At 39.1% G+C, this 72,089-nt stretch overlaps 1 protein-coding gene across 5 annotated transcripts; it reads left to right on the top strand.

Annotated features, from left to right (window-relative positions):
- Window positions 1-5,846: 5,846 nt before the first annotated feature.
- Window positions 5,847-54,204, top strand: zmp:0000000521 (spindlin-1). 5 transcript variants are annotated; one of them, XM_028816360.2, is made up of 5 exons: window positions 5,847-5,968; window positions 24,590-24,631; window positions 29,375-29,622; window positions 45,564-45,797; window positions 51,380-54,204. In XM_028816360.2, exons 2-5 carry the CDS (start codon window positions 24,612-24,614, stop codon window positions 51,583-51,585), a joined length of 708 nt encoding a protein of 235 aa, XP_028672193.1. In that variant the 5' UTR covers window positions 5,847-5,968; window positions 24,590-24,611; the 3' UTR covers window positions 51,586-54,204. The 5 variants fall into 5 exon arrangements, with proteins under 5 accessions (XP_028672193.1, XP_028672196.1, XP_028672194.1 ...); XM_028816361.2 differs by lacking the exon at window positions 5,847-5,968 and adding an exon at window positions 6,207-6,356; XM_028816362.2 differs by lacking the exon at window positions 5,847-5,968 and adding an exon at window positions 6,216-6,379.
- The last annotated feature ends 17,885 nt before the right edge of the window (window positions 54,205-72,089 follow it).

Consider the following 72,089-nt stretch of genomic DNA (forward strand, 5'->3'; position numbering starts at 1 on the left):
AAATTTTCCTGCTGTGTCCCCGTGTTCTTGATGAACTCATTTTAAAGTCACAGTCTCGATCCACTGGACTAATTCCCTTCATAATTTTAAACACTTCACTCAGGTCTCCTTTTAATCTTCTTTTGCTTAATCTGTAAAGGCTCATCTCTTTTAATCTTTCCTCATAATTCACCTCCTGTAGCCCTGAAATCAGCCTAGTCACTCTTCTCTGTGCCTTTTCTAGTGCTGCTATGTCCTTATTGTAGCCTGGAGACCAAAACTGCACACAGGACTCCAGATGAGGCCTCACCAGTGTGTTATAAAGTCTGAGTAGAACCTCCTTGGATTTGTGCTCTACACTTTCTTGGACTTGTACTCCTCACATCAGGGTGCAATATAACATGACATTCTCTTAACCTTCTTAATGGCTTCTGAACACCGTCTGGCAGTTGATAGCGTAGAGTCAACTATGACTTCTAAATCCTTCTCATCATGCATACTCTTGATTTTCAGAATGCCCACTGTGTATTCATACCTAACATTTTTACATGTAATATTTTACATTTACTGACATTAAATTTCTCCTGCCACAAATCCACCCAAACCTGTATGCTATCCAATTCTACAAGAATGTACACTTGCTTTTCACCTGATACTTTGTTCACAGTACTGTGTTCCTGCACTCAGTGAAGTCCGCTATACAAAAATAAGTCATCTTGTATAGCATTGCATGACACACAAAATAAATTACTGTATTTCTTCATAAATGCTAATGGGTCAACCAATGTGAAATCAACAGAGGCTTCCCCACTAACAATCTCTGATTTACTTCCTATTTTATGGGAATAATGTTGCTGTATGCAGACTCTAGTGTGCCAAATTTTAGGTTTGTATCTTTATCAATTTTTTAGACGTGGAGGCTTTAAAAAGGCTGTGTGGCCGTAATTTAATTGTAAAAACAAGCAGTACTGACAAAATTACAATGTACCATAAGTCATAATTTTTAAACTGTTAATACATTAAATTTTTATGGGATTGTTTCTTAGTATTAGATGTCTTAAACTCCTAACATAGTTGGTCAATATATTTGCCAATTTATGGCTTGCTGAAGGTTGTACAGCATAAAAAAATTAGGAGTGGTCTCCCCTCGACTTTCTCGTACACTCAGATACGGGGATGGATATTTGAGGATGAAACCGCAAGACAATGATTATACTTTTATATTATGTACATTAAGGAACCATCAGCAACAAATCAAATCAATTTAATAATATATTTAACAATTATTATAAAAGTAAAGTTAAATAAATTGGACTCTGCAGCCCCATGAATAAAAGGTAAAGTACCACTTCCGATTAACAGAAATAACCCAAAAGTTAATGAAAATCTACGTTTTTTACCTAATACTTGCATGCAAAATCTGGTTGACCTAAGTGAAAGCGTACTTACATACTGTGAAAGATGTCCAGACACAGACAGACACTGAGACAGCCAGAATTCCAAGAACACACACGTTTAACTTCTGCTCCTGCACACAGCACCAAACAATGCACAAATCACCAGTAAAGCTCACAGTCCTTTTCTTTATCCTTTCCTTTTCTTCTCTTCTGCCGCCTTCACTCCTTTCTCGCAAGCTCTGTCCACTACCACCCGACTCTGGCTCCTCGAATGGAGTGAGGCGGTCCCTTTTATGTTACACCCAGATGTGCTCCAGGTGTGCCCCGATGAACCTCCCTCAACACTTCCTGGTGTGGTGGAAGTGCTGCATGGGCACCCAGAAACACTCCAGGTGCATTCGGTTTCTCTTCCGGCAGCACTTCCTGGTGTGGCTGAAGTGCTGCCATCCAGGGCTCCAGGATCATCCAGGTACCGAACCCAACAGGGCTGAGCTTCAAAGCTCTCCATCCGTGACCCTGATATAATCTGGGAGGCTACCCTCTTGTGCCTTGGGGAAGATATTGCCCCTCTCCTGGTCCTTCCCTTCTCCAGGTGTTCCAGTGAGGCAAAGTCCCTGGTCATCTGCCACATTACACACACAGACAGACACACAGATATAATTCCAAAAATGGTATTTTCGGTCTAAAATGTTGAGATTTATCAAAATCTCGAAATCAAATTTTTGGACGATTACAATACTTTCCCAATACTTTATATACAAGAAAGTAAACATTATTTTGTTCTGTCATGCAACTTTGGCCCTCTATAGCTTAACACTAAAACCACATCAGATCTTTCAACTTTTGATAGGTATTACTCATTTTAAAGTTCTTTATTAGCAACTGGGTGTCCCACTGAAAGAAATCAAACTTTTTGAGTTATGAGGCATTAAAAATGAAAAATTTCATTTAATATTTATATTTCAAATGCATATTGGCCCTCTATTGCATAAAAATAGAGCTTAATTAGTAAATTCACAAAATATGAAGTTGGTACCTTAAAACAACATATATTTACGAAGGTATCAGAGATGCCATGTTTTACTACTAAGAGAAATGCAAAGTACAGAGGCATCCTACCTATGATATAATGACAGTCCTGTGTAATGCAGTTATAGAAATGTATCGGTGACTTCACATTTGCATTTTATATGTACATGTCAAGTCAAGTCAAGTTGGACAGCATGTACTGGTTCAGTGCGTTGCAACACCCACTACACAGCGAAACAACTCGGGATCCCGGTTTGCAACCCCCCAAGCAGACACGCAGTCCAGTCCCACCCTCCAGAAATGACCCTCTATCTGCCACAGCCACGTGTTACGTGGGCGACCCCTTGGTCTGGTCCAGCCACTCTGGTCCCCAACAATGAGGATCTTATAAGCTGAATCACCCTCGGGGAAACGTGCCACATGGCCGTAGAGCCGTAACTGACTCTCCTTCACAATGCAGGTAATGTGCCTCATTCAGGGCTCCATGAGCAACCGCTCATTTGACACAAAGTCAAACCAACAGTACCCAAGGATTTTCCGGAGAGACACAGTGCCAAAGGAGTCCAGTCTTCATCTCAGGTTACTGGATAGCGTCCATGTCTTGCAACCATATAGCAAGACAGGAAGCACCAGGACTCTAAAGACTTGGACCTTCGTCCTTTTGCATAGATATTGGGAGTGCCACACAACCTTTTCCTGTGACCTCATGATCCCCAATGCTCTCCCAATCCATCTACTGACTTCACAGGAAGAGTCACCCGAGACATGAGTGTCACTGCCAAGGTAAGTAAACCTCTCGACAAGGTCAACACTCTCTCTACATACAGACACACTGCTGATGGCTGTGCCCAACAGGTCATTAAACGCCTGGATCTTGGTTTTTATCTGGACACTCGCAAGCCCAGACAATCAGATTCCTCGCTCAGTCTCTCCAGAGCCCCGATCACAGCCTTCATTGACTATGCGAACATCACAGCATCGTCAGCAAAGTCAAGATCCGTGAACCTTTCTTCACCAACAGATGCCCCACAGCCGCTGGACCCCACGACTTTGCCCAACATCCAGTCCATACAAGTATTGAACAGAGTAGGAGCAAAAACACACCCCTGACAAACCCCAGAATCAACTGGGAAAAACACAGAGGTCCTGCCTCCACTCTGCACAGCATCTCACAGTACCAGTGTACAGGGTGGCCAGGAAATCCAGCAACCTCAAGGGGATCCCGCAAATCCTCAGGATGTCCCACAGGGCAGCTCGATCAATCGAGTCGAATGCTTTGTGAAAATCGACAAAAGCTGCAAAGAAACTCTGGTGATATTCGCGTTTGATTTATGTATATACAGTATACATATATACAGTATTTACATATTTATATGTATATAGTGTTTTTATTCTGCCAAATTCTCTAAAGCCAATTCTAAAACTTAAAACAGAGAAATGGCGTCTACTTCACAAGTTTAACCAGTGCACAGATGTCCTTTTCCACATCTGCTGCCTGCCCGTTGATGTAAGTGGTGCATTATTGATCTCCAGGTATGCACAAGAGGGACCAAACAGCTATCCTCCCTCTTGGGTCAACTGTAAGCCTTAGAGGGACCATGAGGATGTACAGCACATCTTGTTCCTCCCTTGATATTGCATTAATGTTGTCTGACTATTTATTTATTTGTAGATGAACTGCACCACACTTTATTCAGTTTTGAACACTGTTTTGGTTTGTTTGGATAATAAAAGCACTTACAATTTTGCACCATCTCTTGTTGTTTTGTGTCCTCATTGCCCAGTCCTTCCTCAGTCTATGACTTATTGATGCCACAGGTTCAAGAGAAGTATGCCAGCTGTGGGCAACCCGGGTATCACAGTCATAGACACACATACTCTACATAACCAGGTATCACAGTCAAAGACACAGACACTACTACTACTAATATTTATATGCCTTTAAAGAACATTTCTGTGTATAAGTAATATAACATTGCTTATTGGACACTTTAGTAAATATAGTATGGTTGTTTGAGCGAATGACAGGATCAAAAAAGGAAAAATTTTAGGGCGCCCACCCAGCTATCCCCATTTACTTGGCTGTGTGAACAAAAAAACAACACTCAATGGTGTAAAAATTGAACAAAAAATGTGGCCACCATAATAACGTAGCTAGAGTAACAATGGCTATTTCATCTACTGACGGATGATTGAAGAGCTCCTTTGCTCTGGTCGCTCAGGAAAGAAGTGTTGCCTCCTTCCAGGCGATTGTATTTTTATGGCTTTTTTATTGCCCTCATTGGGAAGTTTCTCTGCACTGGGGAGGAAAAAAAAGACAAGACAGTTAGCAGTAGTGCCCCCTATTGGTCCAGGGTGGTACCACAGACTTAGGAAGAACTTGAAGTTCATGCATGACAATAGTTTGGTTCAAAGTACCAGCTTTATATTCTGCACCTTGCCATACCATTTCTTACACCCACTTAATCCTGAGCAGGGATATCGGGGGGACGGGACTGGATCCTTTCCCAGCAAATTTTGCGCATTTAGATTAAACCCTGCTATTTCCAATGTATAATTATTTTTTTACGGTAGACTTTGTCATACATGCACAATATGCATTTGAAATACAGTGTAGGCATGACATTAATTTTCCATTTTTAATGTCTCACAAATCAGTTTGATTCTTTCAGACGGGCAACCATTTGCTAAAGAAGAACTAAGGCATAAGTAATACCTATCTAAATTTGAAAGATCTGATGTGGTTTAGTGTGGAGATATAGAGGGCCAAAGTAGCTAAGGCACTAATGTAACTTTTTAACAATTTTGGCAATCCATTAATTGGCAACTATGCAATCGTGGACAAACTATTTTAAGTTATATATCTAATACTAAATACCAATCTGTGAAAATATTATGCATCTAGCATTAACAGTTCACAAAGTATAATTTACGGAATACTGTAATTTTTAGTAGCGCTCGTTTTTAAAGTGAAATTAGGACCACACCCCATTTTTAAAGCCTCCACATCTCAGAAACTAATGAAGAAACAAACCTAACATTTTGCAAACTGGTTACAATGGCATTATTCTGAGCAAGTATGAAACAAATCTGAGGAGTTGAGTCGAGAAACATTTCTAAAATCTGGTGATCTGACACGGATTAAATCTGATGCAAATTACAATTCGTATTAGAGATTTAGTATCCAAACCTAAAATATTAAATAAAAAACATTGTTTTCATTTTTAATGAAGCATGTACAATAAGCAGAATCAAAGCGTAATTAATGAATTGATGAATGACGGATACAGTCGCTTCTCTTGTTGATACAGAATACTTCACGAGGTGTCAACATGGGCAGTTAATCTACTTCAATACACTTGGCCCTGAAATTGAGCGGTATGTGTATTCCCGCGATAGTCGGAATTACCACCAATGAGGCCGAAGGTTTTCACAGTGGGTTGTGGGAATTGTAGTGTTATATGTAAAAAATAGACGGTTTCGTCTCATAAGCTTTCGTTGTGGCGATCAAAGAAAACGATAGCGTTGACCCGCTGAAACAAAAGGATGGATATCAAACGAAGGTACAAACGTTACTTGTATCAGTATTTTAAACTGTGTGCATACTCTCGGTGACTATTATTTGTATAACGTCGCGATTTCACGGACGTCTTCTGCCGCATCCAATCGGCTTTAAACGGCTTTGTTTGGCCTAGTTCGTGTGCAAGTAGCACGCGATGGACTTCAATTCCCAAGAGACCCAGCGGTCTACGTTCTTTCCCTTTTTCCCCATATGTGTGCTGCGCAAGGTATTTTGGAAGTTGTAGTCTTTCGTTTTTGGGGAAGGGCTCCTGCAGCGAAATTTCGAGCGTTTCTAACGAAGCCCTGCATGTGGGGTTGGAAAAGGGGTGGGCGAGGAATTGCATTTCTGCAGGGAGATTTGCACCTGGCAAGTATGAAAATAAATCGCAGGTAAATTCAGAGCTACAGGCGAGGTTTGTTTACTTTCTATTTTGCCTTTAACAGTGGGCTAAATTATGTCACACCTTAATTAAACAACCCTCACGTTAACGAGTCGAATTTGCCTGTTGCGCATGTACGACATTAACGGAATGTTGCGTAGTTGTCGCTGAAGCGCTCCCGTGATTTTTCCCCCCTTGTTTCCTCTCCGCGATTTTACATGCAGTCAAACCGGGACTGTAAACGGCGTGTTGCGGGAGTCGCACAGACTGCTAGTCTGCAGTTTGTGCCTGGCGGCCGCAAGACAGCCGTATACGGAAGGATCGCCAGTTCTTGACGTCTTGCTCGAGCTGGCGGAAGGCTTGAAGGCTGCCCGACTACTCCTTCGCATTAGTCGTACGCTTCACCACTGCAGTAAGCCGCGTGCTGCGCCAGCTCTCCTACGACTCGCGTGCAGTGCGTAGTCCGCATTTGGCACTTCGGTCTACCTGGCTAGGTGTGCGCTTGGCATGAGGACTCGAACTGTGAAGGAGGTCTGTTTATGATGGTGCAACCAGACTCTCACCATCCCCATATTAAAGGTCGTCGGCTTCGGTAGCCATGTGAAGTACTGGCTGTCAAAGATCGCCTGCCTGCAAATCAGTCATGCAGTCTCTGTTGAAGCAAAGCCACCCAAGAAAGTCGAGAGGGGTGTAGCTACAGATGTTGCTGCTAATGCACTCAGGCAGTTCAGTGCTACAGAAAATGCCCCCAGCCCCATCCCCTGCCTTAAACATCCATTTACACCCGTAAAGCGTGAATACTATTCAAGCCAGGGGGTGTATGTCTCACATCTCTCAAGCGTACGCTTTTTAAAGATTTTTTTTTATCTGTTTATCTAAATTCCATCTCTGATGCTTTCACCTTCGCATTGCTAACTTGTTAATCTTCTTATCAAATTAACCTTTCCTCATCTCTCATTTTGCCACACTAGTCATCATTTTACTGTACATATGACTATTTGTTATCAGTGATTTCAAAATCAACATCTTGCATTTGAAAATGTTTGATCAATAATGGGCAGAAATGTTTTACTGATTACTTTGGCAAGGTTTAGAGTGTTTCCACCAAACACTTAAAAATTTTTGATTACTATTTTCAATCGGAATGTTAGGATGGCTAACAGGACTCTTTCATTGCTTTGGGTTCAAATCCCAACCCAGGGACATGGGTGGAACTTGCACATTTTCCATAAGTCAGAGTGGTGTTCTTTCCCAGGAATCGTGGACATTAAACATAAGAAAAAGATGATGCTAACCATTGTGTGAGCACTTGCATTACAAGAGATGCTCTTGGTGTTAAGGATAGAGAAGACTAGTTGGGGTTTTCAAATGGTCATTCTCCTTTCCTGAGGTTGTGTAAGATCAGTACATCTCTAGAGGGTTCAGCGACAGTTTCTGGCGTTCCAGAATCCACCCCATCCCCCTTTGTGTCTACCTAATTTTCAGCATTATTACTTTAGAGGCCAAATGAAGTTATTCCTTTTCAAGCAAGTCACTGGCCGCTCGTTTTTGCCATATCTGAGGCAGATGTAATGGTTTGTTTTACAGCTTGGTCCTGGATCCCCAGGGTTTCTAGAGAGTCTCTCAAAGGTTGATTATAGTGCTGATTCTCAAGTTTAGCCCTAGGAGGGCACTATGGTAGCAGGATTTCATTGGAAATCATTTTGTTAATTTAAACAAGTTATTTCCCAGTTTCTGTGTTTTGGTGTCACTCTAAAAACTGGATTTCCTAAATTTTTCAGTAAATGTTCACGTATGTGTGTTTTGATGTTGGTTTTTAAGATTTTTCTCATTATGGTTTTTGTCCCACTTTTCTGGATTCTGGTTATTTAGATCTTCATTTCTTAATGAGCATGTTAGTAGATTGACACCTAAGTAACTGCAGTCATTTATGATTCAGTGTTTTGATGTCTGCTGTTTTCATCATTGATTGGTATAATTAGGATTCAATTAAGTGAGCAAACACCACAGAAAAGATGCATTAAAAGGAAAATGTCAACAAAGAATTAACTAAGTAAAACTAAGGAATAACACCAAAACGTCTACATTTCTTATAAGTGTAAATTTAAAGTATTGTGATCTTCTAAATTCAGAATAGAAGGAAAAAAGTCCAGCTAATTAAACAATGATATCAATTAGGAGTTGAACGAGTCACTAATTGTAAAACATATTAGAAGAAAAACCAGGGACCCCTGAGGAGTGAACTTGAAAACAAGTGGATTAAAGTGTCTAAATTGACCTGGAACAAGTGTGTGTGTGTGTGTGTTTGTACACGTGCATTCACTCACCCCCTACAATAAACCGACCTTCCCTCCAGGGTAGTCCCCTTCCTTGCTTTAAGTGTTATTAAATTGGCTACTTAGAACTCCAGACTGGATTAGACGAGTTCTGATTGGCTTTTTAATGATTACTTGTATTTATTTTGACTTGCATTGATTAACGTTTTTTGCTGATTGTCTGCATGTTCAGTATACATCAGAATGTTTTCAGCTGTAAGTTTGTATGTATATGTTTATATCAGTCATTACGTTTTGTCTTCAGTAAACTGTAATGCACTTCATATTAAAAATTCTATCCCATGTATTTCACTTTATATATAAAAGCCAAATACCACTGACTCACTCATCATGAAATCTCCCAAACCATGAGGACTTGGGACTTGAAATTTGGAATGTAGGTTACCCTTGGCCCATAGGCGCTCTCTAAGAAACGGTTTTAAAAATTTCTTGGTCCAAGCATGAAATTTCTTATAGTTTTTTTTGACACGTTCACAAGAGAACTACTTACTATCGGGATTTTTTCTATAATTTGCTTGAACATTCCATTGATTTTGCGACTTTCTCATCACGCTAAGTATCATAGTTTGCTTGTGGTACCAATTTATTAGTTCAAATCCGAGAGAGACTCATCGGGCTGCGGGGCCCTACTCACTCACGCGTCTGCCTCGGGGTGTAACCTTAACTCTGCTTAGTTAGCGAACGAGAGAACTTACTTTTTTTTTTTTTTTCTATAATTTGCTTGAACATTCTGTTTGATTTTGCAACTTCTCTCATTGCGCTAAGAATCATAGTTCGCTTGAAGGAGCGATATATTCGCGGTAATCCGAAACAGAGGCTGCAGGCCGAGGGTAGGGGGAAGCGTGACATCAGAAGTAGAGAGCTGGGTGGGTCCCTCCTCACTGTCCTGTTTCACTAATACGCTGGCAAAGCCACGGGGGATGGCTAGTTACACTATATATGAGTGAAAAGCAAATTTAAAATGTTTTTAAAGACTTTTGTGAGCGATATCTGATCCCTTTATTAATAATAATAAACAACATTGTGTTTACGTCAAAAATATGACATAACTATCAACTTATGAAGTTATGTTCAGAGAATCACTATTGTGATGCTTGTAAAATGCAAATCACAGTCTCAGTCCATTTTGTTTCAGATGAGGCAGATATCAGAACTGCATTGCATAAAAATGTTTGGCACCAATGTATCCTAAATGTTTCAGAAAAATACCTTTTTCACTTTGGAGTTGTAAATACTGTATTTTCCACCTGCCTCAAAAAGGTTCATTCAGAGCAGGGATGTCCGACTTGGATCTTGAAGGGCTGCAGGTTTTCATTTCTGCAACTTCATTAATTAGCAACCAATTACTGCTGCTAATTTATCATAATTCTTTAAGTATGGCTGCTGGTTAAAGCAAAATGCAAAGCAAACCAACAGATGACTGGCTAACGCTAGGGTCTCAAGCAGTCATGGAGGGGCCATCATTTTCACTTCAGCCAATCTCCTATTTAAGTGTTAATGATACCCATTTATTTCATTCTTTAGCTTGTTAGTGTTGTCATTCTGCCACACCAGTCATTTCCAAAATTTTTTTTTCCCCGAAATTATCATCCACATGTTTTGTGGATCAGAAGACGCCTTCATGTTTTTCTTTTCAGATATTTTATTGAGGCAGATATTGTATGAAAGACACAGGTGGAAATGGGATCTAAGTTAGTGTGGTCATCTGTTGGCATGCTTTATGTCTCATCGTTTGGCTGATTGTTAAAGGAAAATATTAAACAATTTAAATGCAAGTCAGTTCAAATCAAGGTAGTATGATGTGTTCCATTAGCATTAGCAACTGGTAAATAATGGAAAAAGTGGCAGGAACAAAATCTTACAGCTACTGTGGCCCTCCAAGAACTGTGACTGACATCCCTGGCTTTAAAGTTAAAAAAAAAAAAAAAAAAAAACACTTGTTTTTGGTCTCCCTTAATTTGTTTTTTGTTGTCTTACCTTATCACAAAATTCTCCAGTTTTCATCCATTTTAAAGGTATATGCCATCACTAAATTTTTTCTGTGCATCAGTAAGTGATGTTTTGTTTATCTCCAAATGTTCTCTTTATATATCATTTAGGAGGTTTTATGTTTTGCTTTTGTGTACATGTGGTCATCACTGCAGAATTTCTATATACAATACAATAGGTGTATTTTCTTTTTTTGTATTTAAATTGGTCTTGGAATCCTGATGTGTTTCTTAAAAAAATCCTTATTTCTTTTATTGTGTTAGTTTGTCAGTCAGTCATTTTCTAACCTGCTTAGTCTTAAACATCATCGTGGGAGTCTGCTGGAGCCATTCCCACCTAGCATATTGCACAGGGCAGGAACAAACCCTGACAGGACACCAGTCCATCGCAGAACAAACCCACACACACACATATCAATGCCAACTACACACTAAGGCCAATTTACGATCGCCATCTCCTCATTGTGAGGTAGCAGCACTACCACTGTGCTACCGTGCCATCCTGTGTTAGTTTCTTTCTTCTCATATTGAATTTAATGTCTAATTGTTCAGTGATTCAGCTTGGTTTCTACCTGTGGTTGATTTTAACTTCAGTTTAGTTCTGTATTGTAAAAAAGCACATTAGTAACCTTTCAGCATGCATACTTGTTAGTAATTTTTGTTTTCTTTTGCTGCAGATATTCTGAAATGCATCACAAGTTGGTTAACATTTTAGGCCATTATATTGCAGTGTTATCAATTGAGTTGTTTACGTGTACAGAGTACAGTGTGTACTTGCATGTCTTTTAGATTGGTATCACCAATTTCTTTTATTTCTATTTGAGTTCCTGTGTCAAATTTGGAATTAAGCTTAATGTAACGTTCAGTAAGCTTCTTACTTTATTGTTGCATTACCGTCGTCGGTCCAGTACCTGTACCGAAATGGTTAACTGAGGATCATAAGAATAATTAAGACGTAATATCAGTCAGTTCTGATTTAATTGGAAACCATGCCATCCCCTTGCTGATTATTCACATTTCACTTTTTTGTGTCTGTATGGTGTTCAGCTTCCCATAATGGAAATTGTGGCTCAAAAAATATGTGAAAAATGAAGTACACTTACTTAAATGCTTATACTTAATGTAATAATAGGTATTTCAGCGGTTTTATTTTCTCATTTTACCTTTATTTTATTGTTAACTGTGCAACTATAAAAAAGAAATCATAAGACTATTTTGAAAGGAAGCAATCATATATCATAAAAATGTGGGACAATGCGAACAACAAAAAAAGATTTGCATAAAGATGCAAAATGTTTTTATCATGTTGTCCAAGTCTGAAAGAGCAGGACAGTTTAAAGGAGAAGGTGGACTGAGTAGGTCATGACACCTGCAGTTTAATAATAGAAAGTGGTGTTTTTCTGTGTTAGAGTATCATGTCTGCCTGCTCTTCCGCTCTGCATTTCCTTCCTGCAGGAGGCTACCAGGTTTTTTGTTTTTATTTTTTGCTTCGTAGTAAATTCATGCTTTAATGTTTTTATAACAATTTAAACCCTTTGGACCTTTTTTTTTACTAACTTAAATAAGATGACTTTATTGCATACAGTTACTCAGCTGATTTTGAGATTTCTGAAAATATTTAGGTGCATCAGAGCCTAGTTATACCTGCCAAGGCAAAGGATGTGGGCTATTTTGGAATATCAGTTGTTTCATGTAGCATGTGTACCTAATTCAGAAAGATAGATTGTAGAGTTAATCTTTGTTGAAATCCATATAAAATATAGAGAGGCAGCATGAAGAGGTCTTCTACCATTATAGGTTTGTAGGCTCATTATTGCCATGTGTACAGAGCACAGTGAAATTCTTACTTGTAAGTGCCAATTATCATACAACACATTGCCACTGTCACATCATGGAGACCATCATACATTGACACTTTTATTTTTTTCCATTTCAACCGTTCCCGAATTGTGGGGTACTTCATTCACAGATCTGAAGGTTGCTCTTCACCGGTTTCTTTTTTTCACCTAATACATATCATAAAATGACTAATTTTTAAAAATCATTCTGTCACAGTGTGTTTATGTATAAGAAACCAAAATGATTTTTTATAAGATATCTAGTTTAATGGACAGCCTAAATCCTTCATAGACTGTCTGAGCACAGTCCTGAAGTCAGACTGGCACAGCTTATTCATTGCTAATGTAATTCTGCTCTCTGCAAAATACAACTCCTTATCGGACTGATTTGCGTTTCCCATGTCTGTCATGTCAATTACTATAACATTTTATTCTCTACAGCCTTCCAATAAGGGTTTGTAACTGATTATATCATGTGACCTCTGACTCCTTGCTTATAACCCTCAGCTGGCTTGACTGCTTTCAGTACCCCACACAGCATGTAGAAAGCTGTCTCATTCTTCTCTTGAACAGCCAGATGTAAGTCCATCCATCAGTCCTTCCAAAATGTGTAGACCTGAGCAACTGCTGATGTCCCACAAAGATGACCTGTTCATTGTTGCAGAGCCTAGCTAACTTGTATATATTAATGTAATTATTTGGGTTTATTATTTAATTCTGTCTCATTTCTTCCTCTGTGAACTAAAGATGCACCTCTTTGTTTCCAACTTTATAATTTGTGATGTTCCATTTCAATTTGACGTTTTCCTCACTAGAGTTTAGATTTGTCCACCCCTTATCAATAACACTATTAGCTTTAATGTACTGGCTACATCATTTTTTTCTATATCTAGGAAAAAAGTATAATCCTTCACAGGTAGAAAAGCATTATATAAAACACACTGTGTTAGTGAACATGTTTTTGTCCCCTAGAGTATCTGTGGCAAGATTATAGGCTTTGTATTATGTATATTGCCACTACTTTTTATTTTTGAAGCCAAGGCTTTCTAGTGCACTCTCACGTGGTTTCAAAATCTTGTGCTAGTTTGTTTTCAGATCCCGCGGTAACCAGAATCTGCTTTTGTTTCCATTTCCTTGATAGACTGATACTGTTTTTGTACGTATCTGAGTGTATTGTTATTCCTCCCCTTGTCCATGCAGCCTGTATATGCCATGTAGAGAGAGTATTGTGACAACATGGCTAATGTTTAGGGCAGGCAAAACACCCACTCTTTTTTTTTTTTTTTTTTTTTTTTATATTTAAGGAGCAGAGAGACCGTGAGTTCCAAATTTACAGCAAAGCAGGTTAAAGGCATTGTGCTGTCTTTTAATTAGCTTTATGTCTTAAAAGTGTGGGAAAGTACCAGGGGGCCAAGCAAGCCTATAAAGCTTGCGTATACTCAGTGTCCAAGAGTATATTTTGGGTTCCATTTGAGCTCCATTTAGTGAGCAGTGTTACATCTCTGACTTTGAAAGTCAAATCTAAAAAGGCTCAATGTGGCTTTGAAACTTCTACATTAGATGATTAGTGTAGAGTTCAGAACTGGAGAGAAAAACCAGCAAGGCTGAGTTTGACTTTTTGTAGTCTAGAGGGATTACTTTGCAGAGCCTTCATTATCTTTTTTTACCTTAGACAAGGAAGTGGGCCCCAAATAATGTAGCTTCTGCTTTGCTTGTTCATTACAAGGCCACAGTTACTTGGGACTTTGTAGACAGGAAAGGTTTAGTGGTTATATTTGTAGATTGACACTCAAAAGAAAAGTGGGGCTGTGAATTAAAATAACTAAAGCAAAATACACACACAGTGGGTTTGAAATGTGCTCACAGTAGGAAAAATTTCACTTCAGTATTATTCAGACGGTTACCATCCACGTGCTGATACTTGTTGACTTGAACATTTCTTAAAATGAGGGTTAATCTTTAATTGTAGCAGCCCTTTACCCATGTATTCTTTGTTAGATTACATTACATGACAGGCTTTTCTGGAAAAATGTAGGTGTGCCAGTTCCAACATTTCATAATCTTTATGATTTCAATTTGTAAGATATTTTTTACATTTTGTAACATTGATATCTTTGCATTCATTAGAATTCTTGTGGGGTTTAAATTGTATTGAGCAGGTTCAAAAATAAATGAATAGGCATTTCAAATGCTGTCAATATAGAATATTTCAGATAGCTGGGGTTCCCAAGATCAGTGCTAGAGAGCCGCAGTGGCTGCAGGTGTTTGAGTCTAATTGCTTAATTAGAAGCCAATCCTTGCCAATAACAGAACATGTTGTCTAATTTAATGCCTTGTGAATGTTTTCATTCTTGCATTTTAGGTCATTTTTATATTATAGAATATTTCCTTTCCAAGGATACCATACAAATATTACTTGTAGCCCAGGGTAGATTAGTAAGAATCAGTCCTTTTCTTTTTCCTCTTCATTTCTTTCTAGATTTTCTTTTATTAAAAACAGAAATGTTATGATTGTTTTGTTGTGGAAGGTCCCTAGGGTGGCCCTGTTCCTCTTTATACTCTTTTATGTAGACCATAACCAAATACCTTCAATCCTATACACTTATTGCAGTTAGTGTGTTTACATGCATACACAAAACACAGGTAAGGTGAGTAACCCGGTTAAGGCAGAAACATCCTTTCTAAAAAAACCTCAGCTTTACATTGACAAGTTTGCTTCTGCAGTTCTTCTTTCATGAAACACTCGGATGTCATTAAACTGCGCGAAAAAGAGTTAAATGTCCTCTTCAGTAGCTGCGAATTTGAAGGCAAGCATGAGGCCTTTGATGATTTTCTTGTGTTTTATAAACACGTGTAGTCCATGTGCTCTGAAGTAAATAACATTCATCCCTTTTTTACATCCTTGACCTGTTCCACTGGTGGTTTGTGGTATGAACACTGTCTGCTGCATCATCGTATCAATCTGTTTAAACGTATGTATAGAAAAAAAGCTGGGTTTAAACAAAACCAAAACTTTATTTAGAAGTTTCTCTTACTGCAGTGATCTCAAAACTCCTGTCCTGGAGGGTCGCAGTGGATGCAAGTTTTCATTCTAACCCTTTTCTTAATTAGTGACCTATTTTTGTTGCTAATTAACTTCTTTTGAATTCATTTTAGCTGACTTGCTCTTGAAGACTCAGACCCCTTGTTTCTTTTTCCTTAATTAGCAGCCAAACAATAATGAGATACAAAATGAGCCAAAACAGGACCAGCTATCTGTGTCCATTATACAATATAGGAAAATAAGGAAAAGTGAAGGTCTCAGGAATGCAGATCTGCTCAGGTCTCCAGAACATTTTAACAGTGCACTTAAAAAAGAGAAATTCAACAATTTTGGAAATGTATGCCATTGAGCAATGAGCCGTGGAATTAAAAGAACGTGTTTAAATAACAACAAGACTCGGTGCCTAATTAAGCAACTGGTTGGAGTGAAACTGATTGGAGTTTGAGGCTCTGGCTTAATTGATCTTCTGCTGGCTCACTAACTTCACATTTCATTTCTGTTTGGGTGCCATTTAAGGAAAGAAATGAAGCAATTCAGGGGAACAAATCTTAAAAAACAATTCTATTAAAATGAAAGGAAAAGGAGTTAATTAGCTGCAAAAACTGGTTACCAATTAAGAAAAGGGTTAGAATGAAAACCAGTAGCCACTGCGGCCCTTCAGGACTGGAGTTTGAGACCACTGTCTTACTGGATTGAACACAGCACACTTTTCTGCTTGGCTGTTTGATTAAGCCCTACAAAGGTTACTCGTTACTTTAAAAAGTAATCAGACTATGTAATTAACGCACATTACTTTTAACGTGTTACACTCAACCCTACTCCTGAGATTGTGTTGCTGAGCTTAGCACTGTACATTCAACTCATGAACATAAATTTAGCAATTTCTGAAAATTCTGAGGCAGATTATTTTAGTCAGGAGAAGGAATAATACGATCACCAGAGCATTTGCCTTAGGAAATTTATGATGTGGATGCTTCTGCCTTTGGGCGCTGAAATCATGTGCAAAGCAAAGACATGTTCAGAGTGACAGAGTGCAATGGACATGCGCTGACTACAAAATCCTTAACCTGGTTAAGGGATTATATGGCCAAATAGCTGGGTTACTTACTCATGGATAAATCTATATGCATTGACCTAATTTCTCTAACAGGAATAAGGATTTACAATGCATTTTAGAATCCAGGTTTCTGTGAAATAACTGGGTTATTAAAGCACATGTAAACAAACTAACTGTTGGGTACTGTAGTTCACTTTCCTCTTCAAATTACATTTGCAACTTCACACAATTAGATGGACTACCCGAAGTCTTACACTTCATTAAGCATTATTCAAATAGATAGTGCCATAAAGAAAAGCAAAATAATGTGTGAACTCCATACAACTTGGTACTACTAGAATGTTTGTCCTTTCTAAGCGGCCTATTTCTTGCATTCCTTCATGCGCGAGCCATAATTCTGAGCCTTATTGTTTTGACTTTTCCCCGACTCTTGTCTTCTTGTTGATCTTATAATGCTAATCTAAGTAAAATATGGTCATCCTGTCTCCAAGACAACTTTTACAGTTGAACCTTTTTTACAGTTCAGTTTCTTGTCTCTAAAAAGTGAGTTCAGAGCTCTTTCACTTCTGGCTTCTGGAGTCAGGAGTCAATATTTTGCATGGGTAACTTGGAGACTCTCTTGTGCCATCATCAAAAGTTCATAAAACTACAATAATGTTTCAAAAGTCAGCTGCTTTGTGTCAGACGTCTGACATCATAAATTTGAGCCAACAGCACAGCATGCTTGTAAAACTTGAGGACATTTTTGTGTAAACATATGTGCGGCATTATAGCAGTTATCAATAATATGGAAGAGCTAATCGCACTTTCTTGATCAAACATCAAAGAATCAGTGGACAGAATATGTTTTCAGTAGAAAGGATAAAAATAAAATAAAGCATTTTTTTAGAGTTTCACCTTTTTAACGATTAAAAACCATTAGCACATGTAAGTTAGAATATAATTGTATTCTGTTTATGTGACAGTAATGACCCTATAAATCTAAATCCATCATCCTATAAATGAAAGGTAGTCCAAACAAGAATTAAAAATGGAATGCTGCTGTTTAAGAATAAAATAAGCAAATAAGGGTTGAAAATTTTGCCCCAAAATTTGCCTGAACAGTAAGTGCTTCATCAGCATTAGTTATCTTCTAATTACCAAACTGAACTGGAATACGAATTGGCAGGTGCTGCAACCCTTAATGACTGAATGTGGGAATCCCCAATACATAGTATAACATCAGTTGATGAATGTCAGTCAGTGAGTCATTATCTAACCCTCTATATTCTAACACAGGGTCACGGGGTCTGCTGGAACCAATCCCAGCCAGAAAGGACGCAAGGCAGGAACAAATCCCCGGGCAGGGCGCCAGCCCACCACAGGGCCCGCACACACAAGGGACAATTTAGGATCGTCAGTGCACCTAACCAGCATGTCTTTGGACTGTGGGAGGAAACCCACGCAGACACGGGGAGAACATGCAAACTCCATGCAGGGAGGACCCGGGAAGCGAACCCAGGTCTCCTTACTGCGAGGCAGCAGCGCCACCCTGTTGATGAATGTGTTTTTTGACTTGTAAAGCATTTATGGTAAAATTGTAGGATTATACAATAGTGTTTTTTTAAATAGATGTCTGTTACACAGCCTGACAGTGTGTATTTGAAGCAGCACACTATATTTAATATTTAAACTCTGCTATGAATAAAAAATGGGCCTGAGTCTGTGCAGATTGTTATTGTGAATTACCTATAGGGCAGACTATATTTTCATTCATCCATTTTCAAACATCCTTAATTTAATTACAGAAGACTCAAGTGTGTTCCGGCAACATCATTCACAAGGCAAAACGTAGGCTGCTACTCCATCCTATGCACATTCCTGCATACACTTGTGCTTGCTCTTATGAGATCTATTTAAAAAGAAAAGTGCCTTGAAAGAGAAGCCTTTGTTTATATGTGTTATAAAGGAATCTAATATAATATTGTTGTCAGTTTATTTTTGGTGTCTACATGGATTAAATCAATATATCCAATGTTATTTTTCCTGTATAAAATATATTGGGGCAATGAGAGGGATAATGCGTTAGAATTTTGTGAAAAGGATCATCATACCTAGAAAAGGAAATCAATTTGCAGGCAGCATTAGACTAAGAGCACACCATGTATGCCAATATGTCTAGACATTTTACAGCATGAAAAAATATGACAGGCACATACAGTAGCTAGCTCCTTTGGAAAGACTAACGCTTGGTGACAAGCACTAAAGAAACACTTTTCAAAAGACACAGCAACAGGTGAACTGCAAGCAGAATTAACTGGCTTTACCTGCATGTTGCTGATACTGGCATTGGTAATTCACCAGTTTAAATTTCCTTTGAGAGAAGGCAAAATGTAGTGGCAACATAGTGTTTGCAAACCCTAGGTTTTTTTTCCCCACAGACATGTGAAAAGTGAATTCTGTTGCACAGATGACACACTCGAGGTCTAGCTGTGAGCCTGACAGTTGCAAAATAGCTTGCAATTCTCACCCATTCCCTTAAGCTAGGGTAGAGTTGTTATCTGAAACAATATTTTGACTTAAATGCTTCAGTGTATGTGTATTTGTTAAAATGTGAAGCAAATGCTTCGTTGTCTACATGCATTAACATTTTTGGTGTCTTCACAGTACAGTACTTGTTTACAATTAATACTTGTTAAACAGTGACATATTCATATGGGTGATACGGTGGCTTGCACTGGCGCCTTATGGATCCTCTGTCCAAGGTTCAAATCCTATGTCTGTATGTAGTCCATTTATTCTCCATTTGTCTGCATGGGTTTTCCTTCCTCAAGATATACAAGGTAGATTTAGTATTAGTTTAGTTTTCAAGTGAATTAAATACCCAAATAATCAAAAGCCTGTGATGCATTTCACCCATGTCCAATTCTATTTTAACTTTTTTTTTTATGTTGTTTCATTGTAGTTTAGTACTTGCTTTCCCAATGTACTACATGGCCGAGAACGCAAAAATGCATACCCTGTTATGTTGGCCAGCTCCTCCAAATTTACTGAATAAGTTGGGAAAAGCAGTAATCATTTGAAAAGTAAAAACGTCTTCTCATTTACTGAGTACGATAGAATCTAAAAATATAAATAAGCCATTCAGGAGCATTCTGGTATCTAAATCTTACAACTTTGCATAATGATAACTTGGAACAGCATAAAGTTGATTGAGATGATTTGGGACTTTTAAATTCAATTTTGAGTAATCAAAGTGTAAAACACTGTATCTTTGAATATATTCAGTAGATAGCTGCCATCCTGTGCAGTTGGGTTCCTAGCCTTGCACCTGTTACTCCCAGAAAAGAATGTTGTCCCTACTACATGAATTGGATTAAGCAGATTTGAAAGAATAATAATATTTCTCAGTATGAACCTATCAGGGCCACCTCTGGCTCTGGCTGACTCTTGCATATGATTATTGTCACATATCACTATTTGAATGGTTTAAAGCTTAAAGTACAAATATTAATGTAGTAATTTCCATGTTTTTTTGACACATGGATAGTATTACAGTGGGCTTACCCTTATATACCTTGCCATGCCCATCTTTGATGGAAAATATCTCCCTTTCTGAATGGGTAAATATCCATCTTTCTGTATGAAACAAAATGCTCATGTCATGATTCATCACTGATGCATCTTTTTGCATGTGTAATCTGAGCCATTCACATGGGTGCAGTGTCTTTTGTATAACATTTGCATGTTCACTCTGCAGGTTTCTTCCTGGAATTCCAGTTTTCTCTCGGCATCTAAGAACACAGCATTAAGTTAATGTGCTGTTCTTTACTGACCTGGTTTTCATTTCAGAACAACATTTTTTATGCAGGGTTGCTTCACTCCTTGATACTTTGGTTGCCAGGTGAGGAGCTGCCTATTTAGATAACAAGCAGGAAATTAATTTTATTATTAAGACCAAAAAGGTCTCAAAAACATTATCAAAATAAATACTAAAATGGTTGGTTGGCAGACGTCACATTTCACTGACCTTTATCAAAAATATGTTAAAAAGGAGACCAACTTGATTCTGTCAAACTAAAGCCGTCCTCTATTTCCAAAGTTTCATTTGTTGCCATAAAGCTACAGGTTTAGATTTCTAAGATTCAAAAGCAGTATACCCCATTTATTGCTATGCTATATGCATTTCAAATACTAGTGGCTAGAGTAACTCTAGTATACAGTTAAAATTCAGTATTCTTTTATGTAAGAAATGGTGTGTGTTTTTGACTATAAAAATGAAATTTTCTGTCTATTGCCTTATTTCTTGTTTGTATTAAGACTTTTTCTGTTTGCACTTTTCTGCTGCAAATAAGTTTCTGTTTGGAATAATAGATAATAATATTATTTGGGATAATAATTGTCTTCCTCAAGTCTAGCACAGAAAATATATAAACGGATGGATGGATGATATCCAGATATATGTGGCACCCTAAGTATATGAGGTTGTTGTAATAATAGCATAATTTATGGTAGGTGATGTTAAGGATGGTTGTACCAACTAGACATTTCTAATTCTTGAGATGTACTTATTAATATGGATTATCTTTTTAATAAGTACTTGTTTTTTTTACCAACATCTATACAAATATTAAACACAGTACACATCCTTACAGAAAGCCACAAATGTATCAAATTTACTTAAGATGTTCATCAAGAAATTCAGGGTCGGATTAAGACCTTTAGAGCCCATAAGCACTTAAAAGATTTTGGTGACCCCATATATGTGAGCTGCACTCACTCTCTGTGGACGACTGAACGGCACAGCCAACTTGACCAAGACGAGAACAATCACGTGAGCCTCGGTGGACAGTTACTTGGAGTGTTGCAGTTACCAGATTAATATATATCATTAACCTCTATTATTACTGTTTTATTAGTACTTTTATTATTGCATATGTGTGTGTATGTATATATGTATGTGTATATATATATATATATATATAATATTAAATATATAAAATACAGTTAGGTCCATAAATATTTGGACAGAGACAACTTTTTTCTAATTTTGGTTCTGTACATTACCACAATTAATTTTAAATGAAACAACCCAGATGCAGTTGAAGTGCAGACTTTCAGCTTTAATTCAGTGGGGTGAACAAAACGATTGCATAAAAATGTGAGGCAACTAAAACATTTTTTTAAGACAATCCCTTCATTTCAGGGGCTCAAAAGTAATTGGACAATTGACTCAAAGGCTATTTCATGGGCAGGTGTGGGCAAGTCCGTCGTTATGTCATTATCAATTAAGCAGATAAAAGGCCTGGAGTTGATTTGAGGTGTGGTTCTTGCATGTGGAAGATTTTGCTGTCAACGGACAACATGCAGTCAAAGGAGCTCTCTATGCAGGTGAAAGAAGCCATCCTTAAGCTGCGAAAACAGAAAAAACCCATCTGAGAAATTGCTACAATATTACGAGTGCCAAAATCTACAGTTTGGTACATCCTGAGAAAGAAAGCAAGCACTGGTGAACTCAGCAACGCAAAAAGACCTGGACATCCACGGAAGACAACAGTGGTGGGTGATCGCAGAATCATTTCCATGGTGAAGAGAAACCCCTTCACAACAGCCAACCAAGTGAACAACACTCTCCAGGGGCTAGGCGTATCGATATCCAAGTCTACCATAAAGAGAAGACTGCATGAAAGTAAATACAGAGGGTGCACTGCAAGGTGCAAGCCACTCATAAGCCTCAAGAATAGAAAAGCTAGATTGGACTTTGCTAAAGAACATCTGAAAAAGCCAGCACAGTTCTGGAAAAACATTCTTTGGACAGATGAAACCAAGATCAATCTCTAACAGAATGATGGCAAGAAAAAAGTATGGAGAAGGCGTGGAACAGCTCATTATCCAAAGCATACCACATCATCTGTAAAACACGGTGGAGGCAGTGTGATGGCTTGGGCGTGCATGGCTGCCAGTGGCACTGGGACACTAATATTTATTGATGATGTGACACAGGACAGAAGCAGCCAAATGAATTCTGAGGTGTTCAGGGACATACTGTCTGCTCAAATCCAGCTAAATGCAGTCAAATTGATTGGGCGGCGTTTCATGATACAAATGGACAATGACCCAAAACATACAGTCAAAGCAACCCAGGAGTTTATTAAAGCAAAGAAGTGGAAAATTCTTGAATGGCTAAGTCAGTCACCTGATCTTAACCCAATTGAGCATGCATTTCACTTGTTGAAGACTAAACTTCAGACAGAAAGGCCTACAAGCAAACAGCAACTGAAAGCCGCTGCAGTAAAGGCCTGGCTGAGCATTAAAAAGGAGGAAACCCAGCATCTGGTGATGTCCATGAGTTCAAGACTTCAGGCTGTCATTGCCAGCAAAGGGTTTTCAACCAAGTATTAGAAATGAACATTTTATTTCCAGTTATTTAATTTGTCCAATTACTTTTGAGCCCCTGAAATGAAGGGATTGTGTTAAAAAAATGTTTTAGTTGCCTCACATTTTTATGCAATCGGTTTGTTCACCCCACTGAATTAAAGCTGAAAGTCTGCACTTCAACTGCATCTGAGTTGTTTCATTTAAAATTCATTGTGGTAATGTACAGAACCAAAATTAGAAAAAAGTTGTCCCTGTCCAAATATTTATGGACATAACTGTATATATATAATATAAAATTAATGTAATTTTTTAATTTAATGCTGGAGCCACTTTTTGTGGAACCTGGTTCAGTTGCATCATTTTCAGTTTTGAACCATATGGTCCACGGTAATTCTGGCAATAGAAAATTTCTGTGGTGCCCACCAAACCCCCTCGTGATGCCCTGAGCATGTATTTATTTTGATACAAGATACAAGGCTAGTATGCTTAACAAGTTTACAAGTAAAAAGACAAATTTCATTTTTAAACTACCAAGCCTATTGTTTACTAAGCAGCAATGTAAAATTCTTTATTTTTTCCTTTTCCGATTTAAAATGTAAGCTTCTGCACTAAACTCAAGCTCACTCACTGTCCAAACTCAGACAAACATCACTATTTGAAACCAAACAGAGTTAGCAGAGTTTTGTAAGAAATAACAATTCCTCCATCATGCTGTTAGAGACTTACTATTGGCTGTAGGATGTAGCTGTGTGAAATTACTGCTGCTACAGGAGGTGCATATATTTTCAGTGATTTGTTAAATATCACCGTCTAATATAATCTATAAATTCAAATATGTTTTCTTGTGTGGAAAATCACTTATTTAGAATATTAATTCTGTATATTCATTTAGATACAGAGATATTATATGACTCTGGTCTCTTAAACAATCACCATCTAGAAGGGCTTACAAACTTCCAAGCATGATTTTTATGTTTTAAGGAACTGTTTGCTTCATTTGAGTATATTGGTGTGTGAATACTCAGGTTTGGTCCAATGCTGTCAGGATAGGCTTTAAACATGACTTGTATTAACTGGGTTTGGGAATGTTACAGTATAAACTGTATATTGTGCAATTTTATTTTTGGACTTGATGAAATTTAGGATTTGGATATTTGTCATGGACACATGGCAACCAAGTACTCTTAGGCAGAAGTCCTGACATGCACAAATCTGTAAAACTGAAACACTCTGTATTGTGTGAGAGAGATGGGTGAGCAGGAGTATGGACATAGGTTTAGGCAACATATTCTCAGAGGTCACAAGGGGATTTGCTTGCATTTATTCAACAAGCAGATTGCGTTCCTAACAGGGCAAACTCAAATACATGTATTCAACCACATAACTTGGTAAATAGTCTTGTCATAAGTGAACGTAATCTGCCTGTTAAAAAGAGCAGATGTGGAAGGCTAAGCCATTTAGCTTTGTCCTGAAATATTTACTTTGGCAACAGAACCTCCTCTCAGAAGCTCCAAATACATGTTGGTGTTAGCAATGACTGTACACAATGCAGGCACTTGTGCTTCAACTGATGTTAATGCTAACATATCTGTCCTAATATAATTTCATCTATTTCTGTTCACAGTGCTGCGTGAATATATGGAAACATGTCCAAGAAAAAGGGCAGGTATGACCTTATTGGCAAAAAAATCAATATTCTGTGTTTCTGTTTGTATGAATAGAAGTGCAATGATATTTTAAAGCTCATGGGGTCATTCGCACAAGTTCATTGCCTGAATTTCACTTAACCGTAGGTGAAAAGTACAATTCTTCACACGGGTTCTCATTAATTGATGAATCCATAGACACCCAAATAAATTAATAAACATATCAGTTTTTATTTTATATGGGGCTATTAATAGATTGCGCCATCAAAAAGCACTATAAAGAAGATCCAGAATTGTGATGCAGGACTCAATATAGTTAGCAATTAGTACAATTAAGTGAAACAATGTAATAAAGATGGGTACGAAGAGGAGTTAAAAAGCATATCTAAATTTGTCTAGGTAAATACCAGAATTAAACAAGGAGGGGTTATAATCTGCACTGGTTAAAGCAATAAAGCGAAAAAAGAGCAAAGTAAAAAAACCATTCAGTAAAGAAGAAAACGAATAGTTCACAATTAAACAAAATATGCCTTTTTGGTATGAAGGCTTCCTCTATGCCTCTTTACTGTAGTCATGGTGGTCCCATGGAGATCTGTTACCAAGGAATACTGAACCTGCACAGATTTCTACCAGTGCTGACGGGTGCACAACACTTTTGCAAGGTTTTCAATGAGATCCCCTGTCTGGTAGCATTCAGGGCTGGCCTGTTGTAGATTGTTTGCTAGGTCCTATCGGTTCATATACCTGTCTTCCCCTCTTTTATCCTGAAAGGTTTTAAACTGTAGCCAGGCTTTAACAGAGGTGTCTGATTTAATGTTTCAAACGCTTCTTTAAGAGGATATAACCATAGCCTGCTTTGAAAATCAAGTCCTTTTACTAAAAAGCTTGGAGTTAATAGTATTTTGAAAGGCATGGACCTTTTTGGTCCTAAAGGCAGTCGGTGAAATAAACAACAAGTCATGTTAGTAAAACTGCCTCCCCACCTTAGCATGATGTTATAACCTTGTTACTAGACTCCAGGAAGTTTGTCCAGCCTGCGCTAATGTCACACAACTACACTGTATCTGATCCACCACAGTAAGATGATAATAATCAATTGCGTTTATATAGCGTTTTTCTAACCTTCTGTAAGCACTATACATAGACAGAGGGGAACCACTTCACCCATCTCCAATGTGCAGTATCCACATGGATGATGTGACAGCAATCATTTATGCGCCAATACTCTTGCCACACATTAGCTAGTAGGGGGTGAAAAAGATAGTTCACCAGTTAAAGACAGGGGATGATTAGAGGAACAGAATGACCAGCCCGTGTGTGGACAATTTAACCAGGACATCGGTCAACACCCTACTTCTTTTCTAAAAGAAATGGGATCTTTTGTGACCACAAAATGTCAGAGTCTCAATTTTACATCCCATTTGAAGGATGGCACCAAGTTTAAAATCACGCTGTCCCAATCACTGCACTGAGGCATTGGGATCCACAAACAAACCACAGGGTATGCTTCCCTAATGGCCTCACCTTCACCACTCACAGCAACAACCCAATTACTGGCCAGGCCCAAAAGTGCTTAAATTCTGAAGGATAATATGTTCTTGAGTGCATTCTGAAGATGTTAGATATGCTCCACGTTTCACACAGTATTAACACATTTCTGCTCTGCACTGGTCTGCTGTCCATCTCTAGGGGTCATTAGTGACTGTGGTACAGAGCTCCTATTTTCCAGATACATTTTTCCAGTGGTAGAAGTTTAGCGCAATATTAATATTTAGCTGTCGGGGTATTGCACTGTCAATATTTTGGGAGCAAGTTCTGTACAACAGGGATTCTTTAACTTGCAAAATCACCACAGTCCCTGTTCTTAAATCCTTAATGTACTGTATTCATGCACATACATTCCACCTCTTTAGCCACTCTCCAGTGTGAGAATAGTGCTGGTAAGGGGAGTTGTCAAGGGAAGACCTATAGCTTCACAGAAGTTACATTTTGTGAAATTATTCTATGGATGAAACGGTTTGATCGATATATTGTCATAAGATATTACTCAGCATTTCACTGAATTTTAATACAATACAGTATCCATCCATTCATCCATTATCCAACCCACTATATCCTAACACAGGTTCACAGGGGTCTGCTGGAGCCAATCCCAGCCAGCACAGGGCTCAAGGCAGGAACAAATCCCCGGGCAGGGTGCCAGCCCACCGCAGTACAATACACTAGGAAACTTCATTATGCAGTTTCACATATAAAGCAAATGTGTGTGGTTTTACAGACCTTTGTATTTTGATGTCTAAGTGTTAGTGAATCTAAATCTTTTTCTTATTTTGCATTCAGAAAGTACAATACAGTGGAACCTCTAGATACGAGTTTAATTCGTTCCAGCACTGAGCTTGTATAGCGAATTTCTCGTATCTAGAACAAAACTTCCCCATTGAAAAAAATGGAAATCCAGTTAATCCGTTCCGCACCCCAAATATATTAACATAAAAATCAATTTTCCTAACAAATAACACTGATAAATTATATATACTGTAGTCTACCTTTAATAAATAACACTGGTAAATAATATAACTGATTATTAACAGAATCAAAACAGGTGTCCAAAGTGCAGTAGAGCATTCAATAAATCTTTAAATAAATAATCCTTAAAACAGTTGTGAAGTGGAGGTTTAAAATACACAAGAATAACAATCCTTTAACACGAGGTTAAAACGTCAAAAGGATGCAGTCTTTAAAAAACAGATGACAATCCCCGGTGCTTCTTCTCTGTTAGCGTCTCACCTGTGGGCTCTGCAACAGGCGAGACACTCTTAATGCAGCTGACCTTCTCTACACCGTCCTGCTTCAGCTGTTTGGCTCGCCTGTTCAGCTCACTGTTCAGCTACACGCGAGCCTGCACTCGCTCGCTCGCTCTCCCGCACCGCCTGCCTGCCTGCGCTCTCTCTCCTCTCTTTTCTTTTACTTCTTCTCCCCCTTAACCGGCTCGCGCTTCTCTATATATGCTGGGAGGACATGGCAGCTGCAGCCCATCAGCCACAGGAACAATCATGGATGTGGGTAGTTTCCCACCTGTGCACTTAAGTGAGAAACGCAGACACCGCAGATCGCGGCTCGCAACTGCTACCACGCCCCCTCGCTAAGCCGCGAGCTATACCCACAGCCTGGCTCGTGGCTCGTTACGCGAGCCAATGCTCGCATTTAGATCTGAATTTTTCGCTCATACTTTCCTCATATTTTGAATTTCTCGTATACAGAGGTGATCGTATCTCGAGGTTCCACTGTACTTGCATTTACTATACAAAAAAATAATTTTTTGCCAAAACTTTAAATGCTTATTTTTTAAAATACACTTTATATTCTTACTCGTGTCAGAATACTTACACTATTAACAATGACAGGAATGGACACTGAATGCTGAAATGCAATACTTCAGTTTATCCACTTCTGTACTTATTAGCAAATAATTGTTAAGTAACTTGAATATTACAAAAAATAAATGGCAAGATAAACAGAAAGACTTCATTCTTGTTTAATACACATAGATGCTTGCTTCCACCAAAAATAATTTAGAGTAGCAAGTTTGTAATTTCTGGATTGACGCAAGAAAACATAGAAACGGGAAAATAAAAGCATGCTTAAGTAATGGAGGAGTCCAAATAAAAGAAGAAATTGTTTGGGATGAAAACTTGCAGCCATTGAGAAGTTGGACTGGACAGAACTTGGAAATCCCTGCCCTTACAGTGAAACAGTCTGGTGCAGAAATGTGTAATGTACTGACAATACACTTTGTGGTAGAATGACACAGTAGACACATATTACAAAGCAATAATTAAAAAAAAAACTAACAAAAAAAACTATACATTTCAAATATTAACCATGTCAAATTAAATTTATTTAGATTGTTCTAGTCATAAATGATTCAGGATGGCCACCATGCATAAATAAATAATAAATAATAAACCCCACTATGGGCTCAATTATGTTTTTACTTTTACTTTTTTTTTTTTCTTCTCTTAGCAGTTCTTGAATGTTAGTCTCAAACATTAACTGTTCGATGTAAATATTCATTTACCTGTTACTGCACAAGTATTTTATTTTCCCCTCAGCTCACATGGTCCAGTTTTTTGCTGCAGTTTTTCCTAATACCAAACCTACCTTTTCCTGGCTGTTTCCCCCTCCTCAGGGTCCCTTTCATAAGCAACTTAAGCATGTAGTATGTGATAGTGATATAAATGCAACATGATTGCTGAAGCTTTAGTATATTGTGATAGGTTATGGTATCCTCCATAGACCTAGTCTTAAATTGCCAGCATCACAGTGTGTCTCATGGCCTGCCACGTGGCTCAAGCCTTTTCTTTTAATGCAGTGAGTGTTTAGAAATTCTTCAGTTGCCAGATTAAGCTGCACCTTGACCAGACGGCTTGGAGCTGATAACAGGAACAGTGTAGTGACCTTGTTAAGCAGATGTTGTTTATTGAATATGTAAAAGAGACTGCATGTAAAGTTAGCCTTGGATAAATTTGTTTTAACAGAGTATATGACTTTCATCAGTTTTGGGCTGCATCTGTCCTTTTGATTTCTTTCTTCATTTCTCTTTTATTGTGTGGCTGAGTAGTTTTTATTTTGTTAATTTCTTTTAATCTCATCAAACAGTCTTGAAGCCTACATGTCCCTGTTACTTAACATTTCATCATTTTTTTTTCTGCCACTTTCTGATCTTCTCATGCCTCCTATTCTCAATGTTTCTCTTTAAACAGAAAGCGAAGCAGTGGAGAGTTAAGTGAACCTGTCACCCCTGACCCTAACAGCATCCTAGGATCACGCATTCAACACAGCTGGAGAGAAAAGGGTACCCTGACCAAGTGGAAGGGGACTGTCCTGGACCGACTTACTGTAAACCCCTCACTGTACATGGTCAAATATGACGGATTTGACTGTGTGTATGGAATTGAGCTCTTCAAAGATGACAGGGTCTCCCGGCTACAGGTCCTAGAAGAGAAAGTGGGTGAGTACTGCTAATTAATTGGTTTGCATAAAAAAGCATTACAAGTACACACTTAAAAAATTAACTCTATTTTCAATCTACTTGTTCAGTGTAGTGGGAAGCTGATAGCCGTTCCAGCATCATCAGGTGAAAGGCACGAATGAGCCATGGATGGGGAATCCAGTCCATTGCAAGGCATAACCACAAACACTTGTACTTAATGTTCATAGAGCTGATTTAGAGTTGTAGTTGAGATGTGCAAGGAAAACTAGACTACTCATGGAAATGTATGAAAGCAACAATAGAACATGTGAACTGCACACAGGCAGTACCTAAGGATTTGAACCTGGGACACTACAGCTGTACTAAAGAACAGTAATTACTATATCAGTATGAGTTTCTTAACTTTTAATGTGTAATAATGGCCGAGGAGTCTGTTTTTCTCTCTGTGTTCTCTAACTAAATTTAGAGTTATAAAAATATCAGACTTGATTCTTTTCAATCAGTGTGCATTATGTTTCTCAGCATTAACAATAGCAAGCAAAAGAGTAACACAAAGCATGTCAATTTACATTTGAATGCAGCTTTTCATATAAAACTGACATCAGTCACCTTGACATTCTCTTGGACCTTTTTACCATCACTGATTGGTTCCGTTCTTTTGGTTAAATTTCTAATCAAGAACCAATCTGTTGGTTATGATTTGGTATGAGTCCATGTGCTGTTAATTTTCCTTTTAGTTGTGATGCTTTGAACTGTTGTTAATCACATTTATGTGCCAGTTGACCAGGACTGTGTAATGATTCCAATGCTCAAGGCAGTGAAGCAAGGTAATTCAGTTCAGTTCAGTTCATTGACCATGTGAAATTATTGTAAATTTAATGAGGAAAGCGGTTAAATTGCAGGGTATAATATCCACACTGCTGTTCTAGTCCATGACTTTTAATATGACCTTCATTCCTTCTAGGTTAATCTCCAGTTCCTTCTACTCCATGCTCAAAAAAGACATTTTTAAGAATGGCAGAATGGATCAGTGAGTTTCTTTCTCGGCACAGAAGAGAAAAGCATTAAGCAGGAATCAATGGTGCCAGAGTTAGTACAGTGCGCATAAAAAGTATTCACCCCTTGGACGTTCTCGGCTATTACTGCTGTACAACATTGAACCACAATTCATTAAATTTGACATCGACAAAAAGGATTCTTTAATGTGAAAATTAAAACAGATCTGTGCAGAATACTCTAAATTAATTACAAATATAAAACCGAAACTAATCGATCACATAAGCATTCATGCCCTACAAGTCAGTACTGTACTTATTAAATGCTCCTTTGGAAGCCATGACAGCCTTGAGTCTATGCGCACAATTCTCTGCACTTCTGGATACTGCAGTTTCTTTTTTTTTTTTCTTTTTTTTTATTATTAATTTTATTGTAATCATTCCATACATATAGATCAATTTTTTTTTACAAAAAATAGGATTGAAAGCAAATCAAACCCCACCCCTGAGAAGGAGAGCATGGTCAAAGGAGTAATACTTAAGGCTTGTAAACATGCCTAAATTATTGAGTTTAATAGGGCAAAAAAAAGATAAATGGAGAAGGAAAAGAAAATTCTTCTTATTCTAAAATATTATTGATTAAATACTGCCAGGTTTTGAAAAAATTCTGTACAGATCCCCTAACTGAGAATTTGATTTTTTCCAATTTCAAATAAAATAAAACATCTGTTTCCCACTGACTTATTAGAGGAGAGTTAGGATTCTTGCAATTTAACAAAATCAAGTCTGCGTGCCAAAAGTATAGTGAATGCAATCACAGTTTGCTTGTCCTTATCCATTTCAAATCCATGTGGAAGAACACCAGACACAGCTATTAGTGGGTTAGGAGGGATTGTGACACCAAGGCTGTCTGAAAGGCACTTAAAAATTTTGGTCCAAAATAAAGTTAATTTGGTGCAGGCCCAAAACATGTGACCCAGTGAGGCAGGAGCTTGGTTGCAGCGTTCGCAGGTTGGATCTTGCCCAGGAAACATATTGGACAGTTTTAAGTGAGACAGATGAGCTTGATATATAATTTTGAGTTGAATAATTCTATACTTTGTGCATATGGAGCTCAAGTGAATTCTCAGCATTGCTACCTTCCACTCCATTTCTGATATATTAAGAGATCTTTTTCCCATTGTCTTCTTGGATCTTTAAAAGAAAGGGACTCTAATAAAATTTTACTAGCAAAATACCCGCGCTTCGCAGCGGAGAAGTAGTGTGTTAAAGAGGTTATGTAAACATATACATACATATACATATCTACATATACATATATATACATATATATACACATCCACATATACATATATATACATATACAAATTTACATATCTACATATATATATACATATGTACATATATATACACATAAATATATACATATGTACATATATATACACATATATATATACATATGCACATATATATATATTTATAAATATAGACATACATATATACATACATACATACATATTCACATATATATATATACTAGCAAAATACCCGCGCTTCGCAGCGGAGAAGTAGTGTGTTAAAGAGGTTATGAAAAAAAAAGGAAACATTTTAAAAATAACGTAACATGATTGTCAATGTAATTGTGTTGTCATTGTTATGAGTGTTGCTGAGTTTTATATATATAAAATACACACACACACATATAAACATATATATACATATACACATATATATACATATCTACATATATATATACATATACACATCCACATATCAACATATATATATATACACATATATACACACACACACGCTTTATGGGTGATGATTGTTTTACTCTTTTTATCTTTATTTTATTTTATTGTACAATCAACTCCTATCTGCGCACAGCAGGGCAGCCGTGGGCGGATGCGTATGGTGTATTCACTCCATGTTATCGTGCATTGCGCTGTCAGTGGTATTTTGAGAAAAGAATTTGAACAACATATAAGAAGCGTATAAATTATTAAACAGTAAAACATTAACATTTAAGAAGTAAAGTTACATTAAGTACTACTGCAGTGCCTTCGGGTATACCTCATTTTTTGTTTGCCCATTACATGCTTAAATGTATACATTTTTTGGTGCACCTACCCGAGAACACGCGACATATAACCGAGCGTGGGAGAAGCATGGATTTTAAACACGCGTTGAGTTCATCTGCTGGTCTCCCTCGTGGAATAACTGGTAATGTTTGACTAAAATCTACAGCGAGTAAAACGAAATTACCTCCTATTTTTTTTTTTACGATCTCTGAGATCTTGCTTTTTTCGGTTCAAGGCTTCATAAGCTCTTTTATGTTGTATGGTGTACTTATCCCAAACCATCATCTTTGAATGTTGCAAGACTTTCGCCTTGTATGTAGATCGGGGTAATTACATTCATTGCATTCCTAGTCTGAATCACAATCTGATTGTATGGGTGGTTACCTGGCACTGTAGGGTTGCCCCCCGTCCTTTAAAATACGGAATTGTGCCGCGTTTGAGAATGAAATTGCGCGTCCCGTTTTGAATCAATACTGGACGGGATTTATCCCGTATTTTTTTTATCATTTTTTTTTTAAAGCAGCGTCTCATGCAAATCATCCCACACGCATTTTATGAAGATGCCTCCTTTCCTACTTTTGATTGGGTAATACTTGATGTCATCGTTAGTTTGATTGGTGTTTTTAACTGTCCAGTGAGGAGGGCGTGTCTTTTAAGTACAGTCTGCAAAGTGTTGGCACTGAGATGTGGCGTCAGCGCCATAGTTGAAGCCCCTAACGTTGCGGTCAGCAAGTCGGCTAACATCCGCCATGTGCCGTCTTTCAGTTGCGAGAAGCAGATCATAGAATGGTTGAAACTGTTGCCCCTAACATTGCGCCACGGCGTGTGGTTCGTTTATTTGACAGCATGTAGATCAGGGTAATTACATTCACGGCATTCGTAGTCTGAATCACAATCTGATTATATGGTGGTTACCTACCAGGTAACGCTTGTGGTTGGCCAGCAAGTCGGCTAACATCCACCACGGTGCCCTCAGTTGTGAGAAGCAGATCATAGAATGGTTGAAAATACAGTAATCCCTCCTCCATCGCGGGGGTTGCGTTCCAGACCCCCCCCACGAAAGGTGAAAATCCGCAAAGTAGAAACCATATGTTTATATGGTTATTTTTATATTGTCATGCTTGGGTCACAGATTTGCACGGAAACACAGGAGGTTGTAGTGAGACTGCATATAGCCAAATTCCCGCGCTTTGCAGCGGTGAAGTATTGCTTTTAAATTTTAATTAAGAAGAAAAGAAAACCTTTTTAAATTGAGGGAAAATATACCAATAACAATTTGTTAAGGATCTGTATTTTTGTGAAGCTGCCTTTACACAGCCTGTCCGCTGTTTTATAAACGAACGCCATATAAGGCCGTCCTTTCTCCTTGCTTAGCGGTTCTGTATTGTTTTATTGTTCGTTTATTACGATTGTTTATAGTTATTGTGTAGGTATTTGAGACTCACTTTTCTGTTCAGGTACCCATTTCCTTTATGTAATCCACGGATTCTCCGCTATTTTTTGTTCGTTTATTACGATTATAGTTATTTATTGATTCCCTTCTTTAGCTGACTGCCTGCTCATATAAGGCGCTGTGCTGTTTTTTTGTGAAGCAGTCTTTACACGGCTTCTCCGCTGTTTTATAAATGAACGCCATATAAGGCCATCCTTTTTCCTTGCTTCACCAAGGAAGCAGCCTTTTTATTTAGTCCACGGGTTCTGTGCTGTTTTATTGTTCGTTTATTACGATTGTTATAGTTCTCTTTGTATACCACGTTGTCAGTTCAGCATTCCGGTTGTAATATGACCAAGTCGTGCAAGCTTACTGTTGAGAATGCAACGTATAGTTGTACAGAAGAAAAGCAATCTTGCCAAACTTAATTTAAACTTACGGTTTACACCGTGCTTTATTTCCGCCGTAGCTGCACTTATGAATATGCTTGTATGCGTCACTCGCTCGCTTCTTATTGTTTCGCTGCCTTCTCAATTGTGTAATGAATGTTTTCTTCAGCGCTCTTTGGGGCTGTTCCTTGTTTTCTACGTACTGCGTTCACAGTAAGTTCACGTGATTACGTGGGAGGGGTGATGACGCGATACGCAACTCCGCCTCCTACGGCCAGCGAGCTGCAGTCCATTACAGTATATGGACAAAAAAGAGGTTCCAGTTATGACCGTTACACTTTGAATTTCGAAATGAAACCTGCCTAACTTTTGTAAGTAAGCTGTAAGGAATGAGCCTGCCAAATTTCAGCCTTCCACCTACACGGGAAGTTGGAGAATTAGTGATGAGTCAGTCAGTCAGTGAGTCAGTGAGGGCTTTGCCTTTTATTAGTATAGATATATTGCAGAAATGGTGTCTTAAGTCCTCGAAGTTGAGCAGTATTTTTTCTAGCATGGTGGAGGGTACGAGATGAGGAAAATTGGGCAGGTTCTGTTTGACAAAGTTTCTAATTTGAAGATAGTGAAAGAAATGTGTAGCTGGAAGGTTAAATTTGGAATGTAATTGTTCAAAGGATGCAAAGATGTTGTCTATATAAAGATCTCTGAGCAATTTAATCCCAAATCTTTTCCAGATATTAAAAACTGGATATGTTTGTGAGGGTTGAAAGAGGTGGTTCTCTTGCAGGGGTGCCACAGATATCAGATTTTCCATCTTAAATTGCTTTCTAATTTGGTTCCATGTTCTGAGTGAGTGAAGCACAATTGGGTTATTAGTATATTGGCGATAACTTGCAGTTATTGCAGCGCATAGCAGGGAATATAAAGAAGTGCTACAGGATTTTACTTCTATTGCGGACCAGGCCTGTGTATGTTCATTTATTTGTGTCCAGGTTTTTATGGCTTGTATGTTTGCTGCCCAGTAATAAAACTGAAAATTAGGTAGAGCCATGCCACCTTCTGCCTCAGGCCTTTGTAGGGTCGCTCTTCGGATATGTGAATGTTTCGAGTTCCAAATAAATGAGGTTATGGTTGAATCTAATTGCTTAAAAAAATTATTTATTGATATATATTGGGATGTTTTGAAATAAAAAAGCAGCTTAGGAAGGATATACATCTTAACAAAGTTAATTCTTCCGGCTAGAGTGAGATGAAGGGTTGACCATCTATGCAAGTCTTGCTTAATTTTTTCCATACAGATGGCAAAATTTTCTTGGTAAACAGCTTTATGTTTACTTATGATATTTACCCCTAGGTATTTAAACTGATCTGCTATGGTAAAAGGTAGGGTGTCCAATCTGATATTATATGCTTGTGAATTCACTGGAAAGAGTATACTTTTGTTCAAATTAATTCTAAGACCAGAAATCTTTTGAAAATCTGAAAGTGCTGTTAAAACTGCAGGCACAGTGTTTTCTGGGTCTGATACATATAAAACCATATCATCTGCATATAGAGAAATTTTCTGTTCCAGTCCTTCTCGGATAATCCCCTTTATCTGATAAGAATTTTGACAGTGGACCGCCAGTGGTTCAATGGCGATTGCAAACAGCAGTGGTGACAAAGGGCATCCTTGTCTGGTGCCACGTTCTAGTTTAAAGTAGTCTGAACAAATATTGTTAATACAAACTGAGGCTTCTGGACTGGTATACAGTAGTTTGATCCATGCAAAAATATTCGGGCCAAACCCAAATTTCTCCAATGCAGTGAAAAGGTAGTTCCATTCAATCATATCTAATGCTTTTTCTGCATCCAATAATAATGATATCTCTGGGGTGTTTGACTTTGCTGGTGAATATATTACATTAAACAGGCGTCGAAGATTGGAAGATAAGTGTCGGCCTTTAATAAATCCAGTTTGATCCTGTGATATTACCGAAGGCAGCACCTTCTCTATCCTTCTAGCTATGATTTTTGAGAGTATCTTAACATCATTATTCAGGAGTGAAATTGGTCTGTATGATGCACATTGTAACAAGTCCTTATTTTGTTTAGGAAAGACTTTGATTAATGCTTGACGAAAAGTTTGAGGTAGAATTTGATTGTCTCTAGGTTCTGTAAATGTTGCCAATAATAGGGGAGCTAGCTGAGTGGAGAATTTCTTATAAAATTCTATTGGGTAGCCATCAGGGCCTGCTGATTTCCCGCCTTGAAGTGACTTTATAACATCTAGTAATTCTGATAAGGTCAGAGGTTTATCCAGTTCCTCAGCACTAAAAGTATCTATTTGTGGTACCTGTAATGTATCCAGAAATGCATTAGATTGTGTGTTCTTTAAACTCAGTACAATATAAGGTTTTATAGTAGTCTCTAAATGTGTGCATTATATTTTTATGGTAAATGATTTCATCTCCATTAGTGTTGGTGATTACTGGGATTGCATTGCGAACTTCTTGCTTGAGGATTTGTTGAGCTAAAAGCTTATTAGCTTTCTTTCAGTGTTCGTAGTAATGATGTCTTGATTTATAAATAAGTTGTTCAGTTTCTTTAGTTGTCAAGATGTTGAGTTCTGTATGCAGAGCCTGCCTTTTCCTATGAAGAGCCTCACTTGGACGCCTGGCTTATTCTTCATCTATTCTAGTAATTTCGCTTCTTAGCTCTGACACTTTCTTGGTTTCTAATTTATTTCTGTGGGAAATATATAAAATAATCTGTCCTCTTAAGAAGGCCTTTAGAATTTCCCAGAGTGTTCCTGTAGAGACCTCTGAGAGTGTGTTTGTCACTAGGAAGAAGCTAATTTGTTTGGATATAAATTCTGTACAGTTCCTGTCTGTTAACAGAAGTGGGTTAAGGTGCCATCTGCGAGGTGAGTATGGGGGGCATAATGATTTTAGCTCCAAAACTAGAGGTGCATTATCGGAGATAACAATTGTGTCGTATTTACAAAATTTAATCGTAGGCAAGAAATTATTATCTATAAAGAAATAATCGATTCTTGAGTAGCTATGATGCACTGGTGAGTAGAACGAATATGTTCTTCAATTTGGGTTTAGAAACTTCCAGGGGTCTGATAAGTTGTGGTCGGTTACAAACTGTGTAATTGTCTTTACTGTGTTAGATGTCGTCCCCCCTGTGGCAGGAGTCCTATCTAAGAGTGGATTTAAAACACAATTAAAGTCCCCAGCCATTATAATTTTATGAGTGTTCACATTGGGAATGGATGCAAATAGATTTTGCATGAATTCCTTATCATCGACATTGGGTGCATAAACATTTATCAAAATCATTTTACAGTTAAATAAGTTGCTCGTGACCATCACATATCTCCCTTCAGGATCCGATACTACATCTGATGCTACAAATGGGACTGTTCTATGTATGAGAATTCCCACACCTCTAGTTTTCTTTGTAAAGTTAGAATGGAACATTTGGCCAGTCCAGTCTTTTTGTAGCTGGAATTGATCCTTGCTTAGTAAGTGGGTCTCCTGTAAAAATACTATTTTAGCATTGATACCTGTTAGGTGAGAGCATACTTTCTTTCTCTTTAATTCGTGATTCAGGCCTTTAACGTTCCAGCTCACAAAATTAACTGTCCCATCATGGAGACATTGATTCTGAATTTTTAATGTCATTTTATAGTCTTAACTCGCAGTGAGGCAGTTTTAATCTTAATTTCCAATTTCCCCACAAGTTATTGCCATACAGCCTATTGTTGCGTTGATAGTTATAATTATAAGGATTAAAAGGATAGATTAGATATAGCCTGCTCTCCTTCTCTCCCCACCTTATCCCCCCACCCCCCATTTTGCCTCCCCACATGAGGCTAGACCCCACTTCACAATGTCCCAGTCCTCTGACATACCGAGAGACAGAGCATGTCCAAAACAAAACAAACCAAGCCCCACCCTCTACACCCTCCCACCCCACCCGGCAGCGGCGTTTAAAAATTAAACAGTAGAGATAACTATTGCAGCTAAAGTTTAAATTCTATCTGCCAAAAATATAATCATTAATAGTCTTTAAGCTTAAAATATAATCTTCAGCAATTTTAAAATAATAAGATAATAAAATAATGAACCCTGGGAATGGTGTTGAAAAGTGGTCTAAGATAAGCAAAGTAAATCCTAATGCAATAATAGAAATAATAATAGATAGATAGATACTTTATTAATCCCAATGGGAAATTCACATTCTTCAGCAGCAGCATACTGATACAATAAATAATATTAAATTAAAGAATGATAATAATACAGGTGAAAAAACAGACAATAACTATGTATAATGTTAAATATTAACGTTTACCCCCCCCCTGGTGGAATTAAAGAGTCGCATAGTTTGGGGGAGGAACGATCTCCTCAATCTGTCTGTGGAGCAGGACAGTGACAGCAGTCTGTCACTGAAGCTGCTCTTCTGTCTGGAGATGACATTATTTAGTGGATGCAGTGGATTCTCCATAACACAGAGCTGCTGAAAAGGCTGCCACTCACGGCGGCGCCGGATGCACATGATAATAAATACATAATAAACCAAGGGTATGATGTTAAACAGTCTCCTTTAGGGAAGAAAAAAAAAAAACCCCTACTTTAATTACATCCACACACTCAACGTCTATAACTTCCACACATGTCTATAACTGTAATTAAAAACATAAACTTATAGCGTCCAAGTAAAGAAAAGGATGTATGATTATAATACCCATATCTTTACAAGTGGATCAGACAGCAGGTGATAGCTCCTTGCCATGCCATTACAGGATACGGCTCATTATTGTCTTTCAAAAGAGTGTCGGGAACAGCTTCTTTGATTCCTTTTCAGCTTCCTCCTTGCTTGAAAATACATAATATTGGCCACGAACTTCCACTTTCAGTTTGGCGGGAAACAAGAGGCTGTATTTGATATCGGCTTTCCGTAACAGCTGTTTAATGTTGAAGAAGGCTGCTCGTTTTGCAGCTGTTAAAGGTGAGAAGTTATGGAAAATACGGATGAGATTATTTTCAAATATAGTCTCTTGCTTGTGTCTGAGAAGTGCCATCACATCAAGCTTACATCGTAGTTGCTCAAAGCGAACAATAAAAGACCTGGGTTTAAAGGTATTTCAACTGCGTATACGATAAGCTGCTGCCATCTCTGTATCTGGTTTAAAGTCAGAGTAATTCTACTGCAAATTTCACTGGGTTTGTACTTTCTCGTTTCTCAGGTATACTTTCAATTCTAATATTGTTCCTTCTGCACCCATCCTCCTGGGCTGCAAGTCTGTCTACAAGTTTTTTGCATTCGGAATTCGCGGCTGTAGTTTTTTCATCAGCGTTAGACGCCAATTGTTCCGCTGTTTCAATTCAAGCCGTGAATGCCTGCTTAACGTCATCCAGCTGATTGATAACGTCATCCAGCTGACCGGCAAGTTTTTTCAGTTTGGATCTATTTTCTTCAATGTGTTCCTCTATTTTCCCCACTATACCTTTAAAGGTTGAATCAAAACGATTAAATAAACGCATTTCCCGGTCTTTGTTTTCCTTCTTAAGCCCCTTAAGCTCCTTCTTAAGCTCATTTATGGCTGTGCAGGTGGCTGTCGCCAGGATTGCGATCATCTCTTTCAGTTCGGACAGGTCGCTTCGGCTTTAATGCTCCGCGGGTGGAATTGCTGCTCCTATTACAGCCGATGCTTCGGGCTAGCGAGGAGTACATGAGAGCACGTACTGCAGGGCCTTTTCTAGTTTCGATTGATCTTCTTCTGAAATCGGCGATCCATCATGACCTGCATCACTTGCACCTTCGCTCTCGACTGGAGACGATGCGGTGGAACGAGGTCCTAGGAAGTCTGCGCATTCGTCTGCCAGTTCCAGGTCAGTCTCCGAGAGGCCATACCTCGCACTTGGGCTTGATGTCTGTCTAGACTTTGATGTAGTTCTAAGTTTCTTTTCCGGTTCTTTCTGACCTCTCTTCTTGTTACTCATGTCTATATACTGTAGTGGAAGCTCTTTGGGTCGGATATACTTTAGAGTTTCTCATGTGCCTTTTGGCAAACTCCAACCTTGATGTCATCTGCCTATTTTTTTACAATGGCTTTCTCATTGCTACTCTCCCATAAAGCTGCAACTGGATAACAGTTGCTATTTGCTGTCTGTAAACACAGCTACTGTCCTTTGTAACTCCAACAGAGTTCTGATTGTTACCTTGGTGGCCTCCCTTACTTGTCACTTTCTTGCATGATCACTCTGTTTTTGTGGTTGGCCTACTCTAGGCAGATTTATGGCTGTGTCATACTCTTTCCATTTCTATATGATTGATTTAACTGGATATTCAGTGACTTCGATATTTTCAGTCAGCTTTTGATGGAGTTGTTTGAGGTGTTCTTTTGTCTTAATTGTGTAGGTTAGTCCACCATACTGACTCACCACAAGTTGGCCTTTCCTAGATAAGGTGCATTCATACTACAATAAAGTGAAACCCCTTGACTACAGAAAGATGATCACCATTTAAGTTAATCTGTGACTTCTAAAACCAACTGGCTACACCAGTGATGATTGAGGTGATTCATATTAATATTTACGCAATTATTTTGTATTTCATATCTGTAGTTAATTTTGACTACTCTGAAGTAGTATTTTTTTTGCTTTAACATTAAAGATTTTTTTTTGTTGTTTTAACTGCTGATCAGCATCAAAAAGGAAAATTAAAAACACTGATTCAATGTTGCTTAACAAGAAAAAGTCAAAACTAAAGGGAGCGAATACTTTTTGTAGATGCTGTATGTTATAAAAATAATTTTTACACAGCAGCATGTTTTTTCAGCAACACAGACTAAAGTTTTAATTTAAAAAAAAAAAAACTACATTAATACTGATACATGAATAAACGTGCTTTAAATACTATGACAACTGTTGACACATAATAAGTACAAACCATATGCAGCTTGTTACACCTTTAGCTCACAGATCAGATATGCAGAATCTTCGTTATAGTCATGACAAGGGGGGCTCCGCCCCCTGCTCGCTTCGCTCGCCTACCCCCGGCGTTGGGTATCCTGAAATACATTAGTCGAGCTCGTTCGTCTTGGAGCCGAGCCCGCTCTGCTTGCGGCATTTCAGACGCGCGTTGTAGGCGCCTGCGTTCATTGATTTTATCTAGCCGGGCTCGTGTTTGTATATCCGTCAGTCGAGCTCGTTCGTTTTGAACCCATGCCTGCTTTGCTTCCGCAGTTTCAGACGCGCGTTGTAGGCGCCTGCGTTCATTGATCTTATCTAGGTGGGCTCGTGTTTGTATCGTTGAGCTGTATTGTGTTTGAATTCGGTGTAAAGCGTTCAGCGGTTTGTACAACCTCAAGCAGCACATTACTCCTAACTTCACCCCGCAGTAGTGCCACTCACAATATGGCGGCGACGCCTGCGCCCTTCGTACTATCTTTGTGGACCTGTGGGGCCGCCATAGCTTTTTCCGTTTGAATCCGGGCTGCAGCGCAGAATCCTCTTTTTGGCGTGGCTGTGTCGGTAGTCATTAGCTATGGGCGCCTTGTTGCTTCATTTCTCATTCACGTCAGTTGAGCTGTTTCGTTTTTGGGCCGTGAGTCCTTCGTTCGCGGTGGATACGACTTCGATTGCAGTTTATGAGACGTGCGCTGTACGCGCCTGCGCAGTACGTCTCATGGTCCCATCGCCGTGTACCTGCGTCCGTGCCATCCGGTTTAGTTAGTAAACCTGCATCCATGCCATCCGGTTTACCATTCTCGGTTAGTAATATGGATAGGTAAACATTGTTTACAGGAGAAAAGATGTTGTAATGCACCAAAAAAAAGCAGTTCAAATCTGTTACAGTGGTGTGAAAAACTATTTGCCCCCTTCCTGATTTCTTATTCTTTTGCATGTTTGTCACACAAAATGTTTCTGATCATCAAACACATTTAACCATTAGTCAAATATAACACAAGTAAACACAAAATGCAGTTTGTAAATGGTGGTTTTTATTATTTAGGGAGAAAAAAAAATCCAAACCTACATGGCCCTGTGTGAAAAAGTAATTGCCCCCTGAACCTAATAACTGGTTGGGCCACCCTTAGCAGCAATAACTGCAATCAAGCGTTTGCGATAACTTGCAATGAGTCTATTACAGTGCTCTGGAGGAATTTTGGCCCACTCATCTTTGCAAAATTGTTGTAATTCAGCTTTATTTGAGGGTTTTCTAGCATGAACCGCCTTTTTAAGGTCATGCCATAGCATCTCAATTGGACTCAGGTCAGGACTTTGACTAGGCCACTCCAAAGTCTTCATTTTGTTTTTCTTCAGCCATTCAGAGGTGGATTTGCTGGTGTGTTTTGGGTCATTGTCCTGTTGCAGCACCCAAGATCGCTTCAGCTTGAGTTGACGAACAGATGGCCAGACATTCTCCTTCAGGATTTTTTGGTAGACAGTAGAATTCATGGTTCCATCTATCACAGCAAGCTTTCCAGGTCCTGAAGCAGCAAAACAACCCCAGACCATCACACTACCACCACCATATTTTACTGTTGGTATGATGTTCTTTTTCTGAAATGCTGTGTTCCTTTTACGCCAGATGAAACGGGACATTTGCCTTCCAAAAAGTTCAACTTTTGTCTCATCAGTCCACAAGGTATTTTCCCAAAAGTCTTGGCAATCATTGAGATGTTTCTTAGCAAAATTGAGACGAGCCCTAATGTTCTTTTTGCTTAACAGTGGTTTGCGTCTTGGAAATCTGCCATGCAGGCCGTTTTTGCCCAGTCTCTTTCTTATGGTGGAGTCGTGAACACTGACCTTAATTGAGGCAAGTGAGGTCTGCAGTTCTTTAGACGTTGTCCTGGGGTCTTTTGTGACCTCTCTGATGAGTCGTCTCTGCGCTCTTGGGGTAATTTTGGTCGGCCGGCCACTCCTGGGAAGGTTCACCACTGTTCCATGTTTTTGCCATTTGTGGATAATGGCTCTCACTGTGGTTCGCTGGAGTCCCAAAGCTTTAGAAATGGCTTTATAACCTTTACCAGACTGATAGATCTCAATTACTTCTGTTCTCATTTGTTCCTGAATTTCTTTGGATCTTGGCATGATGTCTAGCTTTTGAGGTGCTTTTGGTCTACTTCTCTGTGTCAGGCAGCTCCTATTTAAGTGATTTCTTGATTGAAACAGGTGTGGCAGTAATCAGGCCTGAGGGTGGCTACGGAAATTGAACTCAGGTGTGATACACCACAGTTAGGTTATTTTTTAACAAGGGGGCAATTACTTTTTCACACAGGGCCATGTAGGTTTGGATTTTTTTTCTCCCTAAATAATAAAAACCATCATTTAAAAACTGCATTTTGTGTTTACTTGTGTTATATTTGACTAATGGTTAAATGTGTTTGATGATCAGAAACATTTTGTGTGACAAACATGCAAAAGAATAAGAAATCAGGAAGGGGGCAAATAGTTTTTCACACCACTGTATATATAAGGTTAAATTGGACAACACAAAGTAAGACAAAAAATCATTTATGAACTTCTTAATTTGTTTTGGAAGTGATTTTTGTTCCATCCAGTGTTAAACCCTGCCTTGCACCCAGTGCTGCCAGGATAGGCCTTGGCCCTCTGCAAAAAATATGTGAAGTAACATAAGCGTACTCTGACACACACAGATAAACACATTGTTGGAATAGCTTGCATATGCTATGAATGTGTGTCTACATTGATGCATGTGTACATACTTTGTTTTGTGTTTTGTTTTTTTTTTTCTATATTTCTTAAAATGGAAACTTATCTTTGCTTGTATGAGCCCTTTTCCTTGAAATTGGGGTTTTGAGAGAATTTATTACATGGTCAGTTTCTCTGGAAACATAGTAACTGCACTTCCAGATTGTATTTAGTATGGGACAGCTTTAAGAGTATTTTATTATGTAAAGTATTAATGTGTTTGTATGACTTTTTTTGAAACGGAAATGCAGGGCATGCTTAATAAAAAGAAGATATAAATAAGAGAATCTGAGTTAGAGTGACCCTAATAGTGCAGTTATTTATTTTGTTCATTTTAAGTTAACCCAGAAACAATCCACAAGCTGGAGAAGTCACAGTAAAAATATTAAACTGCTCTGCTGATTTATCACAACTTTTCTGACAAGCAGGAAATTAACAAGAAACCCATACTGTTGCTGTTGTCTTACTGAAAAGTGATTAAAGAGTGCTTCAAACATGAAATCCCACACCTAGTAATGCTGAAAGTGATACTTATCAGAGGACGCTTCACAGAGTGATGTGTGATTGTCAGACTTCGATGTTCTCAATTAATTTTCTTAAAGGTTATTAAAGAATTTAAATTGATGTCAAATTAAAATATCAAGTGTCTTGTAGCACGGGGTAGCAAGTTTGAAAAGAGAGAGAGGGACTGAGTCCAGTGCTTATACCTTGAGCAAGGGGATTTCCCTTTAGCACAACTGAGAAAACTGGTGCTTTCTGATTCAGAAATAATGGCCAGCATCTTCATCTGAGGAAATGAAACAAAGACTGGCCAGGCCCTGAACAATTTCCCACCTGTGACATATCCATCTTATACCAGAAATTGTGAATTTCCCCATAAGGTTAATAAAGTTTACCTAATTTTATCTAATCTAAATTCTCTTGTTATTTAACTTTTTCTGGTAATAATGTTGATCAGATGTTTTTTTGTTATGCCACTTCTGTGAACTTTTCTGTGAAAGAGTAGTGTGCAGTGATTTGTAATACGTGTGAATAACTGTGATATACAGCACCTAAAATTTAAACACAGTACTGCTTTGAAAGATGGTTATTTTAGGTCATGAAGTAACATTTTACCAAGCAAAACAATTTAAAAAAAGGTTTTGTTTTCCTGGAAGCTGAAACTGAATTGGCATATTCATTGAATGAATTTTCACCATTGCATTAGGAAACGACATTTAACACGTCTACGATAAAATACAATTTTTGCTAACAGTATTATAATTAGGAATATATGTGATATGCAAATGTTTATATTCATAGCTGGAGGTTGTAAACTGATCATTTTTTACTAATTATATTGAACTTTGCAGTGAACACTAAGATTAAAGTTCCTAACAATGCAGAGGAGTTGGTTGGAAAGGCAGTCGAGCATCTCTTTGAGAAAGAAGATGGAGAGAAGAACGAATGGAGGGGGATGGTGCTGTCACGGGCACCTGTCATGACCAACTGGTATTATATCACTTATGAGAAGGACCCTGTACTTTACATGTATCAGCTGTGGGATGATTATAAGGAGGGAGATCTGCGCATTCTCCCAGAGGCTGGTAAGTCCTCTCTTTACAATCTGATATTAACACATGTAGTGTGTGTTTGAAATGATCCAAGTGAAGCAGTGAGGTAAAAACAGCAAGAGCCATATACTTAAAAGTACAGTGCTGGAAGGAAGTAACTTTACTGTTGCATGTCCTTGTTAAGCAGTAATGCTAGATTCAGAAGATATTGTTTTATTTTGCATTGCACCGACAGCATCCTCCATTCTGCTTAATCTTAATCCTCTCTACACAGCGATATGTTTGCCTTTATGAAATAATTATGTACATTTCAATAGATATGTTTTTATTTTACAATTATTTTACTGAATCTAAATGCTTTGTCGTCAGTTTGACATAAAGAATGGCATCACTGAATTTCTAACACTAGAGAACAAAACATTTTTGGATATTCGATCTTGCCAACACAACTTGTTGTTCGGCTAGTTACCATTGTATGCCACAGTGAAGCAGAATTATCTCATGGCAGGGTGTCTCTCGAAGATGACCCAAAGTCTAAACAGATTTTAAAATTGATGATAGAAGATGTTGCTACTGTAGAGTGAATCATACTGTAGAATGGAATGGTGATTTTGCATGACTGGTCACCTGAATCAATTCTTCATGAAGCATCATCGCATCTAGTGATCCATGGAGGATCCAAGGTCATTAATTCAGCCTGGGAGAAATTTAACTCTGGGGGTAAAAGTTTATGACTTAGTATCCTAATGAGAGTGGAAATAATAGAAGCATTGTGATTCTCCAACATTAAATAATTTAAGTTCCAAGTTAGTACAGTGCATGTGCACAATTCATTACATGCCTCAAAAGGTCGACATGACCAGCAAGTAATTCACTGATTGGCTGTTGACCATTCATCTTCTGCTTCACGACAGTACCACCATTCTTACTGTATGGATTGCAAAGGTTGATCTGCAAAAGTCTTGGCTCAGAGATAGGCTACACCCACCCTATTCTCCAGATCTGGCCCCATGTAACTATCACCTGCTCCCAGTCTATAGGAATTAACTCCGATAGATGCAGTATACCAAGGTCTGCTACAGAAGAATGGGTGTTACAGTGGAACCTCTGTTCACGACCATAATTCGTTCCAAAACTCTGGTCGTAAACCGATTTGGTCGTGAACCCAAGCAATTTCCCCCATAAATATAATTAATCTGTTCCAGACGGTACAAACTGTATGTAAATGTATTTTTTTTAAAGATTTTTAAAGCACAAATATAGTTAATTACACCATAGAATGCACATCATTACTAATAGTAAACTAAATGTAAAAACATTGAATAACACTGAGAAAACCTTGAACAACAGAGAAAACTAACATTGCAAGAGTTCGTGCTATAGCCTTATAACCCGATTGCTGTATAAACGCTTTTTTTTTTTATTTTTTAATGAGTTTTAAGCACAGGGGGAAAAAAAAAAGGAACATTTGAACAAATCCGAACTTTATATAAAAACCAACCATAAGCAACCAAGTAAGTAACATTGCAGCAGTTCGCGCTATAGCCTTACAACCCGATCGCAGGGAAAAAAAAAAATGAATATTTGAAAAATCTGTAACGTAATAAACAACCAAGAAAAGTAACATTGCAACAATTCACGCTACGAACCGAAAAATGAACATTTAAAAAACCTGTAATACAAAAACTAACCATAAACCACCAAGAAAACTAACCTTGCATGAGTCGAGTTCTGGCATGAATTGAGAAGGAACTGGGTGAAGAGGAGGTTACAGTGCTTAGAAGCCATGGTTAACTGCAAAAGCACACGAAATACTGTAGAGCACAAAGAGTTCACAGGTAAAGCAGGCACGTCTGACTGAGAACAATGAACAGGGAGAGGCTGAACACGTGCTTAAATACAGTAATCGGCACGTACGAACCGGAAGGGAAATGAAATAGAGCACAAAGAGTTCACAGCGAAAGCACGCACGCACGTGCAAGCACGCATGTTTGACCGAGAACAATGCAACACATGCGGAAATCATCGGCGCACACAAACCGAAAGGGAAGCTGGCTTGTATGTATACCGAGTGTGTGGTCGTGAACCAAGGCAAAAGTTTGGCGAACTTTTTGGTCGTAAACCGATTTGTACATGTACCGAGACGTTCGTGAACTGAGGTTCCACTGTACTTGAGTGGCATAGTAAAGCTCAGTACAGGTAGTCCCCAAGTCACAGGCATCCGACATACGACTTACGAACGGGGCTGCAGCTTTTCCTTCATCTGTCTGGGGGAACGCAACGCAGGTTCCTCAGTAACTGCCTCTTCGTCGTCTTCAGCCTGGGTATGCTACAAGCAGTGGCTGGTTGGGGCAATTTCCCTCGGGCAGCTCCGTTTGATGAATAGGGTGGTGGGAGCCGCACCCCATTCATTCTCAATGGGAAGGCTGGGTGCGCGGCAAGCGGTGACCCATCGTCCATAGTCGCCGGGGTCACAGCTACCGCTTGTGTACAGGACGGAGGCTTAATGAGGCGGTTTGCTGCCCGCCCACCACGTCGCCGCAGCTACTGCTCCTGACTGGACGGATGCTAGATGTGGCAGAGGGGGGCATTTCACTGCCCGCCCACCACACAGCCTTGCAGTGCCCCTCGAACAGCTGCCCCGCTCGTTCTTGGTGGGCAGCTGGTGATACTGCAAGCGGTGACCCTGTTGCGGCTGAACGGAGGCCATTGAGGGTGAATGGAGCGGTGAGGGGCAGCTTTGTAGTGTGCCTCAGGTGGCTGCCTGTTGAATGGAGGCAGTGGTGGGCAATTCACTACCCGCCTTTGGCTGCACCCTGTTCGTTCTCAGTGGGCAGACGCTACAGGCAACATACTGTAAGCAAGTGGAGGTGACTGTGTGGTGGGCGAATAGTGAATCGCCCCTCACTGCTCCCATTCATTCTCAATAGTAAGCCTGCTTGTACTGTTACGTACATAGCAGGATGTTGTCTCTCGACAGTACACCAGACATGATGACGAGGAGTGCCTTCCTGCTGTGATATAGTGTACAGTGCTGTGCAGAGGAGCTCATCTTAACCTTTTGTCTTCAACCTTCAACAATGTATCAAACACAAATCTGATGCAAGTGCTGGTGATAAAGTAAAGAAGATGAAAACCATCACCATGGAAAATAAAGTAGAAATAATAAGTTTAGAGAGAGGTGAAACTCCATCATTCATTGGCAGAGCACTTGGTTATAGTCGGTCAACAATAGCATTTATTAAAATAATGTACCTGTTCCAACTTACATACAAATTCAACTTAAGAACAAACCTACAGTCCCTATCTCGTACGTAACCTGGGGACTGTCTGTATATGTTATAACAAACATATTGTGTTCACAGGGAGTGAAAGATCGAACATGTTTGGTTTTACTAGTATTTCTCTTAATAGATTAGATTAGGTGAAAACATTTTTCATATATAATTTTTTTCAATTAGGAAATGGGAAGAATGTACTAATTCCACAGAGACCATTTCCCATATGTGGGATTCACGTCCTGTTTGTTAGATGAATTTTACCATGATTTGTCTATTATAATTGATTGTGATTGGCCAGAGGTTTATTTCCACCAGTAATAGTGATGACTGAAGTCTTTGTTGCCCCCCCTCCACTGTCATCTGGCCATCACAGTTATTATTTACTGTAAATTTATTGTAATTCAGTTATGTATGTAAACAGGTTTATAGGGTTCTTATTGTCATGTGTACAAATTACACTTACATTTTTATTTGTATGTGCTAATCAACATGTAACACTTCATCACTCTTTTCAATCACAGACTTCAATTACATAATCTTAGCAAGTCGGGTGAAGTCTTGTATTGTGACATACCTAGCAGCTCCACTCAACTAGTCTGTGACTCGTCTTAAGTTATAAAGGCAGACTGTGCGCATGAAAGCTGAGAACAAATGGATGATCAGCCAGAAGTATAATGCAACTATGAGAAATAAGGAATGTAGGCATTTCAGACCTCGCAAACAGAAGAGCAGCTGGTGTATCTCATGTCTTGTGTTTTGTACCTCATGACAGAATGGAAAAAGAAAAACAAAAGGGCAGAAATTACAGCTGAAGTTGCTGGACCTGTAAACCCTTCATATAGGCACCAGCTTCATCAGGCAGCATGTTATTGGCTGTTAGGAAAAAGGGCGAACTTGTGATACTTTTCAAGTTTTAAACTGTTCTGGAAAGTCGACATGCAGTTGCATAATTTGACATCCTTGGCTATTTCTAGTCATGTAAATTGACAGTCAGGCAATGAGATTAGCCATTCAGACTTTTATATTTGATATCCCCTCGGACTAGAGATTGTATAATGTACTTATCCTAGAACATTTGCAGCACTACTTATAAAAAAAATACTGTGGATTCTAAAATAATTCCTAGACTGAGTTCATATAGTTCTGTTTGATTTCCAGTAGCTTCTTTAGTACTATGTTTACACCTGGAATAATTAAGAAAATGTTATTTTATTCAACAACAAAAAATGTTATGTGTAATGGAAACATACAGTATAAATACTAAAATGTCAACATAAACACAGTAAGAAAGGCATGTCTAGTGCTGTACTAATGTGTATTTAGTACATGTCCTTCATGTGACCTGTCTTTACCAATGGACAGTCTGGTGTCACATCTGGGATATAGAAGCGTGTTTCTTTGCACACTTACCATATTTTTCTGTTGCTGGTCTGTGAGAGGGTGGAATATCATTATTTGATGTGCACAATCAATGCGTCCCTTGCGTTATTGTAGGTTATCACAGTTACACGGTTTAGTGACTTCCACATTTCCCCCAACATGAACTTTGACAGTTGCTGCATCATGAACAATGCTTATGGGGCTAACGTCTTTCTTGTTCTACTAAATCACAATTATTTTGCCATTTTTTGCCGTGAAGCTGCTTGAACAACGGTGAAGATTCATGGGACCAAATTCATCACATATATCAGTCATACATTGCCGTATACATCAGTTTCAGTATCCATCTTAACTTCTGATGATCAGTTCACATTGTCAGCACTATCGTTTGACTCAACTAATTGTTCAGCTTCAGTTCTAAAACTGGCTTTACAGCATCTCATTTACGAGTCATTGTGTTTTGGTATACTCAGTAATACCGATGAATAACCACAGAGATGCAAAACTCATAGAAATATTAATGATTTTTTACAGCCTAATGCTATTTCCTCCATTATGTTGTAGCAGAATACTGTCTGAGAGTTATTTGGTCTGTATACTGTAAAGCTGATCATTAAACGTTACCCCAGGTCTAACTAGAAGTTCCCTGTAATAACATAGACCTCCAAGCCCAAATCACACTCGAGGAACGCCAAGGAGATAATGTATTGTTGTAGTGGACTTTATCGACCGCTATACAAAAGTAACTTTAACTTGAAATTTGGAATGATGTACTGAAAGTTAGACTGGGTAGAGTGTCTTAAGTTTATACACAGTATCTGTTCGCTTTTTATCTTGGTCATAGATGTCAGGCTTTCAGGTCATGTTATGCTCTTTTCAAAGCAAATGTCAGAAATTTAAGTTTCAAATTTCAGTTGTTCAAATCATGTGTTTTTTTTTTCTTTTCAATTTCAGAAAACAAGCATCTCCTTCCTGCAGACAGAAAGCCGGGAGAGGAGCCAGAAAGCCTTGTGGGTAAGCAGGTGGAATATGTCACGGACAAAGGGGTGAAGAGGACAGGCCTGGTTATCTATCAGGTGCCTGCCAAGCCTTCAGTCTACTACATCAAATATGATGACGACTTTCACATTCACGTCTATGATCTTGTTAAAACTTCCTAAAAAGGATGCCAGGCTGCATTTGTCTCATTGGCCTTTTTTATTTTTTTTTTTTTTTTTTTCCTTTTTTTTTTTTTTTTTTAAAACCAACCCAACTTGAACTCATTTCAGCAAACGCAGTCATTTCCTTGCATTCCACCAACAAATGTTTTTTCCTAGTTTAGAGGTCTGAGGTCCCCATGGCAGTGAGTACCAAAGGAAAAGAGACATTGTGGTGCAAAATGGAGAGATCTATCTGAATCCTTTGTGTTCACTGTAGTCATGCTGTAGTAACATCTTAGAGTACAAGTCCCTTTGGAGGTCTCTGCTTATCTGTGCTCTACTTTGAGCTTGCCTAGACCAAACTAGGAGTGGTGTCTTTGGAGACATATGCAGGGTTTTTATTGTGTGACCACTAAATCAGTGTACTGTGTACAGTCATAGATCACCTTCAAGAAAGCGCCATGCCCTTTCATCACATTGTAGCTGTTATTTAAAAATGGAGATCACCACCCACTCCATATGAAACACAAAAAAAAATCAATTTAGCTGCTTCTTCTTGCTTTGCATATAACTGGCTGGCGGTTTTAATCCATCTCCTGCTTATAATAACTATAGCGCATAAAAAATTCTTTCTTTTTTTGGATGGAGTGGCGTGGTTATTATATTTTGGAAGGTGGGTGGTATTTATAATGCTAGAGAGATGTATACAAGCTTATGTTTCAAAATCGTTAAAATATTTTCTTAAAACAAAATTGTTTCAATATGGAGGGAGGAATCATGCCAGCTTGAGGCTTATTTTGAAGAAGCTGCTTTCTTTACATCTTACTCTATTGCAATTACTTAGCTTTTGATGCGGCAATGAAGAGAAAAAAAAAATTCACCTTAATTGTTTTTAAATATTAGTGTGTATGTTTATCTTACTGCCAACCACCCAAGTATAAAGCCTAAAGTGTCCAGCAGGCTGGACAGCGCAATACGGAGTGGACAAATAAAAAAGAGAGCCATTTTTTTTCCTCCTACTTCTAGAAGTTGCATAAAACTACTTAACTCCACAGTCATACAGGGAATTTGAAAAGACAAAACTGAAGCAAGTCCCAAATGGAGAAGAATAATAACTGGTTACCAGCGATGTGTTATACTGCTGATCAATTTCCTTAGTGAAAATACAAACTTACTGTAGCCCCTTTATCACTCACTCCAGCCCCTCTTTCCTAAAGTTTAATTTGTAGGCCCAGCCTCTCCTTAATCTGTAATCTAGTCACCATGCCCCATTTTTATATATTTTCCAACTGCTAAAAAGTCCTGGTTCCCCCTTTAGTGTGAAGGTTATATTTGTATTTGTATTGCCAAGCACCATTCATTTCTGAAGCATACTGATATTGAGAGCGGTCATGTTGCAAAATTGTATAAAGTATTTATTTTATAATATTATTTGCGTGTCTTTTTTGCTTTGACAAAGTTGAAATTTTACATAGCTTGCCTAGTCGTGTTTTTTTCCCCTCATATTAGAATTGCACACATTCTAAATGATTTGAAAATACAGTCTGAAGGAAGAAAACGAAATTTGACTTGATTTATTATGGACTGGGCATGGCTGGGGCAAGTTTGCTACAGGATCTTTTAATAATTGGCTATTAATGCTAATGTTGGGAAACCATGGGAATTTCAATTGTGTTCAGTCATGTTGTATCTAATTATCTCTCAGCCACACATAGTGTTGTTCATGTCTCAAATCAGATATGTACAGTTTAAATGTATAAAAAAACAAACAAGAAAAGAAACGGTTTTCTCACCACGGCTCATGTAAAGCATGCATTTGTTTGCCTTAGTGTAAAAATGAAACTGTTCACATCCTTGTGGTTTCAAAAATATCTCTATAAATGTAACTTATAGACAGTGCCTAGAATTCCTGCTGGTTTTGTTTTTGGTTACTGTGGAGACCATCCCACTGGTTACTTCAGTTAGATGTCACTCAGAAGGGGTTTTGGCAAAGATAGGTGGGCAGAAACCAGAACTTTGAGCAGGAGCAGTTTAGAACCGTGTATTCATAGGCTTCATTGAAGTTGTACTTTAGAGAGGTTTTCTTTTGTGCTGTTCTTTTCTGTAATTGTAAAGGAGCCATAAAACGGCCAGTCAGCATTGTTAAGTATTTTATTGTGAAAATCCTGGAGTTCTTCCGTGTAACGGTACAAATCCAGGATATTTTTTTTTTTTTTTTTCCTTCTTCAAAAATTGAGACTGAGAGGCTGGGTACACCCAGCATTGTGCCAATTGTGAAGTACAAGTAACTCGAAGAAGCGTACGACAGTCATGTTGTCTCTTGAAAGGCTACCCTGCCTCTAAGGGCCAGCGTGAAGATTGGACCGTGCTGTGGAACAGTCACACGTACTGAACTGGTTTTGTTTTTTGTTCCTCCCTATTCTGAGCCGGACCATCAGCTTGCCAGTTTCTTGTGATGTTAAGTCTACTGCCATTTTGCATTAAGGCGTTAACATTAAGTGTTAACTGTATTTTCTTGTTTCTCTGCTTTACCAAAGCTACTTTTTATTTCTAAGTACAGTAGTTCAAACAAGCTGTTTTATTTACTATTCTGGTTGTGTCAATTGAGCTGGTCAAAATTAAAGAGATATTTTTTTTGCCCTTGTTTGTTTTTATTCTGTCTTAATTCTTCACCTGTTTGGAATATTACAGGTGCAGAGAACCTGAAGAATGGAAGCATGGCTGTAATGGAATTCATTTTTGTCCATTTCCAGATTCCAGCTATAGTCTTATCCTTGTTTTACCCAGTGTCCTCTCACCAGGACTAACACAGGGGCAATTTATATCCTGGCTTCACCAGGGGTTTTATGGGGATTTTCTTCATGTACTCTGGATCCCTCCCATAGAAAATGGATGGGCAAATTTCCTTGCTTCTAAATACTTAATACTGTACAATTTTATTTCTGTTACTCTACAGGATGGTAGTGAGACCAGCTATGTTATGGGTTGGCGGCGGTGGCACTGTCCAAAAAACAGGAGACAGAGCTGGAGGTGGCAGAATTAAAGATGTTAATATTTGAATTGGGTTTGATGAGGATGGACAGGATTAGAAATGAGTACATTAGAGGGTCAGCTCAGGTTGGATGGTTTGGCGACAAAGCTCGAGAGGCGAGATTGTGTTGGTTTGGACCAAGGTTATTATAGTTAACGAAAATGAAAATCAAAACTGAAACTATTATTAAAAAAAATTTTCATCAACTGAAATAAAATAATTAACAAAACAAAAATGAAAAACTATAAATGAAACTATTAATGTAGCTGGAAAGACTAACTGAAATAAAATAATAATTTACTACAGATATTTTTAGTTTTCATTTTTGAATGAGTATTCTTGCTATTAGTCTTTAATCCTTGTAACTTTTAACTCTAAAATAGAAAGTACTCCCCCATGAGCCGCCTGCATATGTCCATCCAGTGAACGGTGGCTGGTGAAGGAGGGCTGTTCACACAGCATTTGTGGTGACAGAGCAAACAGAACATAGGCATGTAAAGTAAGTGAAATAGAAAGCGATTTACATGCTGCCTTTCTTTGCACTTGTATGTATACCAAAATGTAATTCAGACGCCTGAAATCGTAATGTGCTGCTCAACAAAACCTTTACCGTATGGACAGAAAAATCAAGAGAGAGTAACATTTCAGTTTATTTCTCAGGTGCCTGCTTTTTGTTGCCACTTCACACAGGAGAAAGCGTTTTTATTTTCTTGTATATGAAGAATAAAGTATTGTAATCGTGAAAAAATTTGTTCTCGAGATTTTGGTGAATCTTGACATTTTAAACCTCCCCGAGTCCAAAAATTCAGTTTTTTGGAATTCTGTCTGTGTGTGTGTGAACACAATAACTCAAAAACGCAACGAGATAGATGGATGACATTTGGCATGTGGTTGTTACACCAAAATTGTAGATCTGTATTAACTTTTGAGCCAAATCCGTCGACCAGAAGTGGTAGTTCACCTGAAGACATACTCAATTTTTTTTTTTTTTTCTTCAACTGCTGCTTCAACTTTACATTTATAATAATTGTTCAGTATATTATTAATTTGATTTGATTTGTTGTTGATGGTTCTTTAATGTACATAATATAAAAATATAATCATTGTCTTGCAGTTTAGTCCTCAAATATCCATCCCCATATCTGAGTATATGAGAAAGTCGAGGAGAGACCACTCCTGATTTTTGAAAATAAAATGGCACTGATTGAGAGACTGACTAGGTCATCATACAAGATCAGCATATTGTTACTGACTTAAAAATGTTGTTTGACAACGAAGCAATACAAACCTCGTAAAATTCCTGGGTTGGCAACATTTCTACTGAACTACGGGTAGGTAGGTGAAGAGAGTCTGCCAACTGGTGAAAAACTAAACATACTAATGTTTTTTTTTAATATTTATTTTATATTTGTTCATTTATCTTTTTCAGTATATATTCACAACTCAAAATACCTGATATTGTGAAAAAATCCAGTAGTAGAATTATATTTTAAAATATTGCCCCCCCCCCCCCCCCCTTTTTTCCAATGTTTCTCTCTCGCTCTCTCTAAATTGTTGAAATATCATATTTTTTTGTTCTTAACATCAGCCATATCATACATATTGCATACCAAGGATATTTCCTGCCTTGCATCCTAACTTGCTGGGGTAGGCTCCAGGTTTCCTGCCATCCTACTCTTGATAAACAGGTTTGTGTTTCTTTGTTTTCCTCAATATAACTAGGTGGGGTCTGCACACTGATTCAGGTCTAAGACCCCTGTCTTACTCCCCCATGATTTTCATGATCACACCTGTCAGGACACAGTAGAATCTATTTTGTAATTTTTTATATCTTTTTAGGCCTGCAGGTGGCAAAATTCTGGCTATAGATTTTGTGTGCCTGAGGTGGAATCAGAAATCAGTTTTAGCTGTTAGAAAATAAAGCCCTGTATATGAGGCATTCATTGTAAGCACATTGTCTTGGAGTGAGATATATTGTGTGCTGTAGACATTTAGAGTATAAAACCCTCAAACCTTAAAATTCACCTGAATTTCATTACAAATTGGCCTATTCTGGGCAGTAAAAGGAAAAGATGACAACAGTGCAGATTTGTTCAGCACAGATGACATAGAAAATATCTCTCTATTTTAAAAAAAAATCTTTGGGAGGGAGACAGGAGACGAAACGTGATCTTCTCTGAAGACAATTTGAAGTCCCACGAGAGACACTTTAACTTGCTCCCAGCTCTTAAAACAACGACAAGTGACAAGCAAAACATGCAGCTCGCCAGCAGATGATCCAACTAGCAGTTGTTGGATTGCATTTGGAAGACATGCTTCATGTGATCCCAGCTCTTAAAACAACGACAAGCAAAACACGCAGCGAAGAAAGCCAGCAGATGATCCAACCACATTTCCTTATCATGCGTTCAGCCACTCTAACCCCCTGCTTCACAACGTGAGCGGTAGAGACACAAAGTGGCAAAAGGACAGCTGCTGTACAGGCTTTTAAATGATTGGGCAGCGAGACAAGCAGAACAGGCAGCTAACCAGCAGCAGAAAGACAGCAGCCGATCCAACAGCATCTCCTTAGTGTGCGTTCAGCTGCACCCCCTTCACAACGCAAGCAGCGTTATTCGTCCTGCAAGAAAGAGATGTGACCACGCCCGGGGCCGGAAATAAAGGACAAGTATTGTTTTTACAAAAGTTTAAAGTAAAAGTGAAAATAATGCATATGTAACAATTCCCATGAAAATAACAATCTCTTTAAATTGTAAATCCAGTAAACCAAACCCAGGGGTTGGCGAGCAGGGGGCAGAGACCCCTAGTTTTAGAAATTATAAAATTGTTCATATTCAGTGTCTGGTTTTTTATTATGCTTGTTTTTATCAGACAAAAAAGATTGTAAACCATGTAGTGTAATAAGCTTCTACTAACATTAAACTCGTACCCAAATCCATTAAGCGTACAATTCTGTCTGATTGTGACACAAAACTAAACTCTGTAGCAGCTCCATGCCATAATTACTAAAACTGAAACTAATATATATAAAAATAAAATAGAAATGTCTTTGTGAAGTAAAAACTAAATGAAAACTAAAAATACACGATGAAGGAAAACTAAAACTGAACTGAATTTCCAAGTAAGGTCTGAAAAAATATAGAAATAAAAACTAATTTAAAAAGGCAAAACCGTAATAACCTTGGTTTGGACATGTGCAGAGTAGAGATGCTGTGTATATTGGGAGAAAGATGCTAAGGATAGAACTGCCAGGCAAGAGGAAGTCTTAAGAGAAGGTTTATGGATATGGTGAGAGGGCATGCAGGTGATGGGTGTAACAGAGCAAGATGCAGAGGACAGAAAGATATGGAAGAAGATGATCCGCTGTGGCAACACCTAACGGGAGCAGCTGAAAGAAAAACTAGACTTAACCTTTGTAGTCTGTAGTGATGGTTGGGAAAATATTTAATGTAATGTTTTCATGCAGAACAAAGAACAAAGTTTCTGCTATAACAGGGGTCTATTTTGACCAATGCTGGAAAGCACCAAATATTATCAAAAACATCTATTGTTTCTCTTGTTGAATAATCCATTTGTTCTTTTATCCAGGCATATGCTCACAATGTCCCAAATGTATTTTTACAAGAATATAATTAAATAAACCACCTTTAGAAAAACATTAATTTGAGCATTTGAATATTAGACCTGCTTCAAGTCATTTCTATTATGTTCATACTACCTTAAGATTATGTATCAGCAGTCTGTGAAACTGTACAGGTAAACTGACATTCTGTTTATTGCAGCATCAGATATGCTCAGATCAGAGGCAGTCTCTGTTTTTTTTCCCTCTTAATTTTAGTTATATTTGTCTCTCAGTGCACACTTGTTCTTGATATCATGTGAAGCACAATGTTAGCCAATGAATAAACTGTTGCTTGACAGGACTCCTAACCAATGATTGCGGTGTGGAGATGGGTCTTCAGTTTAAATGCTTGTTTCTGTCTGAGCACACTCTGTTTTCATGCATGAGAGCCTATCCAGAAGTGGTTTATTTAACAACATCGGTAAAAATTAATGTGCTTGGGATGTTGTGAGCATACATAGGGATGACTTCACATTTTAATTATATGACGAAATAACGTGAGAATTGGTTTTTAGGATGTTTCTGATATTGCTCACCACAGAAACAACTACATATGAGAAACTTTTATCTCCATTCTGCATGAAAATATGAGATTAAAGGTTTTTCTCCGGCATCCTTGCAAATTACATGGGATAAGTAAAATATACAAAATATAATTTTTGGGTGCCATTTTCTTTTAAGTAAATGTTTTTTTTTTTTTTAACTAGCATCAATTAACAATGAATCCCAAATCACAGAGTGGTTGTTTAAATTGTGAATGTTAATGATAAAGTAGCTACATAAATGGGAAATATATATACAGTACTGTGCAAAAGTTTTAGGCAGGTGTGAAAAAATGCTGTAAACAAAGAATGCTTTCAGAAATATAAATAATGATTGTTTATTGTTATCAATTTACAAAATGCAAAGTGAGCGAACAAACGAAAAATCTAAATCAAATCAATATTTGGTGTTACTAACTTTTGCCTTCAAACCAGCATCAATTCTTTTAGGTACACTTGCACAAAGTCAGGGATTTTGTAGGATTCTAGTCAGGTGTTTGATCAACCAATTCTACCAAACAGGTGCTAATGATCATCAATGTCACACGTAGGTTGAAACACAGTCATTAACTGAAACAGAAACAGCTGTGTAGGAGGCTTAAAACTGGGTGAGGAACAGCCAAACTCTGCTACCAAGGTGAGGTTGTGGAAGACAGTTTCATGTCATGGCAAGATTGAGCACAGCAACAAGACACAAGGTAGTTATACTGCATCAGCAAGGTCTCTCCCAGACAGATTTCAAAGCAGACTGAGATTTCAAGATGTGCTGTTCAAGCTCTTTTGAAGAAGCACAAAGAAACAGGCAACGTTGAGGATCGTAGACACAGTGGTCGGCCAAGGAAACTTAGTGCAGCAGATGAAAGACACTTCAAGCTTATTACCCTTGAAATCGGAAGATGTCCAGCAGTGCCATCAGCTCAGAACTGGCAGAAACCAGTGGGACCCAGGTACACCCATCTACTGTCAGGAGAAGTCTGGGCAGAAGTGGTCTTGATGGAAGAGTTGCAGCCAAAAAGCCATACCCCAGATGTGGAAACAAGGCCAAGTGACTCAAGTATGCACAAAAACATAGGAACTGGGGTGCAGAAAAATGGCAGCAGGTGCTCTGGACTGATAAGTCAAAATTTGAAATATTTGGCTGTAGCAGAAGGCACTTTGTTCGTTGAAGGGTTGGAGAGCGGTACAGTAATGAGTGTCTGCAGGCAACAGTGAAGCATGGTGGAGGTTCCTTGAATGTTTGGGGCTGCATTTCTGCAAATGGAGTTGGAGATTTGGTCAGGATTAATGGTGTTCTCAATGCTGAGAAATACAGGCAGATTCTTATGCATCATGCAATACCATCAGGGAGGTGTATGATTGGCCCCAAATTTATTCTGCAGCAGGACAACGACCCCAAACATAGAGCCAAAGTCATTAAGAACTATCTTCGGCGTAAAGAAGAACAAGAAGTCCTGGAAGTGATGGTATGGCCCTCACAGAGCCCTGATCTCAACATCATCGAGTGTGTCTGGGATTACATGAAGAGACAGAAGGATGTGAGGAAGCCTACATCCACAGAAGATCTGTGGTTAGTTCTCCAAGATGTTTGGAACAGCCTGCCAGCTGAGTTCCTTCAACAACTGTGTGCAAGTGTACCTAGAAAAATTGATGCTGTTTTGGAGGCAAAGGGTGGTCACCCCAAATATTGATTTGATTTAGATTTCTCTTTTGTTCATTCACTGCATTTTGTTGATTGATGAAAATAAATGATTAACACTTCCATTTTTGAAAGCATTCTTTGTTTACAGCATTTTTTCACACCTGCCTAAAACTTTTGCACAGTACTGTGTATATATTATATTAGTGGCAGACGGCCAGGGATCTTGCCCTAGCGGGTTGCCTGGAACCCGGAAGTACCAGCAGAGGGGCAATACCTCCCCCTGGACATAAAAGGGCAGCCCCCTTGGATTCCATCAGGACCACGGAGCTGGGAAGCTCAGCTCTGTGGGGGTTTGTGGTCAAGATACAACAGCACCTCCGCCACACCAGGAAGTGCTGCCGGAAGATAATCCGGGAGCACCTGGAGCACATCCGAGTGTGCCATAAAAGGGAGAGCCGGAGTCAGGAGGGAGAAGACGGAGCTTGTGAGAAGAGGAGTGGGGTCGGCTGAAGAGAAGTACAAAGGACTGAGCCTTGTGGTTTGTGCATGGTATTGTGTGCATGCAGTATTTCAATTAAAACGTGTGTTTTTTGGGACATGGGGAGTCCGTGTCTGTTTGTCGCCAAGCTGATCTTTCACTTTATATATAATGTTTGTATATATACACAGTATATTTAAAAAGAGATTGGTGAAGACTAAATGATGAGTACTAATTCACTTTTGTCAACAGGCTTGTTCCCTGCCTTATATGCACTCCTTCTTTCCACAACGCCTTTTTGAAATAATTGGGTTCAGAAAATGAAGGGATGCTCAAATGAGGTCGGCACCAAAAGTAAACAGATGCTCATAAAAAGAGCAAACCAAGAGGAGCGTAATATCATTAATTAGGTCAGGAATTTCCAGATAAGTCTCTGCTCCGTTTTTGTTTTAGTCCATTTCTGAATAACTTTGACTGAGGCATCCTCTTAATTAAAATATCATTTACCTATTTCTCTGTTTTGCTATCAATTTAGATACGTCCATCTTGGTTTGCTTTACTTCTGAATACCTCATGAGATATCTGTATAGTGTGTACACTTGAACTGATTATTAGACTAAAATATTGAGAAACGTTTAGTTCCTTTCAAAGCTGATATTGTTTGGCAAGTATTTTTTAATTCAAGGCAAACTTAATCTTTATCAATTGTAACATTCAAGCTTCCAGGAAAACAGCAATGTGTTTCAAGTAGATGAAAATCAGTGTGTTTATCTGTATTTAGGAAAGTGCTTAATTTTTGTATAGCAACTTAGTAAGGTGTGCCAGTCTATGAAAGCAGCAGGATCGGGCACAAGCCAGCACCAAATCCTGGACAGGAGGCTCGTCCATTGCCAGGCACACTCACTCACTTAGTGGGCCAGTTTAGAAAGGACAGTCATGCACACCCACCCACTCACATTTGGGATATGGGAGGAATTTGAAACAAGGGAGGACATGCAAACTCCACACACGCAGTTAGACAGTGGCACTAAACAGTGTGATGCCCTCGATAAAAACAATTTTAAAAAATGAATGGAGTTTAAATGTCTATGGTATGCAGTCAGTCACTAACTGGAAACCCCTTTTACCTGGATATGCCCATTTTCTACCACTGTAGATTAACGCCATTTTGCTTGATTCCTTGCCATGGTTTTGTTTGCATAGGTGAGTACCAAATATACACTGCAAATATTGCACTGCTTGATCACTGCTGAGCAACAACTTCTTCCTTTTCAACTCTTCCCACTTCTATGTAAGGGTGATGTGGTTGATCTCCTACACACATGAATCTCGGTCCTTTTCCTTCAAATCTGTTTACTTTATTCGTCCACCATTGCTTCATCCTCCTTCCTTTTCTGTCCCGCTGATCTTCCATTTCAATTTTTTGTTTTTTTTGCTCACATATTGATTGTCTCTCCTGATCATGTCCATACCACTTCATCCTACTCTTCTGTACTTTCTTAGCTATCTCTCCCAGTTTTTTTATACCTTTGATGGTCTCACTTCTTATTCTGTCCTTCTTTGTAACTCTACCCATCTGTCTTCGCCTCATTTCTGCCACATCCAATTTCTTCTACTGTGCTCCCTTTATTGCACATATCTCGGCTCCATACATCCTTGGTGGTCTTACCACTGTCTTGTAAACCTTAGCTATAAACTTTGCTTTGATTCTTCATTTGCACCTGATTGATACCTTCTTCTGATTATTCCATTCACCGTGTACTCTGTGGGTTTTCTTTGCGTCTGATTCTCCATCTTGGGTTGTCATTGATCCTAGATATTTAAACGTATTCACTGTTTTCATTGGCTCTTTCTGCAAGCTACCTTCTGAATTCTGATCATCTTTAAACCTCAGATTTTCTGTTTTAATATTTATCTTCAATCCTCTATCATCCAAAGTGGTTCTCTGCTCTTCCAGCTTTCTTGCTATTTCCTGTTTTCTGATGCTGCACAACATAGTGTCCATATCAGAAGACGTGCACCAAGTGGATTGATCATTTATCCCATGAATCAACACGTTCATGACCAGACCAAAGAAATGTGGGCTTAAAGAAGACACCTGTCACAGACCTACTCGGGGATCTTCTCTATTACCCCAACACTGCTTTTGATCGGTGTTACCAGTGATGTGCGGTGAGGCACTGACTCTGAGTCAGAGTTACAGATATATGAACCCTAAAGAGTAGCTTCTTCAATATTCAATTGGCACATTGACTACTGGTTATGTTTCATAGCTCATCAGCATTCTTTACACGCACATAGTAGGTGAGGCGCATATTTGGCTAAGAAAGAATGTTACATTTATAGCAGAGCAGTTTATTTGAAAATGATGTCCATGCGCCTATCCTTCTCCGTCACTTTCTTGTAAAAGTCCTCCTTATTTTCCTTTAGTTTTAAAAATCTTAATCTTCCATTTTTGGCAGTCAGTCGGAACAAAAAATAAAAATAAACGGACCGCTGCAGTGCACTTGACTTTCTGATATCGCTAACTTATTGGCACCGAGAGCTCCTGCGTAAGAACAGCAGCAACGAGCACCTGGTGGGCTCACATGCACCCCCTTCAGTGCAGCAAGGTCCTGTCTGCCTCACCTTGTGCCTTTTCACTGCAGTCTTATGTCTGATCAGCGAGACTAAATATGTCACACACCTTCATTAAAGATATTAGCCAGACTGTGGAAAGTCAGGGTGTATAATAAACGTGTCTGCAAACATTATATTGGTGACATACAGAGAGACAGCAACAGGCACGTGCCAACTGCAGGCATCAACCCCGTGTGTGAAGGAGAGCGCGGTCTGAGGTGAGGTGAGGCTCGTCACTGCTGCACCTCGCATTTCTCATGTGTATTTGAACAGGAAATGCGCCAAATCAGCGATTTTGACTATAAAAATTATCAAAATTATTGGAATCATACAGAAAACAAATGTATAGCACAGACCAGTGGACACATTTATTTTATGTTATCATTATTAGTGTTTTTTACTTTTCAAGATGACACCCCTGACCACACGTCCCTACATCCTATGGCATTTTGTGGACAATTCTTCCATACTTTACTAGTATTCCTTTCTCTCTTGTGCACCTCCTGGTATAGCACTCTTGATTTTGGAGAAGGCTTATCATAAAACACCATGTGCAGGCCTGTTGCCCTCTAAGCTTCTCCATGAGCTGGCTCGATGCCTCTGCCTGGCATACTCTAACTGCTCCTTCAATATGGTGGTCTCTTCTCTCTATATCCCTTTCCCAGTTTTTCACCCTGTGTGACATTTTCTCTATACCACTATAGTTTCCACAACTCTGAATATCTCCCTTCTATATCACACTGTCCTTGACAAACTATTCACAGAAATGGCTTGAAATCATTTCACAGACTTCCCATTAGACCCGGGCCTGCTGGGCTGGTGGCCCACTCCTGGATTTACTCTTTGATTGTGCCTCACACTGCCAGTATAAGCTGCCACGGCTAGAATAAGGATTTGTGGTTGTGAGAATTGGTGGATGTATTCTTTTGGTCAGGAATATCAAACTCCTGTCCTGGAGGGCCACAGTGGCTGCAGGTTTTCATTCTATCCATCTTCTTCATTAGTGACCAGTTTTTGCTGCTAATTCTTTTGCTTTAGTTTTAATGAACTTGACTCAGGCCCCTTAGTTGTTTCTTTTTTCTTAATTAGCAGCCAAACAATAGGGAGACACAAAACAAGCTGCCAATGACCAGCTCACCTGTGCTCATCACGCAGTATCTGAAAATAAAGAAAGGTGAAGGTCTCAGTAAGGTTGATCTCTGAGTTCACCAAAACATATTGACATTGGTGTTCTTAGAAACAGTTTTGGAAATGTCTGCTGTGGCAGAATGAGAGCAGCAACAAGCCATGGAGTTAACGGGTTTAATTAACAGCAAGAATCAGCTTCTCATTAAGAGACTGGTTGGAGTGAAATTGGTTGGAGTTTGAAGCCCTGATTTAGTTGATCATCTGTTGGCTCGTTTTACATGCCGTTTCTGTTTGGCTGTCATTTATGAAGTAAAGAATGAATTCAGACGACTGAACACTTAATAACGGAGCAATTAAAATGAAGGGAAAAGAAATTATTCAGCAGTGAAACCTGGTCACTGATTGAGAAGACGGTTAGAATGAAAACCTGCAGCCACTGTGACCCTCCAGGCCTGGAGTTGGATATCCCTGCTTTAGGTGGTTCACCTTTTCCTTTACATAGTAGCTTATCATCATCTTGGTTTTTGACCAGTAGGGATGCAGATTTTTTTCAGGTGGTTTTTCACCACTTCCCATTTTAATTTTACTTTAACATTGAATGCTGCTTTACAGCAAAAACAGGCTCCTCAGGAGGACGTGCTGTTGTCAGATTTCCTTTAAATTGATGCCATTCAATGTCCCATTATCATAACACTTGATTCCCCCACATACCTTCAGAATGGCCATACATAAGGGAGTCCGTCTAGGCTCATCCGACATAGCCCTGTAAACATTGGGATGTTAGAGGACCTAAAGGATGACATGCCCAAGACTTGTCAGAGGTACTCATAATTTATAGATGGCCACCATCATCACACCCATCCTTGCTTCTGCAAGATCTGCAAATCTGTCATTTGCCTTGGACGTCTTGACTTTTACAAATCTTTTTCGGTCTTTTTATATCCATTTATCCGATTGATGCCTTTGCACATTAGATGTCTTACATTGTGAGCACACCAATTAGCATGATGTACGATCTGAAAAGCAAATGATTATTCCTTCACTCTGTGAACTTGCCCATTCCATTAGAGCGTGGCTGTCATACTCAGTTCCCGTAGGCCCGCAATGGCTGCAAGAATTCATTCCAGCCACATTCTTAATTAGTAACCAATAACTACTGGTAATGACACACATTACCTGCACTGTGAGGGAGCGTCAGTTAAGTCTGTGAAGCCACATACGTGTTCATTTTGCAGGACTGTGTGACACTTCAAACAGTTGGGTGACATGTGGCGTTTATGACGTATTAGTTTCTTAACGGTTTATGGAAAAGTCGCCCCTCACATTTCACCCCCAACTATTCGCCTCCCACATTTAGCCCCCACCACAGTTTGCACCCTATAGATGAGTAGGTTACAGAAATGTAAATAATGCACCTGATTTTTTTTATATCTTGTAATTTATTTTGGTTTAATAAATGCGCATGTTAAAATTGCCAAAAAATTAAACATGCCCTTTGCAGGTGGAATGTTTTTCACAAACCCATGTTGTTCATCTACCATTCTCTTTGGAAACACATAAATGTGGTTGTCATCATCTACCAGTTTTCTTTTGCCTCATATTGATGGAACTCTCTTTGCCATTGTAAGTTTTTACAATATTATACGGAGCAGTGCGGTGCGTGGTGTGGCGGTGTATATACTGTATTGATATCGTCTGTGAGGCGGCTGCTTGTTCTTCAGCACCGCAATGTACCGCAGATAGGCAGTGATAACAGCTAACGTGCACTGCGTAACGGCCATAGTGCGTTCAGACGCATTAAACCAAGTAACAGTGCTGACAAAAAAACTCCAGGAACTCTGGTTCTATGGAATGATATTTCGATATTTAAAATAAAATCGAAATGAAAACAAAAATATATAAAATACATCCATCCATTATCCAACCTGCTATATCCTAACTACAGGGTCACGGGGGGTCTGCTGGAGCCAATCCCAGCCAACACAGGGTGCAAGGCAGGAAACAAACCCTGGGCAGGGTGCCAGCCCACCACAGGGCGCACACATACACACACACACACACACACCCCAAGCACACACTAGGGACAATTTAGAATCACCAATGCACCTAACCTGCATGTCTTTGGACTGTATATAAAATACAGGTAGTGATAATTTAAAAAAAAGTTTAAATGACCCAGGTAGTTGATAGGAAAAATATCTGGGGCGAAGTGTGAGGAGCGAAATATGGGGAGCAACTTTTCCGGATCCCGTTTCAGCTCACAGAGTCGAGAATAAGTCACATTACCTGCATTGTGAGGGAGCGTCAGTTATGGCAGTACGGGCATGTGGTGCGATTCCCCGAGGGTGATCCGGCTCACAGGACCCTCATTGTTGAGGACCAGAGTGGCTGGACCAGGCCAAGGGAACACCCACATAACACCGAGCTGTGGAAGATAGAGGGTCATTTCCGGAGGGTGGGACTGGACTGTGTGTCTGCCTGGGGAGTTGCCAACTGGGATCCCAAGCTGTTTTGTCGTGTGGTGGGTGCGGCAACGCGTTGTACCAGTGCATGCTCCCTAACCTGACCTGACCTGACCTGGGATTGTCCAACATTTAACTGATTATCTGATTTCTGTAATGGACTCTTAAGCTTTGTATTTTATTATTTCTTTACATAAACAAGGTAAGCTTTAATCGTGCATTTGTCCTTCAGTACTTATTATTATTATTATTATTATTATATCTTAATGTCTTGTCAGTTAAGCAATAAAAGGGCTCAGGGGGTACCATTGTTGGGTTGTGTTTTGGAAAACAGTTGGCTTTAACCTGGATGCAGTTTAAAGGTGTCTTCCAGTCGATCGATCGGTCGATAAATAAATAGATGTGAAAGGCACTATATATGATTAGATAGATAGATAGGGCGAAGTGTGAGGGGCAATTTTTCCGGATCCCGTTTCTTATAGGCTCACAGAGTCGAGAATTAGTTACATTACCTGCATTGTGAGGGAGCGTCAGTTTCAGCAGTACGGCCACATGGCACAATTCCCCAAGGGTGATCCGTCTCACAGGACCCGAGCGGCTGGACCAGGCCAAGTGGACGCCCACGTAACACCGAGCTGCGGCAGATAGAGGGTCATTTCTGGAGGGTATGCCAACCAGGATCCTGAGCTGTTTCGTCATGTGGTGGGTGTGGCAACACGCTGTACCAGTGTATGCTCCCTAATCCTAACCTGACCTGATCTGACCTGGGATTGTCCAACATTTAACTGATCATCTGATTTTTGTAATGGACTCTTAAGCTTTGTATTTTATTATTTCTGATCATCTGATTTTTGTAATGGACTCTTAAGCTTTGTTTTTTATTATTTCTTTACATAAATAAGGTAAGCTTTAATCGTGCATTTGTCCTTCAGTACTTATTATTATATCTTAATGTCTTGTCAGTTAAGCAATGAAAGGGCTCAGGGGGTACCATTTCTGGATTGTGTTTTGGGAAACAGTTGGCTGTTAATAATAAAGAAGTTAGATGGAACAAAACCTGAAACCACTGTCGTCTCTCCAGATCTGAGTTTGACACCCCTGCATTACAGGGCAGTTGGAGGCACCAGTTCTTCATTGAGCACATCCATCCATCCATCCGTCCATTCACTATTATTTGTTTTCTGTTCCTTCTAATTATGGACCCCACTGATGTGCCAACATTAAATCACAGGACACTCTAATGTGGGGGCAGTTTTGGGTGACCATTGCACATAACCTGCATGTCTTTAGAAGATGGGCCAAAGCTTAGAATACCTGCAGAAAAAAATAAAATGGAGGTAAGGAGAAGGTGCCATCTCCACAGAGAAAGTGACTGGTGGCTGGAATTGGAATTGGAGTTTTACTGGTATTATTATTCCTCCATATTTGGCTGACCCCTTTATCCTGACTTCATACAGAACACTTAGAACAACTGAAGCATTGCGTGGCTCTTGCTTGGGGTCACCCAGTGCACTGAAACCTGGAACTGAACTGTGGTAAATTCAAGCATCTCCGTCACTTCACCATGCTGCATGCCCGGCTTTTTCTGAATGTGTGCCATCTTTGCTTAAGCTGGTGACAGAAATAATGGATGAGACAGACGTCTACTACAAAAGTCGATTATTAAAGGATAAGGTCAGTAATTTTCAAGTTGAAGTTGTTTCTTTACAATCATGGTATGCACTTATTAGGTGCACCTTGCTAGTACTGGGTTGGACCCCCTTTTGCCTTCAGAAATGCCATACTTCTTCATGGCACAGATTCAACAACGTGCTGTTAACATTCCTCAGGCATTATATTAGTCCATATTGACTTGATAGCATCACACAGTCACGTCCATGATGCGACTCTCCCATTCCACCACATCCCAAAGGTGCTCTGTTGGATTGAGATCTGGTGACTGTGGAGGTCGTTTGAGTCCAGTGAGCTCAATGTCATGTCCAAGAAAGAAGTCTGAGATGATTTGAGCTTTGTGACATGGTGTGTTATACTGCTGGAAGTAACCATTAGAGGATAGGTACACATCAGTCATAAGGGAATGGAGATGGTCAGCAACAATACTCTGGTAGCAGTGGCACTTAAAACAATGCTCAAATGGTACTAAGGGGCCCAAAGTGTGCCAAGATAATATCCCCCACACCATTACACCCCCACCACCAGCTTGAACCATTGATACATAGCAGGATGGATCCATGTTTTCATGTTGTTGACGCTAACTTCTGACCCTACCATTCAAAAGTTGCAGCAGAAATTGAGACTCATCCGACCAGGCAACGTTTTTTCAATCTTCTATTGCCCAATTTAGGTGCGCCTATGCACATTGTAGCCTCGGTTGCCTGTTCATAGCTGACAGGAGTTGCACCCAGTGTGGTCTCCTGCTGCGGTGGCCCACCTGCTTCAAGGTTTGACATGTTGTGTGTTCAGAGATGCTCTTCTGCATAGCTCGGTTGTCACAAGTGATAATTTGAGTTACAGTTGCCTTTCTATCAGCTCAAACCAGTCTGGTCATTCTCCTCTGACGTTTGGTTGGCCCTAGAGAACTGCCACTCACTGGATATTTTCCTTCTTTCAGACCAGAGACGGTTGTGTGTGAAAATCCCAGTAGATCAGCAGTTTCTGAAATATTCAGACCAGCCCGTCTGGCACCAACAACTATGTCATGTTCAAAGTCACTTCAATCAGCTTCTGATGCTCAGTTTGAACTTCAGCAGGTCATCATGACGATGTCTACAGACCTAAACGCCTTGAGTTGCTGCCGTTACAGATTGTTTGGCATAAAGGTCAATCAAATCAAATTGTGTTTGTCGCATACAAATTGTGCCAGCAGTACAATATGCAGGGAAATGCTTAGCTGCTCAACTCCAATGGCTGTGCCTTTAAGAAGAATATAAAGGGACACTACCAATACATGACTATATAAGTATGTGATGAATAATAACTAAATGAATTACTCAACATCTTACATCAAGTTATTAAAGCTATTAACAGTTGGGAATTATGCAGTTCTGGACCCTTTCCTTATTCGAGATGTGGATGGACAGTGGACAGCAGTACTTCCCAAACTCAGTCCCGGGGACCCCCTGTGGCTGCAGGTTTTCGTTTCAACCAACTTCTGTTTGTAATTAAGTCAGCTGTTATTACCCAGTTTCTGTGTTTTGGAGTCAATGGAGAAATAACGACGCTAAGTTTGGTAAATTTTTATTAAAATGTTCTAAGCTCTTATAAGGGGATAGCTTTTTTAACAATTTTCAGCATGATTTTCATTCTGCTTTTCCAGGTGTTCTGATTGTTTCATTTATTATCTACTAATGAGTGGGTCTGACGCTAAAGTTATTGTAGCCTTTCATCATTCAGTGTTGTTTACCTGGCTGTCAGTTCTGTTTGTTTCAATTATCATTATTAGGATACAATGAAGGGTGCAAACTGCACAACAAAATAACAAAACAACAGGACAATAACAAGTTAGAAGTGTTTAAAGCTAATATAGAAATATTTCTAAATCTCTCTCTCTATATATATAAAATCCAACATCTGCCTGGCTGTATGTCTGTCTGCTTTTCACGAGAGAACTACTTTACGGATTTAGATCGGGTTTTTTTCTATAATTTGCTTGAACATTCCGGTTGATTTTGTGACTGCTCTCATTGCGCTAAGAATCATAGTTTGCTTGTGGTGCCGATTTATTTGCGTGAATCCGAGAGAGAGGCAGCAGGCCGAGTGGAGAGGGGCGGGGCCCTCGTCACTCACGCATCAGTCTCGTGGAGCACCTTACCTCCACTTAGCTAATGAATGAGAGAACTACTTAACAGATTTAGATCGAGTTTTTTTCTAGAATTTGCTTGAACATTCCGATTGATTTTGCGACTTGTGTCATCACGCTAAAAATCATAGTTACTAGCAGGAGTGATATATTCACACTAATCCGAGACAGAGGCTGCAGGCCGAGGGGAGGGGGAAGTGTGACGTCAGGAGTGGGGAGCCAGGCAGGGCCCTCCTCACTGTCCTGTTTCACTAATATGCAGGCGGAGCCGCATGCACAGCTAGTATATCATCCTCTTTAATAAAATCCCTGTGTGCGTGTGTGTGTGTCTTCTGGTGAAGTGCGCATGCACGGGGCACTCTTTAATAAAGGACATCATTGCTGAGGAGAGTGCTGATTGGGTACTCGCGGCATCGCACATAAAATCCGTTGCTAGGGAGACGCCACACATACAGTAATCAGCTGCATGCCAGCACAGATTAAAATACTTGCTGGGGAACTGCACAGTACTTGCTGGAGAGACGCCACAGCCACGATTATCAGCTGCACGCCACACATTACATCAGTTACTGGGGAGACTCTGCTGATTGCCCACTGTTGTGACAGAAAATTAAATGCATATTACGAACAAGGCGGAAGTACAGGGAAGGGCGGAATGAGTGGCAGAGTCACCAGCCTCTAGCAGATGCTTCAAAGGCCGCCTGACGCGTCACACAAGACAGAGAGGGCGGGACCTATAAAATATCACGCGGCCGATCCTATTGGATTTCGGTAAATGAGGTAACACCTAAAACATAAGGCATGAAAAATCCAATCAGGTACTGAGACGCGGAGACCAGCTTCCCCAAAGAGGTGGGATTACTGTTTGTTGTTGTGCAAGTGTTCACTCTGAGGATGTCAGATATGCGATTAAGAAGCTTGGCCCGGTAAAGTGTAAAGTGTCAGTCGTTGAAGGGGTTTTCCTAAATATAGATAGATAGATAGATAGATAGATAGATAGATAGATAGATAGATAGATAGATACTTTATTAATCCCAAGGGGAAATATATACGAATTTTCATGATATTACAATAGGATGACTTTTAAAAGTAGATTTATTTTTGCGCACATAAAATCCATTGCTGGGGAGACACCATACATACAATAATCAGCTGCACGCCAGCACAGATTAAAATACTTGCTGGGGAACTGCACAGTACTTGCT

This window comes from Erpetoichthys calabaricus, chromosome 12 (assembly GCF_900747795.2).
Source record: "Erpetoichthys calabaricus chromosome 12, fErpCal1.3, whole genome shotgun sequence".
NCBI classification, from domain to species: Eukaryota; Metazoa; Chordata; class Cladistia; order Polypteriformes; family Polypteridae; genus Erpetoichthys; species Erpetoichthys calabaricus.

Bases quoted from the DNA above. Each gene is read 5' to 3' on its own strand.
- zmp:0000000521 (XM_028816359.2), top strand. From the start codon at position 6,274: ATGTGGGGTTGGAAAAGGGGTGGGCGAGGAATTGCATTTCTGCAGGGA. The intron at 6,357-29,374 runs GTAAATTCAGAG...CTCTTTAAACAG, and splicing joins AGTATGAAAATAAATCGCAG to AAAGCGAAGCAGTGGAGAGT. The intron at 45,798-51,379 runs GTAAGTCCTCTC...TTTCAATTTCAG, and splicing joins GCGCATTCTCCCAGAGGCTG to AAAACAAGCATCTCCTTCCT.